This window comes from Lepus europaeus, chromosome 15 (genome assembly GCF_033115175.1).
Source record: "Lepus europaeus isolate LE1 chromosome 15, mLepTim1.pri, whole genome shotgun sequence".
NCBI classification, from domain to species: domain Eukaryota; kingdom Metazoa; phylum Chordata; class Mammalia; order Lagomorpha; family Leporidae; genus Lepus; species Lepus europaeus.
This window is the reverse complement of record NC_084841.1, coordinates 84071028-84143116: the sequence shown is the minus strand read 5'-3', so window position 1 is coordinate 84143116 and position 72089 is coordinate 84071028.

The following is a 72089-nucleotide window of genomic DNA, read 5'->3' as shown; positions in this document are numbered from 1 at the left end:
CACTTATTATCTTTAAATTGAATACGAAAATGCAAACATAGTGCAAAGAATACATATATACATGTAAAACACATTCACTTCATTTTTACTTAATCCTCGTTCTACCTTGTAGCTATCAGGTAGATACTGCTTAGGGTATATTCTATTGCTTTAACATTTCTTCAGGAAGGGAGTTTCTTTTCCTCCCTCCCTTTCCTCCCTCCTGTCTCCCTTCCTTTGTTCCTGGCTTCCTCCTCACAACCCTCTCTATCCCTCAAGAAAGGTGCTTGAATCCTGATATCACAGGGCTAGTTTCTTTGCTTGCCACTTACAATTGTAGAGTGGTGGAGAAGTAAGCCCGTCTGCAGGCAGCCTTCATGCTCATGCCTTAAACTGATGAGCCTCGTATGAATGCCTCCCAAATGGAGCTGATGTGAAGAATAAGGATGATACAGCAGGAAGCTGGGTGAGATTTGGAGGTGGGATCTGATCCCACGCACTCCCATATGGATAGGGATGTCCCAAGTGGCAGCTCAACTAGCTATGCCACAATGCCTACTTGAAGGTGTTTTCTTTAGGTCTCTTTAACATTAAGTACCCAAGTACTTACCAGCTGCTTCCCAGGGTACTCATCAGCAGGAAGCTGGATCCAGAAGTGGAGGAGCTTGGACTCAGACCAGACACCTCTCCGAAATGGGAAGCAGAAGTCCCAAGTGGCATCTTAGCTGTGGAGCCAAATGCCCACATGCCTCAACAACATTCTTAGAGCGAGATGGACCAGGCCAAGAAAGAGGCCATCGGCTGTTGAAGGGACAGAGCAGACAGCCGTGAAGACGAGCATCCCTCACGTCATCGTGCTGTTTGAGCAATCGCTCATAAGAAAGCCATCTTGGGTTATGGAATCTCCGTGCCTCCCAATTCACCATGACGTCAGTCACGCTGAAGCTGGGCAGGGTCATGAGCCAGCAGTAGACCAAGTTAGAACCTTGTGTTCCATGAGCACAGTAGACCCTGTGTTGACCGGCATGCTGGGCCATTGTGCGTTCCTGGAGACGTCCTTGATTCTCTCAATTTACAGAATGAAATGAACTCTTCTAATTCTCAAAATGCAATAGAAGTCCAACTTTTCAGACTTTCTTGACTGCAGAAAATACTGTTGTTACTTTTTAAGTCAAGAATTCTCAGGGCTACTACAGACACGTATAGACACTATCTAGGCCCAGAGGCTAGAGGAGTACCATGAACAAGGTGAAATATTGTGGCAGTGGGGCCAGCATTGTGGTGTAGAGGGTAAAACTGACTCCAGCAATGCCAGCGTGCCAGTTTGAGTCCAGGCCGCTCCGCTTCTGATCCGGATCACTGCTAATGGCCTGAGAAAAGTAGCAGAAAATGGCCCAAGTGTTTGGACCCCTGTACCCACATGGGAGACCTGGATGATGCTCCTGGCTTTGGCCTGTCCCAGTCGTGGTTATTGCGACAAATGGGGGAGTGAACCAGTTGATGGAAAATCTCTCTCTTCACTCTCTGTAACTCCTTCAAAATAAATAAATAAATCATAAAAAAAGAAATATTGTGGCATAACTAAGCTTTTGCTCATCTTCTCAAGACTGCTGTAGATCGGGCTCAGTGTTTGAGTTTCAGGAGCAGATCCTTGAGCCAGAGTATTCTGTGTTTAGGGAGAGTGATGTTCACTTCTCCAGTGAAAAGGGCACCACACGGGAAAGCAGAAACCCTGGGCCCTGCCCACCGGCCTATCGCTGATCCACTAGGTTGCTTTGCTGGGCAAAGCAAATGACCTTCTGCAGAGCTCATCTTGTCTGTAAAATGAACCAGATCTTCTAGATCATCTTCAAGTCTCCTATTGCCAAGGTACCCAATGAGCCACCATCAGAACCACTGGATTGATTCACATGTTAAGAAACAAGTTTAGATTGGAAGCCTCCCCCGGAAAGTGTCAAAGCAGGTCAAATTAGAACTTTTTAATGAAAAAAAACTTCCTTTTGCCATTCTAAACCACATCCAATCATTTATCTTTCATGAAAACAGTAATTGTTATGTTGTAGATATGGTCTTAAGGTCTCTAATGTGCTTTGAATTACTTGGAGTCCACACACACACACACACACACACTCACACATTCACACACACACTTTTCTTTTAAACAACAAGTGAATTCTCTCCCCCACAAGGATACTAAATTTAGTCTAGAGAAGCATTCCACATGCTTTGAAACATAGATCCAATGTCTAATAGCTAAGGTCCCTACCATGGTGCAGATTTTATTTTCTTTTTCCATTTTCCCTCATTTGTTAAGGTTTTGCAATAGATCTTCTTTAGGGAACAATATTAAGGACCAGTTTTTTAAAAAAGGTTTTTCTTAATTTCATCTTCATTTTTATTGGAATATCTTTCTCAGTTTATCAACTCCAAAGAACAGCTTCTTTATTTTTTTTTTAATTTTTATTTAATGAATATAAATTTTCAGTGTACAGCTTATGGATTACAATGGTTAAGACTCACTATTGACTAAATTGTTTTAAAAAATATTGCCACATTAAAAAGATATCTTTATTGAAATTGCTTCCTGAATTTGTGTTGGTAACTGTGGAAAATGGGTATTCTGAATCAAAGAAATATGACCAGTCTTCCATGAGGGAGTTGGCATATATGAACTATCATCCACAAGTCCCTATTTTTCCTGGGAAGCTCTCTGAAGGGTCTTGCCATTGAACTCAGGATATGCTGAATCTCAATAGGCAGAACTGGCCATGCGCAGTGTCTCTGCACTGATACCCTGAGCTGTTTTGAAAAGTTCTCTGATTAAACACACTTGTCTTATCCTGCCCTCTGAAAACTACTGGGAGAAATATTGAAACAATTGCTTGGTTTTCCATGTTACAAATCCCTAGGTCTTGCTGCATTGTAAAAACAAGCTGCTTCTCTTCCACAAGACGTTAAGAAACAGATCCCAGCTGGAAGCTGATCAAGACCAAGAAACAAATGAAGGAAAGTCAGGCTTTGGCATTTCCCTGGCGGAAACTTAGGGTTACATTTTTGGGGAGAATGAGATGATAGTGGTTAGAGGTGTTAAAGTAAATTTTGGAATCTTCCTAAGCTTGGATAAATATGACCAGAAAGTGAAATTCGAAATACACCTGCCGCAAGGACTTTGCTGCAGACTGGAACTCAAATGCTGACCAGTTTGAAGGCGATGTCAGGAAGCTGGAGTTAATCTTGTCCTCGAAGCTGAGTGTTGCAGTGACTAGCAGTAGCCCTATTTTCTGTCATGCTGTGGGTAGTGCTTTCCATTCAAGGTGCAAACTGACGGAGTTCTGTTCTGTTGTTTTACTGAAATGACATGAAAATTACCCTTACCAGCTACCTAGATATATGAGAAACATCTGTAAATTTTTGATGGAATTCCAGATGTCAATTTTAGGCATTAACTGTTTCTAGAATGAATTATCAGCTAAATAGGAACAGATTAAAGTGTGTACTGTAGAAGAGACACATCTCTGGGCATTGAGACAGCATCTTCTGCTTTGTGGCCACCTGCTTTTAAATACGCACACATGTGTGTAGATGCTCTCCTTCCCTGTTTGCTGTTTCTGTTCCCTGTCTCCGTTCCCCTGGATCTCAGAACCGCCAGAGAGGTTCAGCTGCAGAGAATTCTGCCTGACAGGCCCAGAGGAAATGCTGCGTGCTCTGTCTGTGGATTCATTTTGTCTGCAGAGAGGGTTTTTTCCTTTTTCGTACTCGCTTCAAATTTGACTGGCCTGGGTTTTACTCTGTAGAGACCCATCAGAAAACCACCGTTGATGTTCCAGAAGTAACCGTGTGTGCTACTGACTTCATGTACAACTTGTGCTGGATGATCTCTGCCTTTCGAGGGTGGTTGGCAGAACCTTTAAACCGAAGTTTAGTTACCGGGAATCAAGGCAAGGCAACACGAGTTGAAGACGCTGAGTGCTTCTCAATTTATACCATGTAGGGAATCTCTCTTCTCAGCCAACAGGAATGAAGAGGTAGATCAAATATTAAAGTTAGCTTGCTTTTATGTTTAAAAATAATAAAAAACAAGAAAATGCTTTAAAAATGAGCTCTCTGTTTTGCTATTACTATTTCTACTCTCTGTTCTTTGAAAATTATTATTTTTGTCAAATGACTGAAAAACTTATCACAAGTTTTTCAAATATCATCCCTGGCACAAACCAAAAGTGCAGAAATGATTGATTATCACATTGAACTTCCAGGTTAGGAGGACATTGGTATAACTTCATCAAGTAACCCACATTGCAAATAATGGCTACAGGAATGTTTTTCTCTAAGTGTTGACCAACACGCTGAGTTGACAGAGTAAAATAGTGGCATTTTGTGACTTGATCCAGTGTATCCATGTACTATAAAAAGTTCAAGTCCATCTATTTATAGCTATTTAGTTGACACAACAAATTTTTAAATTCTGAATGAAAGATTCAGGAATAAAAATCGGTGAAGTAGGACATACTTTTCTTTTAAACAAACTTGTCATTTCTTCGATTGAAGATTATTTAATGGGAATCGTTTGGAGAATTTTCTTCCATGCATGAAGTGAGCTGATTATTTCAGCTGCTGCTCCAAGCAGAGTAGCTACAAAGCTCAGTCATTCTTATCTAAGCCACGAAGTATTGTCCTGTGTTTGTAAGACCTAAAATAACACAACTGCTCTTCAACATCCCAGTACGTTATCTGTCAGTGTTCAAGCCAAAATGGGACAGTGTGATTGTTTTTATATTCAGAAAAGCACCTTAGAAATCACTGATTTTGTTTATCAGAATGTTTATCTGTTCTTAAAATTTAACTTGGACTCATATGGATGGATTTCTTCTCCAAACATAAATATTTCTTATAGTTTGCCCTTAAAAATGGTATAAAATATTTTATAGGCAAAGAAGCAATCAAACAAAAAGAAACCCCAGAAAACTCCACAAAGCATTTTCTTTCCATTGGGAGAAAGGAATTTACCTCCTAGGTACCTGAACAAATGTTCGAAGATTTTCCTAAATCAACATGCCTGTGAGTTATCTTACTGGGAATAATAACACCTGTACTACTCTTATTTTTTCTTTTTTAGTCACTTTACATTTTGTGGGAAATTTTAACTTCTTGGTAAAAGGTATTTTCTTTGCAATAAAAATGGGACTTTCAGATGTCTGTCATTTTCTAAAATGCTTTGAAGTTTGAATTTTCTCTATCAAGAGAGGTAAGTCCCACTGAATAGCGTGTACTAATGATAAATGTAGGATTTCAAGAGTCAACCTACATTCCTGTTACAAAAACCATACCTGTTATTGACATCACCATCAGCTTTTGTACAGATTTCATTTGTGACAACTCTTTATTATACTTCTCAAGTGGCAGGGAAAAGGCTCCAACAGTCAGGTGTTTACCCCAGTGACAGGCACTGAATGGCGATGGCACTGGAGCCATCAGCTAATGGGATCAGGCGGCGTGGAGAGGTCAAAACAGTTGTGGAGAAGCAAGGGGAGGCAAGGCAGTGTTCACAGCCGCGCCGTAGGCCCAGCTCCAGGAAAGGCCTGTGGTGGACAGACTGCGAGGACGGCCCCCAGATTCCTTCTCTTTGGGGTGAAGCCCCTCTCCTGGGGTGTGCTCAGGGACCAGCAAGTAGGAGGGTGTTGCTGAGCTGGGTATGTGACGGGGGCAGAAAGGGTTTTGCAGGTGCAGTTAAGGCCCCTAATCAGGGCCTTTTGATGTCTGGAGAAGGAGCTAAACCTGGGTGAAGCTGATGCATCAGGGGGTTGTGAGGGGGTGTGGTGATGTCCTCAGGTGCTGTGCGTTGGAAGGGCGTGGCGCTTTAGATAAATTCTCCTGGAATTCGCCAGGAAGAAGTGAGCTGCCTTGATGGGAGAGGGGCTGCGGAGGAGGCTGCAGAAGTCCCCCACCATACCCAGAGGGCAGGCAGCGGAAGACAGGCTGGCTGGTGACCTGCCTACAAGGCTGCCAAGGTGGCCACCGCCCTGGGAGCCTGGGAGAGGAGCCAGGAGTGCAGGACGCCGCCTCTCTAGCCCCTGCCAGGAGCTTGAGGTTAGTGACCCCCGGGCCAGAGGACCAGTCACCTCCTGTCTAGACTCCTGAGTTGGCGCGCTCGTGTTGTTCCCGGTTACTAAGTTGTGGTCATTGACGCTTCGGGAGGAAAGAAACGTAGGAGAGCATGGCACTTTCTCACAGGCAGCGCATCTGTGAGGCTGAGGGCAGGTGGTCGGTGACTCTGGATGGTACAAGCTTTGGCTAGCACTGAGCTAGCGTGCAAATCGATCTCCACTTGTCAGGGCGCGTCTTTCACTGTCTCATCAAGTCTGTGCACATAGAGTAATATGGTTTGTGCCTTCCTCTTGTATGTATGTCCCTCCGTCTATAGGTGTTACATATGGAACTATCATATCCACATTTTTATGCCTATCTGCATCATAGATTGAGGTGGAGTAAATGACATGGATCTTTCGGTCTTTTAAATTACTGAACACCAACATGTTTAATTATTGAAGATGAGAAATCATTGAGTAGGTATTCTTACAGTTAGCACTGGGGAAAAAGGAGATGATTTTCTTCCTACCTGTGATATGAAATCTGTTATTCAAATTCACTTAATTTTAAGACTTTATATGTTGATAAACATGTAGTTACACCTGTAAATCAAAGTATAAATTAGTAATACACTTTTGAAAACGATGATTTTATGACAAGTTTAATAGCTATAAAAGTGTGCACAACTATCAACACATTACACTTTTTAAAAATCTAAATAATTTAGTAAATGAAAAATAGCTTATGCAAAAAAGTGTTGTTTACATTTTATACAATATTTAGATTTTTTCCCCCAAAAGAAACCCTAAATGAAGTTGATTTTGCAGACTAGTGTAAGATTCAATAATGTTTACGTGGCCATGAGATAAAAAGTAAATCACATACAGCACCTCTTAATAAGTTATGGGCCAAAGGACTATGAAGAATTGTATATGTTATATGATTACACTGACTTAAGGATTACTAACTACAAGCATAATTCAAAATCCTAAATGGGAATGTGTAGCACTGTTTATGGCACTTGTGTTTGGATTATGGGTCTGTTTTTTTTTTTTTCCCAGTTTTAGTATTTTGCAAATATCTTAAAAGTGCATATAAGGCTTATAAACTAATCTTAAAAATGCAAACTGTGTCCAGGAACACTTTGGGATGAGAATCGGGGTTTAAGATTCTTTGTTTTCTAAGCGTATATCGCTGGCGACTATTGCAATTGGCCTGAGAAGAGTCGTAGGGGCATTGACACTCACAGTGTAGAATCCTATGTCTCACCTGAGAAGCTCTGTGGCAGGACTATCAAACCAGAGGCTCCTGAGTCAGATAGGTAGATACTTATTGTAAGTGTACTTAAAATTATTGTAAGTGCTTTTAGAAATTGTACTGTGCTTTTAGAAAACTTGAGACAGCATTCAAAATTGGGAAATTTCACACAAACTATATTTTTCATCTTTATTCACAAATGTAGAAGATGGATCAATATCGAATCTGGCTTTCACATGTTAGCGATGGACTGGAGTTGAGTCTTACTTGGGTGGGATGGTGCCATCCCGTTAGTGCCACTGGTCTACCTGGTGCTCAGAGCCAGTATGAATGGCCACTCATAATTGTACTTGCTCTCGTGCTGGCCTCACACTGGGAAACCTTTATTCTGTGCTCCTTTCTTTATCAAGACTGGAAAAAGAAAGATGGAACTCCGAGGGCCTCTTGTTTCTCAAGCCTAATCTGTGTTCTTCCTTCATGTTTGTATTGACATATGTGATTGTGACCCTGGAGACTAAAATAATTGATTGGAAGCACTAACCTACAATCTGGGCCAGGCGTTTAACAAACGTTTAGTTTCCTTCCATTGATTCATTATTTTAATTGTTTTTGAAATATCTGGATGTGAAATAAAGTGTTTATAACATTCCGAGCGACAGTGAGTGAAGCACCGCAACAAAGAGTTGCAAACGGGCAGGATTAACACTAAGATGATGTTTCTAGTAAAGCCGAGAACGAAAGCGGAGAGACCATATGATAACCATGTAGGTGACCCCAATTTTCTCTTGTATCTCTACTGAAATCAATGAAATATCTCCCCAGAGCCAGGAAGGGGAGCAAGCCATCCCCTGCTGCAGTGTTGGCTTCGCTTGGCCGCATATCCCTGGCCTCTGGGTGAGGTTAACTGTGCAGAGGAAAGTCACACTTTCACAGCAGTTAGGTATTTTTTTCTTGCTAAACCACGCTGAAGACACTAATTCCACTTCTTCCCAGCTGTACATAGGTGAATTAGCAAGAAACCACTACTGCATTGTTTTGTAGTCTTCAAATGAAGCCTAATTAAAGAAATATATAGTTTTTATTGAGCTGCAAGAAAAAGGGACATGGGGCACAATTAAGTTTGCATCAATAATTAAAACCAGAAAATTATTAATGTAGCAAATATTACACATTAATAAGAAATATATTTTGTCACCAACTGCTACATAAAATCTCCCTTTCATTAATCTATAATCCCAAACAGAAATAGAGAAGGAATATGAAATTGCACTATTTTCTAGCCTTAAGTTCTTTGTGGATAGAAGTTCAGGTATTTACTGTTTTTCAACACTATTGTCTATTTCCAAGGTGCAATTGCTCTGAACCAGTAAAAAAGTGAGAAAGAATTGTGATAATTATTTGCATGTAACATGAAGGTTTCCTAGGAGGCTAAAGATACATATCAATTTGTTCAATATTTCTCTCCTTTCTCCATATTGAACTTGTAGTTTTCTGTCAAAGGGAGATTCTCTCTACCCTCACTTCCTATCTTCTCTGAGCGTAGATTCTGTTCCTGCTCTTTTGGGATAGAGAGCACGACAGAGCGAAAGCCAGCTTTCTGATTCATGGGTCACCTACTCAAAGTTCTTCTCTAAGTCATTAGAAGTCCTTGGGAGAATGTTAAGCAGTGAGTATTTATCCCCCAATCCAGGTCCTACCTTGTGCTTCTTTTTATACAAACCCAATAACCTGCTACTGCAGTCGGCTGTTTATTTCCATGTATCCCATTGACTTATCAGTATATGATGCATCATAGGCACTAATGACTGTTTAAGGAATAAATGAAAATAGTTTTATCCAAATCGAGATTAAGATCGATCTGGTAATATCGCAATCAGATTCCATGGATAAATTCAACTTTAAAAAAAAATCTTCTATAAGCAAATTGTTGGGAATATGTGGTGGAAAAGAATCCAGTTGTACAATTTGGAATCCAGGAACAGTAAGACAATGTGTAAATACGTGATGTGAACTGCCTCAACAGGGAGCTAGCAAAGTTAAACCAGGTTTCAAGGGTGAACAATTAAGTTACAAGAGTTACAAATAGCCTCACCGAAAAAGGGCCATTTAAGATTCGAGGTAACAATGGGAGGGTTTAAGAAAAGGGAAGGCTCTGGGTGACTAGCTGGTTGGAGCACCAAGAAGGATCAGGATAAAAGGAAAAGGCCAGCACCTGTTTGGGAAGAGCAGGTGCACCAACTTGGCTGACACGATTTCCAAGCCAGACCTGGAAATCTGGCCTTCGAGGGCTGGGCGAGCTCTCCGAGTCGGTGTGTGTCGTAGAGTTTTCTTCTCTTAGGTATGTGGCAGCAGCCTCTCAGACTGTGTTCTCTGCCTCTATTTTGCATGTTTCATGCTTCTTTGTTTACGATATGAGGCCCAACTCAGTATTGGTTGACTGTTTGGATTACTAGGTTTCTTAGCTGGTCTCTACAACAGGGTATCAGTAAGTACTACACATTGAATTTGTTATCTTAAGACAACCATTGCGTAAACTTGCTCACTTTATCACTGATCAAATGAGGGTGTCAGAGATTGAGATATTTGCTCAATTTCTTCCAATGCAACCAGAATGCCAATTCCAAATCTTAAGCTCTTCCCTTTGTACTACATTGTTGTGGTTCCTAGAGCATGGAGGTTCTAACACTTTGAATCCTAAGGAAGGAAGAATGATGCATTTCGGGGATGGGAGGGAAGTACAAGAGAAGTCTTCCCTCGTAAATCCACAATGCACTTGGATTTAAGTATTCAGTGTGACTCAGTGACGCCTTCTTGCAGAGTTTCCTCTGCCTAAATATTATTTGATATCCTGTCTCTTTCCAGATAAAGATACATGGAAAGTTCTTTCTTAGAGCAGTTTTGGATCATTAAAACAATAGCTGTTATTGATCAAGCACTGTAGTCATCACTGTATAGTTGCTGTATATATATAGTACCTATTCCCATAGCAATTCTGCAAGCCCATTTTACAAAGCTGAAATTTCTCTCTGCTTCCAGGTTTATTAAAGTGGAACTGGCAAATAAGAATTGTATATATTTTGCACATATATCCAACAAATATGTTCACATTGTGAAATGATTATCAAGCTAATAAACATCACTACCTCACATAGGAGCATTTTTTTTCCCAGTGAGAACATTTGGGATCTATTGTCAACAAATCTCAAGTTTATGCCACTGTATTAACTATGGTCACCATGCTGTAGGGTAGATCCTCAGAACTGATTGATCCTGCACAATCTTCACACCCTTGTTTAATACCTCTCCATGTCTACTCCCCACAGCTCCTAGAGTTCTAAAAGTTTACTCTTCTTGGATTTCATATATAAATGAGAACATGTGCTTGGATTTTCCAATCTAGTTCTGCCTTCAAATTCTGAGATCTTTTCTCCTGTCTCTGAAACTACTTGCTTCTCACCAGCATACACTCCAAGTCGATTCTTCTACTTGCTTTCAAATACGTGATTTAGATCAAGCTCTTATTCTTGAGGCCTGAGGCAAGAAGACTCATCCAAAATCAGTTCCATTTGTTGTCTATCATGCAAGTCCCTGTTGTATGCCTGGTTCTAGTCTAATTTTAGAGAAGGTATTGAGGGAGAAGAGTGTAAGATATGCTTTTTAGCTTGTAGGGACTTACATTTCAGTTCAAAGACAAAAGCAATCGGGGAGACAAGTCAATGGTTGTTTTATATGTAAATACATAACCAAAATTGTGCATTCTAGAAGGGTGGTTGGTGGAAAAAGATGAGGAACATTTGGACCTTGAAAGTTGGAGAAGGGGTATAAGCAGACAGAAGAAACGGTCATGTGTAGGGGTGATGGAAACCACGGTGAGAGGAGTCTGAACTGTGTCTTCTTAGCTGAAATACTTCTGACCAATCCAAAAAATGATTACTGAGCTACTCTATGAGGTGATATCTGACACTAAATAGCTCCCAGAAAGGCTTAGGATAGCACAACTGCACTTAAATGTCTGAAACCTAGCAAGGCACTAGAGCAACAGTTATGGGCAATGCAAGGAAAGACTTGGGCAAGACTGTCATTCTAGCCTAACACACTAACCTCCATCTGGTTTGGACTGATTTAATGTGTGGGTGGAGGTGTGAGATTTACAATCGTTTAAAGAGAGCAGGGCAGTATTTAACCTCAAGAGTGTGTGACTTCTGTTGCGTAAGTTGAAAAAATTGGTAACACTACAAACATATAACCTCTACTCTGAATCTGGCTTGCTGATGGCATCACAGGTATTTTTTAGTTCCTGTTACTGATAGATTATGTTAAATCACCTTGGGAAAACTAGCTATGAAAATGTTGAATTGTTTCAAGTTATCTTTTGTTTACATAAGATAGTTTCACTTAAGGCAGTGGAGTATCTAGGCATAATGGATTCACTAGTCTTTAAAGACCTCCTGCTCCTCAGTGTTTTTGTCTGTGTATTGCACCTGTAAGTCCTTATTAATTGTTCATATTCTGTTTCTTACTACAGCACTTAAAGCAATACCAGCAAAGTTAGGATTTGCACAACTTGGGATTCATGTAACCCGCTAGAAAGGCCAATGCTAGGGCTCTGTCCTTGGGGACAGATTAAATTGACATGAGTTGGGCACAGCTGTGGCTATTTTTTGAAGGGTTTCTTGTGTGAATTTAATGTGCTTACTGGGTTGAGAATGATTGATTCAAGGTATTCATATTTAGCAAGGTAGACATAGTGGGTTTTAGTCATGATATAAATATCATAATAGAAAAGGTCATTAAATGGAACTTCTATGAACTTTTTTTTAAGGAAAATGAAAAATTTCCCAATGGGCTATCGGTTCTGTCTTCGAGGTAGATGGCTTCAAGGAACTTGCCTACGGACTCAAAAAAAAAAATTGGAACCTGAGTCTTCTGTCTCTATGTCCTTTCTACCAGATTACTTAATACCTGTAATCATGTGTGATTTTATTCAAGTCTCGCCATCTTGGGAGAGGTTTTCCTTGATTGCCCTGTCCAAAATAGTCTTTCTCTATCACATTACCTTGTTTGACTTATTCTTTCAACGATAATACACTACATAAAATCACCTTGCATATTATTTACTATCTGCTCTCTTACACACACACACACACACACACAAAGTTCTGTGAACAGGGACCTGTGCTATCCTGTTCACTGCTAGATCCCTAGCATACAGAATAGTAGTTTGTGTATGCTTGTGGAATACATGAGTGCATCAGTGAGAACTTTGCATCCCTGTAAATGTGTCAATCCCATCATGTAGTCTATGTCTAGATGGAGGTAGAACAGGGACACTTCTAATAGGATAGGAGGTTTCTCAGAGCAGCAGCTGCATTTGAGGCAGAAAATCAATTTCTACCCTGGATGACATTTTCAAAAGGAGTGTATCTGGTAGCATGGAATCTTCTATCTGACAGGGCTTATGTCAAAATACTAGGATGTCTGGATGCATGGCCCACTTTCTACAAGGGAGGGTGTGCTGTTCAAAGATGCCCTGAACTGTACCTGGGATTTAGTCCTTGTTCTAACACTTTGTGCCTCCACAAAGAACAGAGTGACAACGGCTTTGTGCGTCTACTTGGGTTCAGCAAGGAATTTGCATGTGACTGCATATATGCACAGCAATTTACAAGCTTGGTGGGGAAAGAAATGTGGGATGCAGATTCCCAAGTTAGCCAGTATTTATAATATTTTGGGTAATTGGGTGGAGGATCCCTGTCTGGTATGTTCTCAAATATTTGAAACACAACCATTGTTTAAGACCTACAATGCACAATAAGATGGAGACAATATCAGAAAAAAATGCAGACGATTAATCACAACTTATGCAAAACATGTTAAGTGAATGAACCAGCCGCTTGTCATGTACACACAATTGTGCTAAGGAATGCCTTTGCTCATGCTCCTCGTTACTGAGGAAAATCATTGCCAAGGCAGTTTAGCTAATTCATTTCCATGTTTGGAATTGAGCATTTTTACCAGATCTACTTCCCATTGTCCGCCAGGGACGAGGCTTGTCTTGTCAGAACATAGCTGGCTGCTGCCAGGATTGAGATGGGGCCAAGGGAGCCCTGTCGTATTTCCAGGGAGATAAAGGCTGGGAAGCAGGGCTCTGTGCAGGAGTCGGAGGGGAGCCACAGGGGCCGATCGGTCTAAGTGGGGGTGGAGGTCAGAGCGTTGCTCTCTGGCCATTGATGTGTCTTCAGAAGCTTCAGTTTTCCTTCAGGAAGGAGCTTTAAAAAGTTCATGGAAAATACATACGATGAGAAAATCCTGTGTGGCTAGCAGGATGGCTTCTGCACCCAAATGCACTTAGCTTTTCATTCTGCTTTTCCCAGCTCAAACACACACACAGGCACATGCAAATTATTCAATAGGGAGATGAAGCTTTTATAATATATGCATATATTATATACAATGTAATGCTGATTGATTTTTGAGAGGCAGGGTGGGTGGGCTCCTATCTGCCGGCTCACTCCAAATGCTCTCAACAGCTGGGGCTGAGCCAGGTTGAATCTAGAAACTGGGAATCCAGTCTGTCTCCCACATGGGTGGCAGAGACACAATGACCTACTGCCTCTCGTGGTGCACATGAGCAGGAAGCTGGAGTTGGCGCTAGAGCTGGGTATCAAAGCCCGGCGCTCTGAAATGGCCTGGAGGTGTCTCAACTGATGTGTGTGTGTGTGTGTTTTAACAGGCAGAGTTAGAGAGAATGGTCTTCCTTTTTCTGTTGGTTCACTCCCCAAGTGGCCGCTGCAGCCGGTGCATTGTGGCCAGTGCACTGCGCCAATCCAAAGCCAGGAGCCAGGTGCTTCCTCCTGGTCTCCCATGCGGGTGCAGGGCCCAAGGACCTGGGCCATTCTCCACTGCACTCCCGGACCACAGCAGAGAGCTGGACTAGAAGGGGAGCAACCGGGACTGGAACCCGGTGTGCCAGCGCTGCAGGTGGAGGTTTAGCCTAGTGAACCGTGGCGCTGGCCCTCAACTGGTGTCTTAAGCACTAAATCAGATGGTCTCCTTAAGGCTTACATGTTGTAAGTAGCAAAGGCACAATACTGCAGGTAGGAGACAATTATTGATGTTCTCGTGGATTTAAAAATAACTGAAGATAGATTCTTTCCTGAGCTGGAAAAATAAGGGAACTCTTAGATTTTTGAGCTCCTACCATGTGTCCGGTTCTGCCTCCATTAAATACACTTTCAAAATCTCAGTACAAAACATAGATAAAAGTTTGACACAAGGAAGATCTCAGTTACTTAAAATTAGGTGGACAATTGAAAACCCTTTTAAATGGGAGGTTAGTTTTTTCTAGGGAGAATTCATCCACTTCAGAATTTTCCTTGGGGCTGGCTTTTTTCCAGAATAGGAACATAAGACTAAAAAAGTTTAGGTTTCTCTCCTTGAGTCTCTAGAGTTAATAGCTTAAAAATTAATACAAATACTCTTAAAACAAGCTAAAGTAATAAGAGTATGCTATCAATAAGTTAACGACTATTGCAATTATAAATTAATAAAGGTGGCTCCTTGCCCTGGTTGTCATGTCAATTGATTAAATGTTCTGAGACAATGAAATGGGAAAAGACAACTTTATTATAATGCTGCAGGCAGGGAATATTTTTATTTTGCTATTAGGAGCATATCCACATGTCAATGACCAATTCCATTTGGAAAAAAGACATTTTTTTGAGATACGTACAATTAGAAAAAAATCTCCAAGGTGAACCTTAGGTCTGAACTAAGCACCTCTGTTATTTTTAGTTGACATTAGCAATAAAGAATAGCATTTCTAGGCTTTATTTGGATCCAGAGTAGAGGGTTCTTGGGCCCTTCTGCTCCTTGGGGTGCCATGGGCTGGTAGCCAACTGGGCTGGCATGCTCTGTACAATTGCAAGGGGCATGGTCTGCACTGGCTCTGTGCACCTGATCCAGGGCAACAAAAGGGACAAAGTGTCCAGGGCCCAGCAGGGTTCTCACGTCCTTTTCCTACCAGGCAGCCTGATTGTGGAGGGAATACTCTCTTCCTGTAGGTGACTCAGCAGCTCTGCACCTGCTTCCGTTTGAGCCTCAGCCTCTCTGTGGCGCTGGGGTAAATCTGGGGGGGGGGGGGGATAGGATCACTTCCTTTGCACTAGTACAAAATCTTACTATAAAATAAACCTACTTTCATAGCTTCCATGCAGTGAATGAGAAACCCCGAGATAGGAGAGGTGGACCTGATATGTGGGCATAGATGACAGTGAAATAAGATGGACCACAAGCCTGTATAAAAACTGATCATCTGGCAGGCAGAACTAAATCCCTAATCACTTGAGAAGACCCCATAGCCACGTAACCTCCCGTATCCTAGCCTGTTAGGTCAGGAAGCTGTTGCTTGTGGGGCCTCAACAACTTGACAATGGTCCATGGCTCTGTCCCTTTGAGGAATGGGCAGCACACTTTCTTTTTGTCCCAAGAGAACATGATGAATGTAACATTTAACACATCTGTTTCAGGTTAAACCACCCTATTTGCCGGATTGCTTGAGGCTTTTTTATTCTAGTCATTCCTTAATTTTTAACTGTAACATGTCCTTTTAAAAATGTGGATGATCAAAATAGAACATAATACTTAAAAGTATTTATCATGCTGGGCACAAGAAAGGAATAGTCATGATGTTTGAATGTTCTACTTTCTACAATACAAACAAACCTGCTGTCAATTTCCATAATGAAATTTATCGCTGGATTGTACTCTCGATGATGTACTCACTCTTATTTATATTAACAGCCTTTGGAAAATTGAGCATGATTTGCTCACACAAGCATCATGGCACAGACATTATGCTGGACTGGATGCTGCCAGTATGGTGGTCTTTGTGGTCCAGGAGTTCATAACTGGGGTGGGATGTGAACAGTGCTGTGGCAGGTACAACCCAGTTGTATTTTCTTTCATGCTAGGAGGCAGAGCAGGGTGGTAATAAGGCATATGAGAGAGATCTGTGTTCAGGGAAGGCTTCCTGGAGGAAGTGTTTAACTCGAACATTAAGAACACTGTAGAGAGCAAAGGACAACTGAGCTAGCTAAGGTAATGTCAGTTATATTCAGTTACTCAGTTCTGCCCACACAATATACATTGTTTTTTGTTATAACTTTATAACAGGAAAGGCAGTAGGGCAGCAAGTGCTAACAGTATATTGAGAATTCTCCTAGGGCTCACTTAACTTAAATTCTGACCTTTAAAAATATCATTTTCGTGGTCAGTTTCAGTTCATAATTGATGATAATGGTAGGATTAAGAATCAAAGGAATGACACAAACAAGACTAGTGTCTGCTAATACTAACTGATAGAATCAAAAAGGGAGAGAACGATCCAACATGGGAAGCAGGATACACAGCAGACTCATAGAATGGCAGATGTCCTAAACAGCACTCTGGCCTCAGAATCAGCCCTTAAGGCATTAGGATCTGGCTGAAGAGCCCATGAGAGTATTTTAGGCATGGAAAGCCAAGACACTCTTGGAGGAGGTGGGGGGGGGGACCTAAATGAAAGATCTCTTTGAGTGAGATCCCAGTGGAAAGAACAGGCCATCAAAGAAGGAGGTACCTTTCTCTGAAGGGAGGAGAGAACTTCTACTTTGACTATGACCTTGTCTAAATAAGATCAGAGCTGGCGAAGTCAAGGCTTCCATAGCCTTGGCAACTCGTGACAAGAGCCTAGGGTGATTATTGATGCCATAAACAAGAGTGTCAATTGTTAAGTCAGCAACAGCAGTCACTTACTCCCCATGTAGGATCTCTGTCCTTAATGTGTTGTACTATGTGAATTAATGGTATAACTAGTACTCAAACAGTACTTTACACTTTGTGTTTCTGTGTGGGTGCAAACTGTTAATCTTTACTTTATAAACAGAAGATCAATGTAGTATATATTAAGATAATTGAAAATGATTCTTGATGTGAATGGAATGTGAGAGGGAGTGGGAGATGGGAGGGTTGTGGGTGGGAGGGAGGTTATGGGGGAGGGGGGGAGCCACTGTAATCCAAAAGCTGTACTTTGGAAATTTATATTTATTAAATAGAAGTTAAAATATTGGGATGGAATTTGGTGTAGCAGATACAACCCTACTTGAATCACCTGTGTCCTACATTGGTGTGCTTGGGATTGAACCCTGACTCCATCTTCCTGCTAATGTGAGCCCTGGGAAGCAGCAGATGATGGTGTAAGTGGTTGGGTCCCTTCTACCCATATTGAGGCTTAGACCTAGTTCCAGATTCCTGAGTTTGGGTTGGCCCAGCCCTAGCTGTTGTGGACATTTGGGGAGTGAACCAGAGAATGGGAGATCTTTGTTTCTCCCTGCTCCTTGAATAAACAATGACAATAACAAAATGACTACTGGACATCTGTTTATATATATTATTTGTAACTTTGAGAAGTATTTGCCCTGTTCACATACAAGTCATTACAATAGCTCATGTTCTTGGAATAAACCAAATCCCAAATTTCCACTTTTCCACAAATACTCAGGATAGTTAGCAATTTGCTATTGTTTTATTGTCATTATTAGTGCTAGGATGGAGAATCTTTAGATCTTTGAAAATTTATTGAATGTAGAAGAGTAAACTGCTTGGCAAAAAACTTGAAGGATATAGGCAGAGAGACAAGTATTTGCTTCATTTACGGTCTTCGCATGACGGTATAAAACGCAACATTTGTCAGTAAATCAGCTTATAAAAGTAGCAATCATCAGTGCTGTTAGTTGCAATATCAAGAGATCAGGGATTAGGAGTGTAACAGATTCCTTTTATGAAAAATTATCTAGCTCCTGGCTACCTTGTGTGAGCTCTATTAACTGCCTATAAATTGTTCATCATAAAATCTAGTTCATTCTTGTTAATTAGGCCAAGGCTTCTATAAAGACTTTTTTCTCCTCTCTATTGAAGCCTGGGCCGACAGGAGAGGGACTACACCAGAACATTGCTAAACCTAATGCACGGTTCCTTAAACACTAACAATTAAAGAAGAAATTCCTGAATTAAAATTACTTTGGCTTCTTCCAAGTGAAAGTGGAATCATGCTATTATAGTCGCAGAAGAAGGTTAAAGAGTCAAATACATCTCCTCGCTTGAGATTCTATAAATCTGTAACACGGAAGAAGAAAGCAAAGGGATACATATGAAAGAACTAGGTATACCCATTAGAAATGACTAATAGCAAGCAAGTTCCAGAAAGACAAATAGACCTATCAAATCCAGCAGGTGCATCATCCCATGTCAGTTGATTATGCATTTTCTCCACAGAACTGAACTTTTATGCAAAAATTACCTTGGAGGAAATCTTGTATTTGTTGCTGATCACCAGTGTATTTTTTTTTTCTGCTGCATTTTGCTTTCTGTGGTGCTCACATAAGTGATCAACTGGCAGGCAGTGAATGTTATGTTTATATTATCTCATATTTTGCATTGCTAACTGGCTCCCTTGATACCATTTAAGGTGCATCCCTAATCAGCCCTCATGTTCCGCACTTCCCTTGCAATCTCTGGATTTTATGAAGAGTAGACACGCCGTGTGCCCCAGTTCTGGATGCCAAAGTGGTTGTGACTTCAGGAAGTCCCCACAGTCAGAGCCACAGGCCGAGTCAAGCGGTGTGATTGCTCCCCTGAGATGCAGTTAGCAAGCCTCCCTGACAGAGGCCAGAGGCAAGGAACAGTCAAAGGTGGGGAAACTGTGTGTTTGCACACACTTCCATGCTTAACAGCCATTAAGCTGCAATTAATACTGGTCAGAAACACTATTATATTTGGAAAACCCAATAACAGCACAAGTTGGAAAAAAGAGGGGATCTATTCAAGTCAAGAAAAGGTGATTAATATATACATATATATATTAATGAAAATAATGAGATTTTTTACCTTATGCTATCTATTGTCTTTCCATGCAAATGCTAATATTAGCTCACAGTTAAGGAGATTGTATGACAATTAGGTGACGTGTGTTTCATTTCCTTGGTCTTTGAGACACATCAGGTTTGACTCTCTGCTTTCCCATCCCAGGATTGTCACTGGTCCAGCTTCTAGGGCATGATGTTAGTTCCAGGAAGCTGCAATGGAGATGAGAGCTCATCCAAGTTCATTGTGAACTCGATGTTTAGGAAGACAAAGGAACATCTGCGCTGCGTGGTGGTAAGGGTATCACACCAGTTTTCTTAGATGGACTGTGGCTTGAATCCTTGACTTTCAAACTGGCTATGGTGATGCCCTAGAGATCTCAACAGTGAACGCCTCTGGGGAAATAAATTGCAAAAGGCTTCACCAGGCTTCTCTTTGCGATGTTATAGAGGAATTCTTTAAATTCTGCTTAGCTCAGTTTTGATTGAAATAATTTTTTTAAACAGTATACAGAAAAAGCTTTAGAATGTGCTGTTTGAACAGAATTTTAAAAAAAGGATCTCTTTTAAAAAAATAAACACAACTCCCTTTACTGTTCATTATCTTCACTTCCATCCTCATTGTTATTATAATCAAATGTCAGTTGTGACTCATGGTCCCTGCTCTCAGCTTTCACCAGATAACTGGGTTCCTTCCTAGGTCTCCCTTTAAGCTTCCAGTAGGCAAATAGCAGTACATTTCACAAAGTTCATGGAAAAATGGAATAACAAGGTAAACTTATTTTGGTGCAAAAATAATTTTGAAATCCATGCAGAGTTTTTTTTCCTTATGCTCATCTTCCATGAACTTTTTGGAGCCTCCTTAGACATGAATTAATACCAGATTTGGGAAAAGAAGTCTTGCCTTACGACATTTCGCCCAACCAGGGTGACCAGAGGTAGCGGTGATGAGAAAGTATGAAAGGGAGAGACCCTGGACAGATATGGGCAGGGGGATTGTGCAGAAGGCACCAGTGCTTGCCCTGTCTTCTGCTCCCCACCCCCAATACCCCATACCTTTTATGTGCATATTTCTTTCACAAGAACCAATCACGCGGCAACAGCAACCTGCAAGGGGGGCGGGGAAGCAGACTTCTGGGCCTATAGTCACCTTCTGGGAACAGCTCTGCACTGAGCACAGGAAGCTCGAATCTTTGGCAGGCAGTAGGTGGTCTGTGACACAACATTTTGTGTGTTACTTTAAGCTTAGAAAATACTTTTTACTGCTCTCAATGCTTCAACCTTTAAGGCCAGTTTAAGTTATGAACAAGTTGTTTTTTTGACTAAACATTTTGTGGGTTCAATCAACCATCCAACTAATTGAGGGAAGTCAGTCCACCTGGTTCACTGAATTGACAATGTTTGAATGGAAATGGTTACTATTGCATAAAAAATGTGTTCAGTACTTCTATATATGTATACTCACAGTGCAGCTGGTGTAAAATTTGTCATTGTCACTTATATTTATTTTTCTATGCACTGTCACCTTCCCTAATTTATTTCCTCCAGTTCCTTCTAGAATGCTCCATTGTCCAAGGTAGTCAAACAGAATGCTTCTTTCAGAATCTAGCTGAGTGTACAGTCAGGCTTGTCTTAGTTTCTTTTTAACACAACCTAATTTGCATGTTTGGTTTTGGTCATCAGTATTTGATGGAATCAATCCTACAGATCCTGATTGCGAGGGGAAAACCCTCTTGTAGCACTGTGTTAACGGTCAGACTATTAGCTATATTGAAAAGATGTCTTAAAAATCAGTACATTACTGCAGATTTAAAATTTTTAAATCTCTGCTCTTTTTTCATAGGCTTCAATCTGTATTCTGCTGTTAGATGTCAGGGCGTTCTCAGGCTTACGTTAATGCCTAGTGATAGTCTTTTATAAAGCTATCCTTAATTTGTCAGAAGTCTTTACAGTTAGAGAAATGTGAAATTGAATGTTTTAACATTGATTATGCACTAAAGTTTAAGATGCAGGGATTCAACAAAGTGATCCATTGGCAAATAGAATGAGTGCCTTTCTTGTTTTATAAAGGTTCTACCTAGAAATGAGTTATTGTCTCCAAGGAACTGACATTCTGAAACGTCACCGCAGAACCTGGAACAATTGAATTTGGTGTCGAGGAAGGGACACAGAAAAAAAATGTTGTGAGATCTCTGATTAGAGAGGAGAGGGCTCCTTAGGGTTTGAGTAGCTGGCAAGGAATTACAGATGGCATCCATCTTCAGGGTAGATCCACAAGGAAGCTGTTGTTTGGATCAACTGCGAAGCAAACAGGTGGATGTCACCAAAAGACAGGCATGTGAATGAGAAATTAGACTGTGAACCCACATGATGTTCTAAGGTAGTAGCCAATAGATTGTTTTGCTGGGAGTTGAGTTACTGAAAATTGCAGTTGAAGCATTGGAAACAGAGGTTGCTCTCTGATGGTACCAATTTGATAAATGTGGCCTTTATGCTATATTCCAGGGTAACTATTGGAAGTTTTGAGTTGATCTATTTATTGATAGCAACTTGGATGCAGATTTTGTCACTAACTTCAGATTAAATTTTCCTAAGCAAGATTCTGAACATTATTACAAGTCAAGGCACAGTGGTGCTGGTCACTCCCTGCAGTCCATCTTTGGTTTCCTCCACAGCCTATGGAAGAGAGGAAGCCAGTTGCCTCAAGGAGAGGTGGCTTTCTCCTTCTGGATTCAGACAGAGGTGTGCACACTGACTTCTTAGCGTGCAGTGAGAGAAGCAGCAGCATTCTGTTTCAAACTGAAACCCAGTGAGAAGTAGAGAGATGATAAGTTTTCTTTGATCGTTAGAGGAAGTTGTTTGCAGTTAGCATGTGAAGGTGACTCCTCACAAGTTGCTGGCTTTCTAAAAGAACAGCTTACAAATTGTGAGGTGCTCTGTCTCTTGGACAAATATAAAAAGAATTGATTGCGGCGTAGCTCTTGAGTAAAGAGAGTCAACGAACACCACCCACCGAGGTTGCCCCACTTCTGAGTTGTATATGTGGCTCATAAATTACCATGTGGCAAATGCAACGGGTTGACCAGCTTCATATTGAGTTTGTCTACACCATCTGCTGTCATCTTGGCTTCGACTTTCTTCAATATAGCACCCTATTTATCTTAGGCTTGTTCTGCTACTTCTTCTATTCCTTCTTCGCTGCAAGTCCTTCCCACTGGCATCTGCACCATTTGCTGTATCAAGAAATGAGGCTTTTGGTGAGTGAGTGGTGCATGGTTGGGACTGAGATGGTCAGAGGACTCAGCAGGGAAAAGTTGAATTTCAGGCCTAGAGGTGAGAAGGATATGAAGAAAGCCCAAAAGAGAAGTGAGAAGTGAGGGTTCAGCGCAGGATGAATGAAAGAATCAAAGAGAAATGGGTAAGGAAGGGGAAGAATGAGGACTGTGTATTTACAGGAAGATGGCAGAGCGATTCATAGAGGTTAATGTGACATTGAAAGGGACACTTCAAATTGATGGAAATATATCACAACAGCAATCATACAAAGTTGCCTTCTGAAATCAGGGACCAGTAGGTGAAGGCTTCCTTTTACTTGTTCTTGAATTTCGGTCAAGATTAACTTGTATAAGACCCGATTTTTTGCGTGTTTCAGTTTGTTGCCAAAGCATTGTTGCAGCTTATTTTTTCATTTAAGCTCACAAGGAGCTGCAAGTTAGCATCATCAGGCAAATCTCCAGGTTCCCAACTCTTTTCTTTTTCCGGTAGAAAATACTGACTTTAATTGTGTGTGAAAAGTGAAGATTTGCATTAAACTGTCACCAGAGTTTTAGAATGACAGTTAAGTTTCGAGAAGGGCTTGGACTTCCCTAGAATGTGCAGATATGGAAAAGAGCAAAGGTGTACATTCAGCCTGAGTCCACAGAAGTCACCAGGGCGTCATTTGAGCTTCTGGTCCCTGAAGCTATGGGTCAATGATGTGGAAAATCTCTGAAGAGAAAAAGCCTGAGTACTGACATGGGAGGCATGGTTCCTTTTCTTTCAATCCCAGATCAAAATTAAATCTAAGATTTTGGAGCTTACTCATCAGAGGAGAAATATCATGAGCTATTTGCTGTCTCTGCTGCAACACAGCTCTGGCAAGCATGGAAGTTATGTTGAGATCGTCAAATCTATACTCAAGGACCATCTTTGTGAATCATGAAACCATATGCCACTGGTTGTCTGAGTTGGGGGGGGGGGAAACAACAAATACCCAACTCTACACCAAGGAAGCCAGTGATACAATCAGACAGTGCCAAGGGCCATTTGACCATCTTACACCTTCTCAATGTATGCATTTAAAAAAAATCTCTGCTACTGCTTGAACCATGTAAAATACCAGAACTCCTATAGTGCTAACAAGGAATAAAGATCTTGCACCAGATGGTGCCTCTTGTCTCCATCTATCTCTAGCCCAAACAATCTGCCAGAGTTTTGAAGAAAAATGCGATGTGATCGTGTTACAAAGTATATGAAGAAACAGAATGAAAAGTAATCTGGCTCAAGCAAGGGGACCCAGAAGGAAGGGATTATTGTCACTCTTTGAGCCTAGGGATGAGGTTTATGCTATCTGCATTTTAGTCCATAAAACAAATGGTGTGCCGAAATACAGCTATAGGGTGAGTCTCTCACTGGGATAGAAACTAATCTGGATGTTTTGTTTATATAACAAAAACAATTTCATTTTAAAAAGCTTACTAGTTGTAAAGGGATTGTTCGTAGTTTTTTTTTTTTTTTTTGATAGTGTTTTCTGTTTCCCTTCATTACTGAATTTGGCCATCTTCATGATAACAACTTGAATACAGTTTGGAGATCTCTTTTGTGGAATAGTATTGATATTTATGTACTTAGATGAGATTTTTGCATGTGTGTCATTTCTCCACTCCTCTACTAGACTTCAGTAGTCTGAGAGTTTTCAAGAATCTCTCTGCCTTCTCATATGTTGAATGATGCAGATGTCAAGCCTAGGGAATAACATTGCTGAAAGAGTAGCCCATTGGTGCTTTCAGAGCAGGTTTGAAGTTGGACTGATGAGCAAATGGAAGGAAATCTGAGACAAATCAAGAAACTGAAAGAAGCTTCTGTTGTGATATGACATAGCTATAACATCCAAATGTGATCATTTTTCAAGTAGTTCCTGCTAATTTATCAAAGTGTCAAATCTTGAGGTCTTGGGGAAATTAAAACTCTGTTTCTCATGACAGGTAGTTGAAGAGTCACTGCTTAGTGTCTGTATTGTCATTGTTCTATGTAGTATGGATTGTAATGGAGACAGTAGATCCACCCAGGAGGAGGAGTTTATAGCAGTCTTCTCATGACTTCACTTGAGGAGCTATGAAGGTAGCTGTGGAAAGAAAGGGCCACTTTTGGAAATATTGCAAAGGAGAAAGAAAAGGGTATAGTCAGGAACTGAATGGGATATATGACAAGGAGACAACTACTGCCCAAGCCTAATGTCAGCCTGGGTGGTGATATTAGCGATAGACACAGGAAAGCTTCCTTGGAGAGAAGGCTCCGAAAACACTGGCCAAGAAAGGAATTCTGGCTTTTCAGTTTTTGCGTTAGGAATGGCAAAACATCTATTTAGAAATTCACAGTGAACCATGAAAGATTGTGGACCTCAACAGAAGAGTTCAATATTAGAAATTTAGAACAGATGGGAAACTCTTCCTGATGGTTTCACTGAGAAATTCTCCTCTTCACATTTTCTGATGCCTGAGATAACGCTATTTGCAACTTTTTTTACTTGTTAGATGTAATGCAAGGGTGTGCGTGAAGGCCAAGTGCCCAGGCCCCTCCTCACTTGGCAGGTTGTGTTATCACATTCAAAGCACTGAAAATACATGAGCTGAGGTCTGCAGACAATCAATGCCACAACTTCTGCTTATTCATGATGTCTTCAAAGGAAATTCTAAGTAAAACTCCTTTTTTGGGGGTAAAATTTCAAATCAGATTCAAAGAAATCATGTTAGATATGGGTAGTGGTTATGTAATCTTTTACTTCATTATTCTTAATAGAGTTCAGAACTATCGACACGAGGCGTCTTTAAAAAGTTCATGGAAAATTCACATTATGTAAAAACTGCATAAATCTGTTTTTTAAGCTCTATTTAAACTTTTATAGCTAAGTTTCTATCATTTAACCTACTTTTTAAATTTAAAAATATGATTATTTTGAGAGGAAGAGAGACACAGAGCAAGAGTTTGAATACACTGGTTCATTCCCCAAATTCCTGCAATGACTAGGGCTGGTACAAAACTAAAAGTCAGGAGCTCAATCCAGGTTTGCCATGTGGGTGGCAGAGACCTGGCTACTTGGGCTATCGCCTGCTGTCTAGTAGGGTTTATATTAGCAGGAAGCTGGAGGCAAGAATTGAGCCAGGTACTTTGTTTTGGAAGTACCTCATGGTATCACCATGGTTTCTAATTACTTCAAATGTTCTGTGGACTTACAGGGTTTTTAATAACTGTGACAATGCTCTGTGTGGAAAACTGTGTGTATTGTTTGACTCACTCATGCTCTTGCACACAGAGCTACCAGAAGCTCTGTTTGGACTTCTTATTACAGATAGCCAAGGAAATGTTGACACAGGTCAAGTTATCTTCAGGTCTTGGAGGAATGAAGGGTAGGCTCTTTGTTATTTTTTTTAAAAGATTCTCTTAAGAGGTAGAGTTATAGATAGAGGGAGAGACAGAGGTCTTCCATCTGCTGGTTCACTCCCCAAATGGCTGAGCTGAAGCCAGGAGCCGCCTCCTCGGGGTCTCCCGCAAGGGTGCAGGGGCTTGAGCAGTTGGCCGTCCTTGCTGCTTTCCTGGGCACGCTAGCAGTGAACTGGATCGGAAGTGGAGCAGCTGGGACTTGAATCAGTGATGTTGGCAGGACAGGTGGAGGCTTAAGCTACTATGCCACAATGCTGGGCTCGGGTTGCTTGTTTTTAAGGTATATGTCACAGATGACTCCACAGTGCAATTTTAGCTTCTCTTATCAAATGACCAACCCATTTCCTGTTGAGCTCTGCTGCCTAAGGAAGAGGCCCCATTCTAGTTGCTACTGGACCTCGGGGTAGTGGGAAGTGGAATGGCGTGTCTCCCTCCACTTGGGCAGGTCTGTTGCTTGCTGAGTGTGAAATTGACATTGAACAAATGAAAGAGGCCATGATGTCTGCTAAGTAGTTGCATCATTTAGTTCATTAACACATGCAAAAAGCATAGGGAACATTACAATTTTATTTTTTTAAGATTTATTTGTGTATTTGAAAGGCAGAGTTACAGAGACAAGAAGAGATGGGGAGAGAGCGAGCTTCCATCAGATGGTTCACTCCTCAAATGGCTTCAATGGCTGTGTCTGGGCCAGGCCAAAGGCAGGAGCCAGGAACTCCATCAGGGAGCCAAGTACTCGACCATCTTTTGCTGTTTGCCCAGTGGAGAAGCCAGGACTTGAACTAATGCTCATGTAGGATGCCAGTGTCACAGTGGGCAGCTTAACCTGTTGTGCCCCAACACCGGTCACCTTACCCCCATTTTCTTCCTTGACCACCCTTCAGCAGCTTCACATAGGTTTTCCTTCTCACGTGGTTGTGTTCCTCCCTGTGTGGGCGTTGCTGGGTGGTCAGAGGGCCTGCTGGCCCACTGCTGCTGGTCTCTCCTCTCATCTCCTGTGCTAGGCGTTGCCACACAATGGCCTGTCTGTTCTTCCACTGTCAAAAGTGGTCCCTATACAGGGATGTTTGTTACCAAAACAAACAAAAGTATGTGGTGTAAGAGATCTGTATGCAAAACCTTCACAACAAAACTAAGTAGCTATTTACTTTAAATATGCCAATTAACTGTTACTAACATACACTGCACTTCTAGGTTAAGGATGATTGATAGTAACCTGCGGTGAAATGTTCTTACACTGCCGTCCAGAAATATAAATGTGCAAAATGGAAAAGGCCAGCAGCTGACAGCGCTACTATACATGTTTCAAAACAACACTTTCAAGTCGTTCCTCTCTGGTTCCTTTATCCTTTCTCGATCCTGCACTTGTGCAGCCTGGTAGCCAACAGTCGACTGGAAAAGTTTTGGAAAAGGAAAAATGTTTGAGTGTAAAGTAAACATCATCATGGGTCTCCTGTCATTCATCTCGCTCAGGCAGAACCCTTATGACCCACAGCGGGAGTTGTGCTTGAGTGAAGAGAATGGGCTTGTCTCCTCAACGTCTCACAGCGAATTTGTTGCATTTGGAAAGCTAAGTAGAAGGAGAGAGGGCTTCTTCTAAGATGTTTGACACTCATTGCTTCATTGGCTCTGGACCTGGACTACCAGACACAGACCCAAGGAGAGGCACAAGTATTAGCTGCATCTGGATGTTAACGTTTTCTAGGAGCCAGATATAAAAAACAGAAGTCACTTTTGACTTTTTTTTTAAAGATTTATTTATTTGAAAGAGTTAGAGAGTGAAGGAGAGGCAGAGAGAGGGAGGTCTTTCATCTGCTGGTTCACTCCCCAATTGCCTGCAATGGTCAGAGCTGAGCTGATCCAAAGCCAGGAGCCAGGAGTTTCTTGGTCTCCAAGTGGGTGCAGGGGCCCAAACACTTGGGCCATCCTCCACTGCTTTCCCAGGCCATAGTGGAGATCTGGATCGGAAGTGGAGCAGCTGGGACTTGAACTGGTGCCCATATGGGATGCTGACATTGCAGGCGATGGCTTTACCGGCTAGCCTTGGCACCGGCCCCACTTTTGACATTTTTTTAACCCAGTATTTGCCAACGATGGTCATGTTCTCCTGTGATCAATATGCAAATATTACCAGGGTGTTTCTCATTTTTTTAATTTACGCTAGGTGTTTGGACTTGGGTGTGTATTTCGTGCTAGCATCATTATGTCAGTACATGTGGTCAAGTCGGAAGTGGTCAGCAGCTCTCCGTGGCCAGCATGGGACAGCGTGCCTCACTGTATCACTGTTTAAGTCAGTCTATCTCTGATTATAATATTTACTGTGGGCTGTCAGGCAAACCTGGATGTACACCCTGAATTAACACAATGACCTGAACTGTTTGTTTTTGCAATTACCAATATAGCCTGCCATTCTGTGGGCAAGATGAGCAAAATTCATGAACTCAGCCAGCTGACAGGATTTCACGGAGCTCCTGGCTGTTAAACGTAAAAATGTTTGTGCCTGGGATACCGTAGAAACATTCTTCTAGAAAAATCTCAAAACAGAAAAAGGAGTTGCTTTAAAAGATACAGGTATAATGGGGAACACCATTGGATTTGCATCATTCAGTGTCCATTGAATGTTTTTGGGATGCATTTTTGTGTTCCTCCCAATGATATTAAAACTTGAGTATGCATAGTTAGAAAAACAATCAGTAAGTGTGGATGTTGTAAGTTAACCCTCATTGGACCTGTTTAACTATCTGTTAAGACCGACTGGAAACTAAAGAATGTCATGCAAACATGATTAAATAGAAATCAAACATCAAATAAGAGATTGTCATGAATAGCTCCTATGGGATAAGAATGAATTTTTTTCCCAGAATGGGACTCATTGTGTTACACTAGTAAACGCTACTGAGCTATGGGTAACAACCACAGCCAGTTGTGTGTGGCTTGTTCTGATTTGGGGAAGACGTTTATGTGAGGAGAACATTCTAGAATGAGCCATAATAAAGTGTTCTAATGTGTCATGAACTAAGATGTTCTAAAGGTGTGGCCTCTGCGGACTTGTGGAGAAGTTGTGGAGAGAGACCCATGCCCACTTTGACCCTGCTCTGCTTAGGCCTCCCGGCTGTTGTATTTCCAGGTTTCTGTTCAGCTGGGTTCAGCCTCATGGGAGAGTTAAATGTTGGAGGAAGAGGATTACCAGGTATTGCCTGACCCTCTCTGCTCAGGTGGTATCTCCTTAAAATGCCTTGAGTTGTGTCACCTCTGTCGCTATGGCTTTCACTCTCAAATGTGGGTCAATTCCAGCTTCTCCAGCCCATGGAGTCCTAGTGGCTCTGTGCCATTTCTGGTCTAGGGTTGCCTCAGCGTGCCTTGTGCAGGGAGCCTCTCTGTTCTTTGCAGTCAATTCCCTGCGTTAAATCCTTTCTTCTGTCCTAAGTGCTCAAAGTGGATTTCTTTCCCTCTGGTTGCATTGTGACTGATACAGAGGGAATGATGGATTCTGGAAACAAAAATGAGCATGATTCCAAATGTGTTGTTAGAAGAGATTGTTTATGTGCACCCGAAAGTAGGCAGCAATTGCTGAGAGCCAGTCTGAGTTTCTTACGGGCGATCGTGACCAATTCAGTTTGCTTATTTAATTGGAAGTTGAAGGAATGCTGGCATCAGAACGTGAGCAAGGCCTTTGAAGTGATCTCTCGTGATGTCCTTGTGGTGAAGAGACACATGTGGGCTGGATGATACAGATTTAGGCAGGTTTATAGGCTGCACTGGAAAATACCTAGAGGGAACCATGGCTGCCCCTCAATGTTTGAAGAGGGATTAGATGAAATCTTTGAAACACTAGAGGCTAGAGCCAGGATCAATGTTTGAAGTTCAGGGAATCTGATTTTGGCTCAATAAATGGAGCAGCATTCTAAGAATTAGACTTTCTCTGAAATGAAGTAGGCTCTTCGCGGGAGGATGATTCCTGTCCCTACTTGTTTCCAGGAAGACTTGACGTATAAGGAATGGGGGAAAGGGGGTTCTTGCATCGGTAGAAACTTGAAATAGGTCATCCCTGAGGTCCCTTCCAATGCTGAGAGCCTACAGTCTACAGACTTAGGAATGTGGTCGTTCGTACCTGATACTCACATGGTCCCCGGTGTAACATCATTTGCCCACGCTACAGAAGGAGCACCAAAATGTCACACGTCTGGCTGATCTTTGTTATCAATGGTGAAGGATCTGGTCATCAAATTTCCTGCTTTATAGAAGCACAAGTGCTCCTATACTATCTTTTTAGTTTGTAGGGAAAAAAAATTATTTTCGTTTTATTGAGAAGAAATCAGCATGTAAAGAAAGGGGCATAGGGCCAGCATTGGAGCTCAGCAAATGCCTACATCCCATATGAGTACCGGTTTGAGTTCTGGCTGCTCCACTTCTGATCCAGCTCCCTTATAATGCATCTAGGAAAGCAGTGGAGGATGGCTCAAGTACCCAGGCCCCTGCCACCCATCTGGGACACTCAGATGGAGTCCCTAGCCCAGCCCTAGCTGTTGGAGCCACTTGGAGTAAACCAGCAGGTAGAAGATCTTTCTCCTTTCTCCCTGTGACTCTGGCTTTCAAATTTTTTTTTTTATTTTTATTTTTTTACTTATTTGACAGGCAGAGTTAGAGAGAGAGAGAGAGAGAGAGAAAGAGAAAGGTCTTCCTTCTGTTGGTTCACCCCCCAAATGGCCGCCATGGCTGGCGCTGCACCGATCCGAAGCCAAGAGCCAGGTACTTCCTCCTGGTCTCCCATGCAGGTGCTGGGACCAAGCACTTGGGCCACAGCAGAGAGCTGGACTGGAAGGGGAGCAACTGGGACTAAAACCCGGTGCCCATATGGGATGCCGGCGCTGCAGGCGGAGGTTTAGCCAAGTGAACCACAGCACCGGCCAAATTTTTTTCAAAAAGCAAGGAGCACAAAGCAAGAGCAGTTTGTTACAAAAATACTTGACATCATCAATGGATATATATTTTAAAAGTAGAGGCATATATGTAAAATTTTAAAGGTTTTGGTGAAAAATGACATCAGTCTTGTGTGGGTTAGTTATTTGTCAGGATAAACTTAGAAGAAAGTTTGTGTAAAAACACAATAAAAGTTTTAGCAGATTTTTATCAATTGCTTTGACTGAAAACGGCTGAACTTCATCTATAATCGCTCATTCACTCACTCAGCAAGCTTCATCAAGCACTTGCTATATGTTTAGATCAGGGATAGCCATAGGTGAAATGTTTAAGCAGGAGAATTTTTTCCTCTGCCGTTGTCCACTACATGGTGTCATATTTCTGAGAAATTCTCAGTGCCCTCTAATCTACCCAGAAATGGATCTGAGAAATTAATTTGAAATAATATAAAAAATATATACTATCTGTTGGATTGAGGTATGAATGAATAAATGAGGTATGAACAAGTGAATACACGGGCAAACTTTAATAAGGGGATTTTACCTGGTTCCTTTTTAGATTAAAAAAATGATTTTATTTGACAGGCAGACGGGAGAGAGGGAGAGAGAGGGACAGAAAGGGATCTCCCATCTGCTGCTTCAGTCCCCAAATATTTCCAATGGCCGGAACTGGGCTAGGCTGAAGTCAGTTAAGTCAATCGGGGTCTCCCACATGAGTGGCAGAGACCCAAGTACTTGAGCCATCATGACGGCTTTGCCCAGTCTGCCCATTAGCAGGAAACTGGAATGGAGAGCTGTAAGCTGGACTTGAACCTAGGCACCCCGACATGGGGTGCATGCAGTGGTTGAACTGCTGAGCCAAATGCCTATCCCCATGCATTTATTTCCAATGACCTTTCTTCCATATACCTATTAAAACAAATAAGTGATTATACATTGTCCCCACTCAGAAAAGTCTCCTGGATCATGGAATTAGACCTGTGCACACAGAGCTAATTACAACACAACACAATACGTGCTGTGCTACAGGTATTAGCACAATGCTATGGTAACACAGAGCAGCACGTGATGAATTTATTAATTCTGCAGTGGAGGTTGGGTGAAGGGAAGGTGCTGACGGGGGAGAGCTGCAGAGAATAGATGCCATTTAAACTGAGGCCAAAAGATAAGAATACTGTTTCCATCGGAAAGGATCCTGTAAGCACAAGGAGGATGTGTGGTGCCTGACAGGTGTGGCTTCTGCACCAGCTGCGGGATGTACTGGCATTCAAAGGGCATTATCAGCATTTGTGGGTTCTTAGTGTCCCTAGTGGACTTTGCATAGAAAATTGCTTGTTCTCCAGTGTTGGGGTCAGCCTGGTCCATGACTCTTCAGTGCCTGAAGATGACTGAGTGACCTGTTACATTCAATGGGAAACACACATTTCACACAGAAATAAGTAATTGAAGTCTTACATATTAAATCTCCCTTTCAAAAACAACTTCTGCTGGGTCTTTTTTTCAGCAAAGTGTTGGTCTTATGGAAGCAAACTCATCTACTGCAGGACAGTAATAATAATGTACTACTATTAGGGTTTTTCTTTCTTTAAAAATCCATACTTATAACATTAGCTATGTTATCGTAACATTTAGACCTTTTGGCACCTGCCAACTTTGAGACAACTCACAAAGCTAAGGGCCTGGTGCTCATCTGGATTTGCTGTTCTTTTTCTTGAGTAGAGGCATTGAAAAGAGGAACTTTTAGGCCAGAAGAATCCAGGTCAAGAGACTAAGTATTCTCTCTGAGGTGGATTTGCTACCCAAAGTGACTGGGAGATGAAGCTGTAGGTTTTAATGGCCGTAGCTGGAAGGATTTCTGCAATAAATTAGAAACAATCAGTATAAGAAAATACTAGGAAAAGATCAATTTCAGCTAGGAAGACATTATACGCAGAATTTTCTTAAGATTATTAAATTTGAAGATAATATGTTCCAAATTGCAATGTAGCTTGCAGTTCTGCTGGTGTCAACATACTTGTCTCCCTTGGATCTGCTCATTTTTCCATTACAGAGTCAATGCCTTTTTTTGCAGAGTGGTTTAAAGCCAATAATTTAATCCACATTCTGTTCAAACTTTTAATATAAGTACTTAACCCAGATGTATTTTTTTCTTAAAAATCTGATTTTAATTGCTAAACTCATTTTTATAAATCAATTCCATAAAAAATGCTATGGTTTCCTCTCTTTCTTTCTTAAACTCGGGGGAAAACACGGATAAACAACAAAAAAGTGCTCTGTTAGGGTCTTCTTTAATGTCTTACTTTGGTGATGTATGAAATCAAAACCAAATTGTCTGAACGATCTAAAAATCTTGGGTTTGAATTATCCAGAGTGCTTGTCTTTTGCAGTAATTTCTTGTGATGATTTTATTTTGTTCCTCTGGTATGCACCATGGTATTAACACATGCTAAGTAAGGGGCAATTTTTAAATATACATGCTTTTGTTGCTAAATCTGCCTGTAGTTTTGTCTGGGCCAAAAATTATTCTGGAGTTTCTAGTACAAATGGTTAAGATGAGTGGAAGAAGCAACTCAAAGAGCTACATGATGCAAACTGGGGTTTCTTTGATAAAGTCCGTTTTTTTTTTTTTTTTTTTTTTTTGTGACTCTACTTTTTTGAGGGAATATGCAAAGATTTTATGAGGGATTTTAAGGATTTATTTATTAGAGGCAGAATAACAGGAAGAAACAGAAAGGTCTTCCCTTTTGCTGGTTTACTCCCCAAATGGCCACAATAGCCGGAGCTGGGCCGATCAGGAGCCAGGAGCTGCTTCTGGGTCTCCCGTGCGGGTGCAGTGGTCAAAGCACCTGGGCCATCTTCCACTGCTTTCCCAGGCCATAGCAGAGAGCTGGATCACAGAGGAGCAGCCGGGACTCGAACCAGCATCCATGTGGTATGCCAGTGCAGGCGGAGGCTTTGGTCACTATGCCACCACACTGCGCCCCTGCAGTATTTTCTAATTTGAAATTCTTTGTGCTAAAATACTACTTAGGCAATTTCATCAAACCTGAATCATTAAGCTATACGTTAAGTATATGTATTACCATACAGTCAAATGGATTGCATTTGATTTCTGGCACTACCTGAAATCACCTGTCACATGGTCATGACCAGGGCATGGGCAGGTGAAGCTAGATGATTCGGGGTTAGTCACTGGGAAGCATTTTGATTCTGAGAGGCACAGAGAAACCTCCATAGATACATAGATAGGCAGAAAGACAGAAGGAAAGATAGCTGGGTAGAGCAAGCTCCTATTTGCTGGTTTACTCCCCAAATGCCCATTGTGGCTGGGGCTGGACCTGGGCTGGGCTAGGGCCAGAGCCAGGAATGCAATCCAGGTCTCCCATTTGGGTGGCAGAAACCCAACTACTTGTGCTGTCACTACTGCCTCCCCAGGAAACAGGAAACAGGAAACTGGAATTGGGTGTGGAGGTGGGCATTGAACCCAGGCGTTCTAATATGGGCTGCAGGCATCCAAGTGGCCTATTAAGCGTGGTGCCAAACACCTGCCCCTGGAAAAAAGTTTTCAAGTGGAAACTTCTTTCCAACTTTGCAGCTTGTATCAACATCTTTTGATTATAATGACAGATCCATGTCAGGCTAGCTTAATTAAAACACAAGAATTCAGTGCAAGGATGCCTCACAAAGTATAAGGGCAGGAGACAAAATGACAGGGCTCCCTGTTCCCTGTCATTCTCCCACTCTGTCCCCACTCTTCATCTCAAGGTGTTTTTTATTAAGATTTTTTCATTAATTGATTTGATAGGCAGAGTCAGAGAAAGAGGGACACAGACAAAACTCTTCCATTTGTTTGTTCACTCCCAAACGGCCACAATAACCACTGCTGGGCCAAAAATAGAAGGGGAGGAGTGCTGGCTTCAGAGAGAAGGAGCTATAGTGAGGCACCAAACTCCTCAAAAGGTGATTCATTTAAAGGTTAAAAGAATTTGGTTTGCAGGGCCAGCACTGTGGCGTAACAGGTAAAGCCGCCGCCTGCAGTGCCAGCATCCAACATGGGCACTGGTTCTAGTCCCGGCTGCTCCTCTTCCAATCCAGCTCTCTGCTATGGCCTGGGAAAGCAAAAGAATATGGCCAAGTCCCTGGGCCCCTGTGCCCATGTGGAAGACCCAGAAGAAGCTCCTGGCTTCAGATAGGCACAGTTCCGGCCATTGTGGTGATCTGGGGAGTGAACCAGCGGATAGAAGACCTCTCTCTCTCTTTCCCTGTCTCTCTGTAACTTTGCCTTTCAAACAAATAAATCTTTAAAAAAAATTCAGTTTACACACACACACACACACACATGGGACCTCAGAAAGTTCATGGAGAAATAGAATTAAGATAATTTTATTTTTGTGCAATAATACTTTGAAATCTGTGCAGTTTTTTTTTTATGGCATGTATTTTCCATGAACTCTCAAGATTTAAGATTTTTTTAAAAGATTAATTTATTTGAAAGAGTTACACAGAGAGGAGAGCCAGAGAGGGAGAGAGAGAGAGAGAGAGAGAGAGAGAGAGAGAGAGGTCTTCATCTGCTGGTTCACTCCCCAGATGGCCGCAACAGCCAGAGCTGCACCAATCTGAAGCCAGGAGCTTCTCCAGGACTCTCACATGGGTGCAGGAGCCCAAGGACTTGGGCCATCTTCTGCTTTCCCAGGCCATAGCAGAGAGCTGGATGGGAAGTGGAGCAGCCAGGACTCAAACCAAAATCTTGGATCTCCAAGTTTATCATGTAACTGGTGTACCTCGTTTGACTCCTCTCTATGTAGTATAATACTATGTTGATTAAAAAGAGGCAGAATGAAGTGACTGGGTGAATATCTACAATGCATGCTCCAGAGTAGAATGGAGATGAGTTCGTTACCCAGTGGATCAGAACCACAGTGATGTTCCAGCGGTGTAGCCACACTTCCTCTTGTGTGGATACTGGATGTTTACCTATTACAGGCATGGAATCGGGACAGTACATCTTTTTTTTTTTTTTTATTTTTTATTTTTGCCAGGCAGAGTGGATAGTGAGAGAGAGAGAGAGAGAAAGGTCTTCCTTTTGCCGTTGGTTCACCCTCTAATGGCCGCCGCGGCCGGTGCGCTGCAGCCGGCGCACCACGCTGATCCGAAGGCAGGAGGCAGGTGCTTCTCCTGGTCTCCCATGCGGGTGCAGGGCCCAAGCACTTGGGCCATCCTCCACTGCCTTCCCGGGCCACAGCAGAGAGCTGGCCTGGAAGAGGGGCAACCGGGACAGAATCCGGCGCCCCGACCGGGACTAGAACCCGGTGTGCCAGCGCCGCAAGGCAGAGGATTAGCATGTTGAACCACGGCGCTGGCCAGGACAATACATCTTAATGCAACCCCATGTGGTTCTGAAACAGGTCGTTTGGTGCTTTGATGAACCTTGCATTAGATTCTATCACACTTCCAGGAAGCAGCCTGAGAGTTTGAAAGAACACAGCAACATGTTCAGAATGCTAGAGTATTAAATGATGTGGAGGTGCAGGGATGAGGGTGAGAGTTAGGGGAGGCATCTTTGGGCCAGGCTGGTGTGAGTGGGCACACAGGAGACATTTATGTTGCTGGGGATTCCTGAAATGACTTGGGCAGTATCTGTTCATCACTGTATTCGGCTCACACAAGAAATCCCAGGAGCATTTTGCATTGGAATTCTTATTCCCCTTAAAAAGAAAAAGAACTGGACTCAAAATGTCTTAAATTAGGAAAGAATTCAGCATCAAATGTTTCTTTTTGCCCTTATATGGATTCTTCTGAAAGCTCTGTCTAAAATACCATGTTCTTTCTCCGTCGTCTTCATTGTGAAACACAGGCAACAGGATTCTGCCCTTGGACGCTTTCCGGGGAAGAGACAGAACAAAACAACAAAACACTTTATGTTTCTTTTCAATGGCACAGATTTTTATCATGTGAAGGTCAGGGTTGAGTTCAAAATGTTGCTCATTTGGGAGCGAAGAATTTCTGTTTCTCAGATGATAGGAAAAATCCTAGAGTAAACCAAGTGTAGGACACGCTGACAGCTATTTGCAGTGATTCTGGGTTGCATTACATCTGGGTAGACATGTAAGCATGAATACTTATCTTTAATTCATCTCTCAGCCCCAAGCAGAGACTATGACTGGCAGCCAGGCATTTGTCCAGAAGCCTGGCTTTTAACATAGCCATCTCTGTGTATGGGCAGCCAGGCTGGGATTCCCCCTTAGGGGTATGGAAAGTGACAGGAAGTGACCTCTGAATGGGCCATTGTCTAAGGCAATGTTCCCCACATCTTTCCCTCGGCCTGCGGAGACAAATAACAGATTTGTGCAGCAAGGAGGGAGTCCCAGCCAGTTCCAGCGCTTCTGCAAAGAGCCGCTTGTTTGTTCTTTGCTTCTGCTAGCGTTTGTGATGCTTTGGACAATCTCTGATTCTGCACTTAACCCGAGTGGCGATTCCTGTCTTGCAAATTACATTTTCTTTTGCCTAACTTGAGAGTTTCCCTGTGATACCCTACTGATTACACCCCAGAAAGAAGCATATCCAAGACTATTACTGGCTAGACACAAGGTAGGAAGTTATGCTATGTGTAGCATGTGCCATTCCTTACTGTATTCCTTAATTTTAACATATATGTGTCTTTGCTCCCAGGTGGAGTATGTATTTCAGGAGGACATGCATCATTCTTAAAATTTGACGTGTGTTTCAGTTCAGGAGTTCATAGGGAATTAATAAATACAACTTGCAGTGACACTGGCTGTAGTTGCAGTGCCTGTTGGCCATATTCTCCAGGAGACATTCTGAGTTGCTGTCCTTGAAACAAGATCTGGCCTCGGCCCCACGTCCTTACTCTGGCGTAAGTGCGTGGTGTCGCTCTGTACACATTACAGCCTTATCACGAGGTAGAAAGACAAGCGTGGGTGAAATAGGTCCAGGGCTGCCCCTCAGAATCACGAGGGAGGCAAATTTATATTCATCGTCTTCCCCTCTGTTTTTGCCAAGATAGTGGACTCCCTCGTGGTATCCCTTGCTTCACCAGCAGTGAGCTTTTTCACCATTTGGACCACAATGCTCACTGAAGTGAGAATGCCCACCCACCAGATTTTTACTCATTTATCTTGTGGCCTGTTTCACCCGTGCTCCATTTCAAATGCCCTCTTGCCTCGCTCTCTGTTGGTGACAACGCTTGCTCATGAAGAATGATCATTCCTACTGTGGAAGTAGCCAATGCGGTACCCTTCTCAAGCATCAACAACCTTCGCTTGGCTTAAAGACCCTTTGGAAGTCATGCTGGGTTCCGTTTGGCATAGCAGTTGGGAGTCCTCTCTGGATACACACATCCCATTTTGGAGTGCGTGGGTTCAAGTCCTGGCACCTCTTCCAATTCCAGCTTCTTGCTGATGCACACTGTAGGATGCAGCAGGGGATGGCTGGGGGACTCCAATTGAGTTTCCAATTCCTGACCTTGGTTTGGCCCAGTCCCAGCTGACATGGCCATTTAGGGAGTAACCAATGGATTGAAGATATTCCTTCTCTCCCTCCCTCTCTCTCTCTCTCTCCCTCCCTCCCTCTCTCTCTTTCTCTTTCTGCCTTTCAAATAATAAGCCAAAATTTACAAGAAGAAGTCATGCTAAGAATATTGATTTGTTCTACAATCTCTTTAGTCTATCTCTTCTTATTCTTCTTCTTTTTTTTTTTTGACAGAGTTAGAGAGAAAGGTCTTCCTTTTCCATTGGTTCATCCCCCAAATGGCTGCTACGGCTGGTGTGCTGCACCGATCCGAAGCCAGGAGCCAGGTGCTTCCTCCTGGTCTTATGTGTGCTTCATTGGTGTCCTGGTTCCACCAAAAGCCTCCAAACTGTTACTTCTTGCTTCTTTTCTCTCAGCAGCTCTTCTGAACTGTTAACAAATGGATCTTGGAAAAACACCTATTTTATCGTGTTTCTCTTTGGCTAAAACCTCCCTCTTTGACCCCCATTGTGTGTCTTGGAGTGCAGGCATGAGACACATAGGCCACCCCTTTCCCCCTGGAAGACACCACAACCAACCATGCTTGTTTTCCTGAGAGTCGATGACCTCAGTGTCCCAGAACAGATTTCCCACAAAATGCTTTCAGTGCTACAAAGTGGATTTTCAGAAGGAACCTCTATCATCACAGGAACACAATTGGAAAATTCAAGGTCAGAGCCATCCCTGATGCACTCAACATTGAGCTCTATCAGGGGATTTAGGTGTGAACTTTGCCTGTTCCTCTGTGGCAGAATTCCTACCCCAACCACCTGCTGAATACCCTCGCCTCTGTCCAGACTCTGGACTACTGTTTGACAGCCCGCTGCTGGGATTATTCACCTGCCTCCTGCACCTGGTCCACACAGGCCCAGGCTTCAAGACCCAGCTGTAATCTCCTTTCTGCCTGAATCCTTAATGGGCCTTCTCAGGCAGGAGCTGCCTAAACTCCCCCCAAAAAGCTGGTGATCCTCATGGAACCAGCAAGTAGTGGTTGATGAGTGGGTTTTATTTTCTTGGAAAGTGTGTGATCTCTCTTTCAGGGAGTTTGGAAGACAGGGGCTATGCTGCTACCTCTTGCTATTTGTCATACTGCTCATCAACAGCATTGTATGAGGTGCACGCCTTTGTGGGTATCGGATATAGGGTCGGTCTCTCTCTCTCTCCCTCCCTCCCTCCCTCCCTCCCTCTCTTAGCCCAAACTGGAAAGGCTGGGAGCCTTTGGAGAGAGACTTGCTCCAAGTTCTGACCTGTGGGCGTCTGCACTAGGTGAAGAAGTTGAGATGAGCCAGCCGTTGTCAATGCTGAGTGCTGGATGGAGCCTCCCACCTTTGTCTTGTGCCTCTGGCCCACAGAATCCCTCCATGGAGGACAAGTCTGGAAGCAGACCTTCCTGGGGAGGAAAAGGAGAGGCTGTGCTTTCTCTTCTTTCTGCCCCATCATTTTAATTGAGCCTCCAGTGAATTTCCTTGGAAGCCAATGGTGGCTCTGTGTCCCTGTAGGGATAGTGGAATCATGTGAAACAAGATGAGAGGTGGGACCATTATTCCCAGAACTCGTACAACTTCTTTATAGACCCTGGTCAAGGATAGAGCTGTTTGTTGTGGTAAAATACCCAGTAGCAGGAAGTTGAAGTGGAGGTTAAACTAAAAAAACCAAAAACCTAATTTTAGCTCCATTCAAAATCCAGGGGAAAAAATGCAAATGCATGTTTACAAAATTAAGATTTATGGTCTGCCAAAATTTAACTCATTACTTAACAATATTGCAATGTAATGATGAAGTTTGTGCTGGTTGGACTTACAGGGGATTAAAATGATATCATTGGGAATACCTTTTGCCTTGCGTTTGGCTTAATGATTATAGACTTTTCTACTGAAAGCACTTTGTAGCTAAGGAGTGGGTCTAAAAATTCCCACCTAAGAATTTACCCACTTCACTTGACATGGAGGGGTTCTCGTCAAAACATATTGAGTGCTGAAGATCATGGTTATTATAGCATAAAAGCTTTTACAGATATTGATCTAGACACTAGAATGTCCCTCCTTGTGTAGACAAAATACTCCTGTACTTCCTTCAAACCTACAGCAGGAAAAGGCAGACAAGCACTGAGCTTCATTTCTTTTGAACAACTATGGCGTTCTTTCTCTCCAAATAGGAACTACTGGAACGATCTCTATGAAGTCTGCAAGTCAGTGGGGTGGATGTGGGCAGGTTGAGGGTGCCTGCGTTCGAGGGTGCTGCCTTGTAGAACCTCTTTGTGCAGCAGGTGGGCAGATGGCAGGCCAGCTTGGGATACTTGGAGAGCAGAGGGAGAGGCCAGAGTGTGTAATGCTAAGCTGAGATAACACGTGTGGAAAGCCCTAGCTCAGTGTCTGGCACAAAATGAGGACTGAAATGTTCATTTGGTGTTTCTATTGTTGTCATATAATCACTTTAGTTTAGCTTTCAGTTGCTTTATTGATTCACTATAGAATCTCAATTGGATCAGAGTAGTGATAGTGTTTGATGCAGGTATTACAATCAAGAGCCCTCCTGATTTCAGAAAATAGTGGTCAATATGATGTTTGAAGCTTCCTTTCATCTCCTATAAAGTGCAAGTTTGGGTTTTCTGGAGCAAGGGTCCTCACCTTATAACCTGCAATGAAATTGGCTGCTGACCTTTAAAGGAACAATGGAGAACGGGTCCCTTCACAGAAGCTTTATAGATGGAAGTGGCCTTAGAAACACTCTGGCTTGAACTTGGATGAAGACATTGTCTTTTCCAAAGCCACAAAACTAGTTAACAGCTGACCAGGGCTTAGTGGGCAGCTCTTTTGTTTTATGCACCCATGTCCTCTTTGCACAGTAGGAAACGGGAAACTCGTATTTCTTGTCTAAGTCTTCTGAACACATCCTCATGCCAGGTAAACTGTGGGCAAGACAAGCTGTGAACAGGGACTTTGCCTTGTGGGGTGGTGTGGGGAAGTCAGGTGCACTGAGCATGCTTCTACTGCAGCTTCTAGAGACCTGCTTGCTGGCTGTCAGAAGCTAGCCCACTACCCTGCTGGGAGCCATGAAGGCATCTGCAGATGGTTTCTCCTACCTGATCCTGATCCCATAGTGACAAGTGCGGTGTTGGTTATTTGCAACCAGCTCCAAAGAGGCAGCTCTGAGTAGATGCAGCATTCCCTTGGGGGAGAGGGGGGAGATGAGAGAAGGTGGCTTGGGCCTCGGGTTTCTCTGAGACACGGGTTTGGCTGATACTTTTCCCATCCTCCATCTGCCTTGGCTTCCGAGAATGCCAAGTTCAGGATGCAATGGACACATCATTTCCTATTTCCATGATCCTGCCTCTACCCTGTGGGGTGTGTCTGCACCTACTGGGGGAGCAGAGTGAGGAGGTTCCTGTATTTTTAACCAGAGATTGGAGTTTGGCTGGGAGAGACTGAAGAATACATCAATGAAGAGGGGAAAGAATAAATAAGTAGAGCTAAAAATAATTTCGGGTTGTTCACCATTATAAAGCTGATTAATTTTTAAAAAGTTAAAAGAACAGATGAGATCCTGGGTGGGTACATTATCCTGGCATCTTAAAGACCACAGTATCCAGGCACTAGATCTTACTAGAAGAGTTAATTAGCCCAAACTGTGGCTGCTAGTTGCTTGAGCTGTCTTCAGCTTGAAGTTTTTATAAGTTTTAAAGCTAATTAGTATACACCTGGGACTCACGGCAGAAGCCAGTACTGTTTTCCCATAGGGGGTTCTTCTCTTATCTACCAAAATTTACAAAAGGAAAAAATGATAGAGGAAGAACATAATCTATAGACTTAAAAACATTAGTATATCCATTGTAATTCAGTAGACCACAAGGCCAAACAAGCTTTGGCCAGAACTGAGGGCTACGTGCCGGTGTTTGGAGAACAGGGTTGCTCCCCAGGTGTGTCTGGGGGGCCAAGCTCTGAGCCAGCACAGGCTGTGGGGTTGTGGCTGCTCCTAGGGAAATGGCCTGTTTGATGTGCAGATCTGCAAAAGACATCCAATGAGGTGAGGGATGGCAGGGCACAGAGCAGCTGTAACTTCCAAGAGCAAGCAGGGGAGAGAAGTTAGAAGCGAGAACTTGTGAACGCAGGATGGGTTCTGACAACTGTCAGAGGGGAGGAATGGATTATCTGGTCTTAAAGAACAGCTACTTCTCTGACTGCCCTTCCTGGGGCCCACAATCTTAGAACATCCTCGGGCCATTTGTTTTTTGGAATGTTCTATAGTCCTTCGTCCTCTTCTAGATACCAGCACTGGTTCCTTTAGGAGATTCAAAAGGAAAAGAAAGTCTCCCAGCGCTGCATAGGCTGTGCTTTTGCTTCTACCAAGCCTTTCCTGGTAATGTTTTGCAGATTCAAGCCCGCTGCAGGAGGCAGGAAGAGGATTTCCCAGTGTATAACCGGGGTCAGCTTCCTGCTCGGCTCCTAATCCCTCAGAAGTTCTCCTGGGTTGAAAGAGCCCCTTTCTCTTTTCACGAAGAGCTGTGCCCATGGGACCCCCCGTCTGTGAGGAGAGAAACTTGCCAGTTACAAGTCACCAGTGTATAACAGCAGCCGAACTAGGAGAAGCAGGAGAGACACTCGCTGTCTTCCCGTTTGTAGGAACTAAACACCCCCTGGGCCCCACGACCAGAGAAGTAGGAGTGATGGCCAGTGACGGACACTGCAGACTGGGGAACTGGGTGTGTGAGTTGCAGGGCTGCAGAGAGAACTGGGGTCTCTTGGCTTCTGGTTTCATGGCCTTTCCTCTTCCCACCCCTATGATACCTTGTGCCCACCTCCCCACCTCCTGTTGCTACCCTGCAGGGAGGAAGGGCGAAGTCAGTTTCACCTCGCATAAGCACAGATGGCTGCCGAGTGGCCTTTCCCACGGTGGAGGCCGGCGGGTATTTATCAACGCTGTCTTTGCCTCCCACGCCTGACCCACCCGAGAAGGAGGGAGTGCGGTTGCTCCCGAGCTGCGAGATGGCCTGGGTCATGGGGACCACCCACACGGCTCAGCCTGTGCCCACTGCAGAACGCCAGGCAGCGGCAGTGGCAGGAGAATGGGGCTGGCTTTGAAGTTCAGGGATGGGAGGATCGGGGCTATTTTGGGTTTGGCCTGAGGTAGCACACACTTTGTGTAACCTCTCCCCCAGTATTTGCACACAGGGGATGTCAGATCATTGACTGCATTAAAAAAGAATCCTAAAGCAAAAGTTGGCTGCTGTGTGGGTGTGCGAGGCCCTGATCTTTCCTGGCTGCTGCTGGGGATGCTAGGGCAGAGGCTGGAGGTTAGTGACCAGCAACCTGTTGGTGAATGTGAGGCCGCCGGCGTCGGCTGCAGTTGGGCAATCTTTTTCTAACCAGGCTCCCAAGGAGGGCTGGCATCCTTCCACAATGCAAATGTGTAAAACTTTCTGAATTTCCCAAAGGGGGGATCCTAACTTGTCAGGGCTCGAGGTACGGCAAAACGTCCCGTGTGTACCTGTGACGTCTTGACAGTGTTGGCAGGATCCTGGGCTCCCCATCTGCTGATTCTATGGCCTGGTTGTTCTCACTTTCCTGCCTCAATTCCTTTATCTGTAAAATGGGCTGACGCAGCAACCTTGGAGTGTCATTGTGAGGAGTGAGTGACAAAGTATCTGTGGAATACTAAGTACAGTGCCAGGTCCATCTAGCTAAGCTGGAAACATAGATTGTTCTTGCTTGTTAGATAGGTGGATTTCTTATTGCGTGAAGCCCTGTGTGAGAGTGACTCTTAATATGGGAGAGTCTCTGGAGGTCCAGCCAAGCTTGACTCCAACCAGAGGGATATGGTTTGGCTCCGTCGTCCATGCATGGAGCCAAGCCGTCAGAAAGGATTGAACACGTATTAGGAGAAAAAATATATTAAGTGATGAGGTGGGTGTGACCGAGACCGTAAAGAATCAATGCCGCAATGTTATTATTGGTTTGGCTCTTCCTCATTTATAAACATTGAGCCTGGCTCGAGTGGTTCAGTCTCGGCACCACTGGCAGCGTCTTCATTTTGCCTTCAAAGTCTTGAGCCTATTAGAGGACTGTTTGACATGATTTTTGGGTGAAAGATGATTCTATTTTTGTCACCTTGCTTGGATGATGTGTACTTGGTGTCTTTGTCCTGTGCCATGTGAAGCAGCTCCAAGTTTCTGATCTAATAAGCATAGTGTTTTATAGATAAAGTGCAGTTGGCCATAGCACTGGATGGAAACAATGACGTGGTTTTACCACTTGCTACCAGAAGCTATCCTGGCCTTCACTCTACGTCCAGGCTCTGTGCTCCCTGAGGACATAAGGGGCCAGCCGCAAAGCTGACCTGTGCATTCACTGGGCTTGTTTGAGAAACTGCAATATTCCAATGACAGAAATCCTGGGGCGGGCACTGTGGCGTAGTGTGCTAAACCTTCGCCTGAGGCTCCAGCATCCCATATGGGCGCCGGTTCGAGTCCTGGCTGTTCCTCTTCTGATCCAGCTCTCTGCTTATGGCCTCGGGAAGCAGTGGAAGATGGCCCAAATGGTTGGGCTCCTGCGCCCATGTGGGAGACTTGGAAGAAGCTCCTGGCTTTGGATTGGCCCAGCTCCGGCCACTGGGGCCATTTGGGGAGTGAGCCAGCAGATGGAAGACCTTTCTGTCTGTCCCTCTCTGTGATTCTACCTCTCAAATAAATAACACCTTAAAAAATACAAATCCATTCTTCAGAGAAGCAGCTCTGGGCTTGTGTTATCTTGAACTTGAACCTATTCTGGGACGATGCATGTCGTTTTTGGGTCACTAGACAAACACTACTTAGCAAAAAGGCAGGTGACATTGATTCTGACCTTGGGGGAAGGGGAAGCAATGTCTCTGTCCAGTGGGGGGAGAGGAAAACAGTGAAAACTCAAGAGCATACTGAAAAAAAAAAATGATGTTTTTCTGAAATTTCTTTTTATCTCCTTTAGCCAGATTTTTCTGATACCCAATATCTGCATAGATTTTTGGGAGGGCAGGGTTTGTTTATTTATTTATTTATTTATTTATTTTTATGCTTAATTAGGTGTTCAGCAAATTGGTTACTGTCGAGTTGTTCTACAGTCACAGGGATTGAGTTTCTGTGGGGGTTTTTCCCTACCCACAGGTGTTCAATTTTATATTTTTATTTCACCTACTTCTAATTATGTTTTAAAACCACTCTTGACAAGCATAAAACCTTATTATCTAACCATATTTTTCCTCTTGTAAGGTTCACAATTCTCTTCAAATGCTTTATTTTTATTTTTAGACGTGCTTTTACATCTCGGATCACTCATAGGTATCAGGCCAAATCATCCATCTTGCTTCAGTTGAGAAAAATGCTAGCACCAAGTTCTGCTGCTGCCAACATGCAGATTTCGTGCTGTTTGCTGGTTGTACCTAGCAAGCAGAGACCACGCGCTCCATTGCCAAGGCAATGCTGGGACTCCTGACAACGGGGTTGTGTTAGGCCCACTTTCTATTCCACAGAGTTGCTCTTGCCCAGAACTGCTGTGTGGTCAGGTCAGAGCTTTCTTCTTAATACTCGCTGGGTCATGCTTGCTTGTGGGTTTGTATGTGGGAGGCGAGGCAGACGCTGCGAGTCAAGGCAAGGCCCTGTGCCTCTGGTGCAGAGAAATTACTGCCACATGAAGGTAAGGCAGGAAGCCAGGGGCTGCGCCAAGCCTTTGGATGACCCGCCCCCTCTTCTGTGTACATGTGCACTTGTGCTGGTGCAAGAGAACTCTGTTCCCAGAACATGCGTCCTCAAGTGCCAACTCCTCGCAAGTTGAAAGTTGAGCACTTGGAATGTTGCATAAGGCTGCATATTGTAACCAGCTTTCCTAAAGGAATCCCACCAGTTGAAAACGGTGCTGGGTACTTAAGGGCACCAATCTAAGTTAGGAGAAAATGTTTCCATTACATCTAACTGTGCACTCTGGTGCATATAGAATCACTTCAGTAGGACTTATGACCAATACTAGTTCAGTGTGAACTTCATGCTACTATTCTACCTGGAAAGAACCCAGAAGTTTCTGCTGGTTTCCTTCAAAGAAGGGAAAAGTCCAAATTCATGCCATAAATACCTCGTATATGTGGTGAAGACAGACCAGATCAGACCTTTGATGCCCACTGAGTGCAGAAGCCGTACTGAATATAGGCTTACCACCCGGGAGTAGATGAATTACAGAGAGAATTACACATAATGGGTAAGAGGGTTACCATCATACAGAATGAGTGGCCCACTGGATCAGTTCATTTATATGTGAAAACAATCATTCTCTTGGTTGAAAAATGAATATTCAGTTTGGGAATTTAAGAGGTGTGTGTGAGGAGTGCCAAGAAATCGGGCAATTCTCATTGTCCATCCTTTGGTGCTTTGATTTTAGAGAGGAAAATGCTATGAACTACTCAAAGGATCTTGAAATTGCAAATAAGTTATGTGAAGATTTTCTGCTGCTATTACACGATGATTTTGCCTGCCTTTACACTCCTTGTCTCATGTCAATTTTGACAAAGTTGACCATTGTGATTGTGATTATGTCATTTACCACATTTTATCTGTTGATGATACAGTGTCTACAATAGGATTTTTTTCCTTTTCCAGAGGAGCAGGAAGGTGTATGTATGGTTAGAAGTAAGCAGAAATGGCTGTATTTCCCCAAATTTCCAAGGGATGTTGAGAGACAGCAGACAATACTGCTTTCTAGCAGGTTGATGTCCATGTAGGAGTCTGGAATCCAGCCCATATGTCCGTTCTTGCAGTAGCCCGGGACATCATTCGCCATGGCTGGGATAGATGAGCTGCGTGGAGAGTGACTCCTGGAACCCATCATGTCTGAGGCTAGGAGAGAAGTCAGGACAGATCTGATGGTTCTCTCTTCTGTTCATTCGCAGAAGGTGGGGAATGTACTATTTGTGTCCTTTGGAGCACATATGTGGTATTGTAGGAATGACAATGAATTTACCATTCCTTTGTGAATATGTAAAATGATATAAAATAGTTCTCAAAAGTGTAAATTGAATGCATAAATAGCAAATTATGTCCCATTTCAATTAGCAGAGTGGGTATAAAATTTACATAGACCTATAACCAGATACTTGCTTGTTACATTCATTTTAGGTACTTGAGATAGGCAGCTATGAAGGAGTGAGGACTCTCTGGATCAGATCTGAATTAGGGTCCTGGTGACAAAACCCCCTGTTCCATGTTCATCAGGAAGATCATTGTATTTAAACTTCAGCACATGTCAAAGTAAAATCCGTTTTTATATTTTAAAAGATTGCTTCAGTCCTTTATAACAAGATGCACATTTGAACATTTTGAGAATAAGTGGAAGAAAAAGACTTGGAAGAAAAGTACTTTAAAACACCTGAATTTGAGGTATAAACATTCTCATACCTTTTGTTTTTATACCCCTTCCCCAATGTGTATGCATGCCTGGTCTCATCCATCCTATATTTAGAGATGAAGTAAAAAGGCAGATAAACACCTGTTTACTCGGAGAAATTTCAATAAGCTTTTAATGTGGAGGTCAGGTAGTTGGGGACATTAAAGAAGAGGATGGACTTGTTTGTATTCTGACAAAAGTCTGAAGTGTTTCCTTCGTGGGACTTGCCAAAGGTTACCCATATTTCCTACCTCCTCAACATAAATCTAACTCCTACATTCTATGCCCAAGCACCATGCAACAGAATGGTTCTGAAAGAATTCTTAAATATAAACCTGTAATTTACTATGTCTTTAGAATTCATGGGATGGGCCTCTTTTTTTTTTTTTTTTTTTTGTTCTTTCCTTGTAAGTCTCTAAGTCGACATCTTCAATGGTTCCAGAGACAAGACATTTATCTTCTAGAAGGAAATGAGCTAATTGTAGGAGTAATCCTTTCAAAGGGATTCTCCCACGGAAGACTCTAAAGGACTCAGATTTAGCCATATCCATTTCTGGAGCCCCATAGTGGCTCACAAGAGTGCAGGGGCACTTGGTCAATATCATTGATTGCTGAACTCTAAAATTCTAAGGCACGTACAAAGATGGGGGAGAAGAGGATGGTGAGAAACATCTAAATGAAACACTCCTTGAATGCCAAGCAGGTCCTATTTTACTTTGTAAAGAATCTCTCTCTCCACCATAGCTTGTAAAAAAGTTAATTTTATCTATTAAGTACTTAATATCTGACTATGGATCTGTCAGTCCTTCATTCTAGGGTAGATTCCAAGCTAGTTTACAACTTCAGGCATGTAAGTCAGATCAGGTAAGATACTCAAGGCCATGGATTTGCAAGTTGAAGATGCTCTAAGAAGCCCCTGTCCTTGGATTGCTGTGCTAGACAATTCTGCTTTTCTATAAGAATTTGTTCATGCCTTGAACTTAATGATTTTGCTTATCAGCGGAGAACATTTAACCCAGATCCACTCATATAATATAAAGTGTAAAATGAAGACAATGATCTAGAAAATTCAGGGCAAAGTAATTGAAATTATTTGAATCTTCCAAGTTAATTACCGGATAGCTTTAGCTTTAAAATATATCTGACAGGTTATTTTTATTTGGGCTTCAGAAATCATATCCGTATTTTCTACTCTCAAGTCTTCAGCAGAATGAATCAAAGCCACTCTGTGCTCAAAGCTAACACTAGTGTTGTCTTTTTTTTTTCTTCAAACATTGCAGGGCTTTACCTCAAGTGCTATGCAGTAAATTTACAGGGAAAGAAAAATTTTATTAAATTATAACTGAGAGGAGCTGACTTTTTTACATAGCAAACAAAAAATTCCTTCATGAAAGGCTATAAAACCCATATTATTTACCAGAGACCTTTCCTGTCTCCCAGGTAAACACTTACAGTGTGTAGACTTGTGTAAATACATATTTAGGAGTGGCTAAATATGGCAAAGTATTTTTAAAGGCATATTTACAAAGCTGAATACATATATTGGCATCTGGGTTTTGCAAGCTGTGTGTACTGCCTGCTGTCTATTGAGACCATGCTGGACTCTGGCTGATACACGTAGGATAGTGGGACTGAGTTTCAAAACATCCATCCTTAATCAAAATGACTAAAGACAGGTCCTTAAGTGATTTCAAAAGGGTGAAAATTTTCAGCTAACGGCATTCAAGTCTTTCTTTGCCACTTTGCTTTAAGGAAAATGGTCTAAGAAATTCAAGCACCGTCCACTGGAGTAAATCTACTTCCTGGACATCTTTGTGCATAAAATAACCAGTGCTTCACATTCAGCGGTGCATCCTACCAACGTCGCCGAGACTGGGTCGCTGTGATGAAGGGCTCGGCTTGGAAACTGCAGTTAAAAATCCTTGTAAAGTCATGAACACCTAAGTGTCTTGTCCCTGCCATGGCCGGAAGGTGCCAATGACAATGTCTTGAAAACTGTCGAGTGTTGGTATCCATGGGCAGGACTGCTTCTGGGGAAATGCGCTCTGGAAGAGGAGAATGAGAGGGGAGCAGAGAGCTTGCAGCTGCATGAAAGCATTGTGTGTGTGGGTTTCCCTTCTGGGAAAGACTGAGCCTCCAATTTGTGGAACAGTCCTTTTTAAGGTGGAGAAGTGGCGACTCTAAATAGCTCTAGGGCTTGAGTCATCACAGGGGCCTTTGGCTGAGAAGTCTAAACACTGTCTTTGCTTCACTCCTCTCTCTGTATCCGCAGTGGGATAATAGAAAGTCTTTTTAAGGTAAACCATATGGAGTCTAAGGTTATTTATTCATTAAAATCACTTCTCCAGTAAAATGCTCGCTGGGTTGAGATTTTAGCTTTACAAAACTAGGAATCTTATGTACGTCTTTTTTCCAAGGTATAAACACTTCAGATATTGATAAAGTAGGTCTTGGCTCTAAAGCTTCTGATATCATTTTAACTTTACATATTGGGCCATTGCTCATGAGCATCTGGAATGCAGAACTTCGAACACAAGTGCTGACACAACTTTTGCTTTGAAGACACAAGTAGGTGCACTCTGTGTATCCGACTTGTGCCAGGGCTCAAGCCTTGGAACACGAGCTTTTCCCAGTCAGAGACAATCCTGCCTTTTTGGAGATACGAGCGGGCACAAATGCTTTAACATTACAATTTTTATTAGTTTATCCCTTCCTTAATTTTATTCTGCGGCTAAGTGTCTCATTTCCATGTAAACTTCCACTCGGAACACAAATTGCTGACACCACTTCTACTGACAGAAATGCCACAACATAAATTCTGCCCAGGAAATGCTGCTTTGGGTGGGGGGCCAACCAGGGGGACCAAGCCAGATAAAAAGCCACTGTACTACTGCCCAGCCTGCAACCCTGTGCCGCTGACCACTGATAAAATTTATCACAGGGCCACACACGGGAAGGCAGCTTAAAGAAGGGCTGTCTGTGGTAAACGTGTAACAGCAAAACAGCTAATGGAGCATGAGGGTTTTATTAGAAAGCAATATCTCTGGATGCCTCACTTTCCCAGCCTTAGCGAGACGATGAATTGTTCCTCTATATGCAGAGGAGCTGATAGGGAAAGAAAAAGGTTATTAGAACGCTGCAGGATGGCAGTAAACATCTCTTGGGCTCACCAGTTCAGCGTGGTCCGCTTGGCGCTTTGACCCAGTAGAGGGTGAATGCGTGCCAGCACGGTTAGACGCCGGTCTGATTCGTCATTCTTAGCAGAAATGATTTTCTGATCTATAACGTTAATGGGATCTTTGCAGAGAAGCAGTCTTGTAAACTTCCTGGCTAATGATTGCTGTCCGAATTCTGTCCTGGCATTAGTAGAAAGTAAAAACATTGAAATCTCACGAGTGAAGAAAATCTCATTTTTCAAGGTCTTGGAAAACCTTGTCATTGGCTGGGGTTTGTTCTTCAGAGGCTGGAAGGGAGGAAATTGGACATGTGTGCACGTGTTTTGGACAATCACAACTGGATGATTCGAATGGTTCTAAGTGAAGGGGATCAGCAAACCAGAGGACTTTGTTGCTTTTATGATCTCTGCTACTCCTTAGCTTGCTCTAAAACGTTATAAGGCTTTGCAAAGTTCATGGAAAATGGAATTAAAGTTTATTGTGGCACAAATGGTTTTGAAATCCATGTATACAGGACTCTTCAAAACGTTAACAGAAGTGCATGTTATGGAAAAACTATGCATGAGTTTTACAAGTTTTTTGCACAAAAATAAACTTTTAATTCCATTTTCCAAGGACTTTGCGAAGTACCCCCTGTATGTCAGATATAGAAGTCAAAGCTGTATCCTACCCCTTCTAAATAGCATCCATCTGAGTCTCTGAACTATGTTCTTTGCTATATGTGTATTGAGAAAGCAGGGCTTTAGCATAGTGAGGGTAAGAAAAATGACATTGGTACCTATTGCAGTTATATCATGCTAGACAGCTAATGACAGCAAAGGATTGTAGTAGGGTAAAAAATGTTCTTATCTATCAACCATCTTTGGAACTCGGGAACTTCACAACAATTTTCTTTTTTCTTGTCCACGTCCTGCATCAATGCCATATTAACATAACCTCTCTAGTTTCCTTAGTTAAATTCCAGCCTGAAAGGGTGAAATATTAACACAGACTTCAGCGGTGAAGCAGCTGGCTGAAATACTCGCAACTCATATTACAGTACCTGTGTTTGAGTGCTGGCTCTGCTCCCCGATCTCAGCTGCTTGCTGATGGCCGCCCTGGGAGGCAGCTGTGATGGTCCAAGTGGTTTGGTCTCTGCCAACCGTGTGGGAGACCTGAGTTGACTTCCTGACTCCTGGCTTTGGCCTGGCCCAGACGTGGCTGTTGTGGGCGTTTGCGAAGTGAGCAAGCAGACGAGAGCCTCCGTTCTCTGTCTCTCAAATAAGAAAGAAACAAATAAGAATAGTACTCTGTTTTTCCTAATACATGTTAGTCAAGATTAAAGTATTAAAATATTTATTTAAAAAGTTAATTGAGCAGCAGACACACACACACACACACACACTTACACAGAGTAAGCAGCCATATGCTGGTTTCCCCCTCCCCTCAAATGACCACAGTGGCTGGCTGGCTGAAGTGGGGAGCTGGGAATAAAATCCAGGTCTCCCATGTGGGTGACAGGAACCCAACTACTTGAGCCATTACTGCTGTTTTCCAGGATCTGCCTTAGCAGGATTCTGGAATTTGGAGCTAGGGCTCAAACCCAGGTACTCTGATGTGGGGTGTGGCATCTTAACCACCAAGCCAAACACCCAGCACTACTAAATGTTTCAATCACTAGGATTTGGTGAATTCTAATAGCTACCGTTTATTATGGAACAGCTAACACATGTCAGGCACTGTCTAGGAGCTTTCTTTGTGCTAACTCAGAGTCTTCAAAAAACTATGGAAAGCATGACTTTCCATATGGAGATAGAATTTGAGATTTAGAGAAGCTGCCTGAATTTACTCCAGGTCACAAAGCTGGATGACTTGTTCCTTGTAGTATAATATTTTGGATTTTCTATGTAGGTTTTATAGATTTTTTTCTAAGACTGAAAAAATACAGGAAGCATGAAATAGGCCTTTTTACTTTATATTTCATGAGCACAGTCAACACCACACAGGACCATACCCGAATGTACCGGCGTGCGGGCTGTCTGTTGCTGCTCATAATTAGCAAAGGGACATGCAACAGTCCCTTAACCCTTGGGCCTCAGTTGCCTTGAATGTAAAACACAAACAATAACCCTTTAATAGGGAGAATAGAGGGATGAGCAAGTGGTCACTCTGGATTCTTCCTAGGTTTTAAGATGCCGCTGATGAAATGACAGAAGAAAAATCACATCTGTGTCAGGATACAAAGCCAAGCCACCAGAAGTGTGCTTCAGTGTCTGACACTGATCTCACTACTGTAGTAAATTGCAATTGAAAAACAGTTGCTTTATATACATTGACAAAGCAACCCAGGGGGGAAAAGAGGGAGCTAGATAATGAACCTGCAAAATATGCCCATTATGGTAGTCAGCATGTGCTGACTCTGGAACCTGGGTCAATGTGCTCACCCGGTATCTTTGAGAGTCTTTGTTTGGAAATGGAGGAGGAAATTGATGGAACAATTAGCTTCTGTGCACCAAAATGGATTATTAATAGACTTTAATGAGTGAAGAACCCAGACTTCTGTGTACCTGCTTGCTAGTTGCATATTTCATCTCTGGAGGAAAAAAGAAATCTTCCTGCCAACTTTTATGACGAGAACTAAATCCAATTTAGGGTTATGAAGATTCCGATAGATCAGATTGATGGTTATTACTGAGAAAACCAACAGAGGATTGCTCCTTTCCTAATGTAAGAGGAGGAAGAAGATGACCTGGCAACTTGCTTATCAAAAACTAACCTATGAATGCATTTTCCATTTTTTGCCCAAGTTCTCATGTTCATTGTCTTCCTTTTTAAAAGACTATTTATTTGAAAGTCAGAGAAAGAGACACACTGAGAGAGGTCTCTTCATCTGCTGACTTAATCCCCAGGTGGTTGCAAATGACCATGACTGGCCAGGCAGGAGTCAAGAGTGTCATTCGGGTCGTCTTTGTGAGTGCAGGGGCCCAAACACCTGGGGCCATGTTCCACTGCTTTCCCCAGGCCACTAGCCGGGAGCTGGATTGGCAATGGAGCAGCCAGGACACAAACCTGCACCCATATGGCTTGCTGGTATTGCAGGCAGCACCTTTATTGGCTATACCACGGAGATGGCCCCTCATTCGTATTCTCTTACACTCCGTAGTAGTTTGGCCCAAGACCCAGAACTTCAGTCTTTTGTCAGCCAGAAAAAGAAAGCGAAAGGGATTTTGGAAATGTGTGTTTGGTGAGGATTCCTGACTTTGGGATGAAAACCGTGCTAGGAGGACATCTTTATCCAGTCCTGGAAGCCCTTGGGCATAAGCAGGGGCGGTACAGGAAGCTTCTATCAGTGTCTAGGCAGTGAGAGCCCTTATAAAGCAAATGCCCACTGTGTCCTTATGAATGTACTGCAATGGTCTGGACTGAAAGATTTGTATAGAGATATCACTGAATCTCATAACCACAGTGACAATTACAAGTGTCTTATATTTAAGAGGAGATAGGTTAAGACAAATAAGAAAGAGGAGAGAAGATGGTTAAAAATAATGAGAGAGTTACAGAAGAATCCCCCAAACTTAGCAGTAGTGGTAGAAAAACAAAGAAATCAGATGTTATCTGGTTATTAGCATTTTCCTAATACTTTTTTTTTTATTCCTCTATATAGGAATTTCATGGATATTCCAGGCATACCATTTTTTTTAAGATTTATTTATTTTAAAGTCAGAGTTACAGAGAAGAGAGGTAGAGAGAGAGGTCTTCTATCCTCTGGTTCACTCCCCAGTTGGCCACAATTTCTGGAGCTGCGCCAAACTGAATCCAGGAGCTTCTTCTGGTCTCCCATGTGGGTGCAGGGGCCCAAAGACTTGGGCCATCTTCTACTGCTTTCCCAGGCCATAGCGGAGAGCTAGATTGGAAGTGGAGCAGCCAGGACTCGAACCGGCGCCCACATTGGATGCCAGCACTGCAGGCGGTGACTTTACCTGCTATGCTACAGCGCTGGCACCACATACCACATTCTGATCCCAACTTCCCTCCCATGCTTTCGATACTCTGCAAATGTGGCCCGTGTATCTCCTGGAGGCATGTTGCTTACTGAGAAACTTGAAGGATCTTACTTTAACCAGACTGGAGTCAGTGCAGGGGGAGCCCTCACATGACTGGCCTCATTTTCCCTTTAATTTGGGAAAGGAGCCTTGGGAACCCAAGAGCTCCACGTGAGTAGTGCATTCCCCTAACACATCTCCTGTCAGGGAGGTGGCCCCCACCAGCTCTGAGTGACTGACGGAGTCAGTCTTCACATTTAGTCAATGACTGGGCTCTGGAGCTGCGCCTCTTAAGCATCTTGGGGTTGCTGTAGGGACACTGTAACCTCATCCTGACGTGGAAAACGTAACATCAAAATACTGGAAGCAAACTTATTTTCTTCTAAAATGTTGGCTCTACTAACTATTATTATGCTTTTTGTGGTTAAAAACAAGTTATTGTCTTTCTCAATTTCATGTCAGTTGTGTTCAGCAACCCTTAAATCCTCATCGTGGAGGGAGACTGGTGTGTCCTTGGCCAGTCAGCCTGACAATAAGTTCACTGGCTTGTCACTGGGAAACTCGGAGAAATGCGTATCTGTGGCCAGAGGAAAATATTGAGGCAACTGCAAACATTATTGGTTTTCATTTCTGGAAATGAAACTTTTCTTTTTTTAATGAAGAGACAAGGCACAGACTACCAAATTGAAAATTGGAATTAGAATGGAGTAGGTGGCTCCCTAAGCTTTCTCTGCATCTCTATCCTGTGGTGTTTCATGGTTTTAACAATTTAAGTATACAGCTTCACCTTTTTTTAACCCTAGAGATCACATTCTGTGTTTTGAAATCTGATTTTAAAATAGATTTCCTAATGATAGTTGCCTTCTCACTCAAATTACGTATACTAGCGTAGTGAGTCACACAAATACATATTTTAATGTAGTTTCTGATTCAAGAATGGGTTTTAATAGAGGACTGATACAACTACATTCTGTTCCTAAAATATTTGCAAAGCGAAAACAATATTATGGAGAATCTGGTTTATTCTGCCCAAATTGGTGATCTTTCACAGAAGAAAGCAACTTGTATTGAATTTGTCATGTAATTAAATTCTGATGCTGGAATATATCGACCGGCAGAACATAGTCTGGCTTGATAAGGATGTTTCTGGCAGGACTATATTCTAAACAGGCACATAGTGGGTACTTCACAAAGACCTACTAGGAATTTAAAAATGGAATGTCCAGACTCCAGATACTTTGACGGATCCTTTAGAATCACTTCAATCAAGTACTCCTAGTCACGGATACACTTGAATTTTAGGCTTAATGGGTAATAATAGTGTATTAACACTCACAGCCATGAGGCATTGACAAAAACCTGCATGTTACATTTTTACCAGAATTCCTGTCTATAGGGCGTTTGTTTTTGCTGGAGATGGTGTCAGTGGTTTGGGGAGGAGTTCCCAGATAGCCTGCACCTGATAAGCGGGCGCTGTTCCCAGGCAAGGCGCTCAGTCACAGCTTGACGGCTAGGAAGAGTTATCTGCCCTCCTTCACTCCTTCACCCCCCACTCAAGTCTGGAGCCCATTTCGGTTTCAGGCTTGTACCACTTGCTGTGTGACCTTTGACAGATGGTCATTCCTGTCTCCCCATTTTCTTGTATGGAAAGGGGATGAAGAAAGTTCCCACTTCAGAATGTTGTCATTGAATGAGTGTGTATCTTGCAAAGACACACACATACATCTACACACATACATGTATTTATAGATATGCTAATTGTAACTTCTCAGTATGACCTTTTGCATCTGATACTGTAGCTTTTGCCAAATATTCCTTTGATACCTTGTGGTTATCGGTGCTCTAGTGACCTCTAAAGGGATGGAGCCCTCTGGTCCTTGTGTTGCTTGGCTACTCAGCGATGCTGGACACTGCTGAACCTCCCTTTGTCTGAGTTCCTCCATCAAGTTTTCCCTGCCAACTCTCCACTGGTCCTTTTCCGAGTGCTCTTTTCTCTCTCTTCTCTTAAATGTTTGACTTTCTCAGGGTTCGGTCCTTTGTCATTTTCCCCTTTTGCTCTGCTCTTTATTTACCCTGTGCCATTTGGTTCTAGAAATTGAATTGTTGTAGAAAGCATAAGATGATGACTATCAAATTTCTGTCACTGGCCTAGACATTTCTTAGAATTACCTGCCATTTTGGCATCCTATATGGAGGGTCCCCAGTTACACCACATTCAGCCTGTTCAAAAGTGGACTTGTCATCTTCCCTGGCTCATGTCCCTCCATCTCATTAAATGTACAGCCATTTTCCTACCTGCTCATTACATATGAGGGCTTTGTTTCCTCTCCCCCCGACTTACCCAAGAGCAGACTTGAAGAGGCTCCTTGAAAGATGGAATTAAAGAATTTTCACAGCATTTTGTATGAAAATAAACTCATGAAAAATGCACTTTATGAAACAAATTCATGAGTTTTTGAAGATTTGTTTTTAAAAAATGATTTATTTGAAAGTCTGAGAGAGAGAGCGAGATCTTTGATCCACTGGTTTACTTTTCAAATGGCTGCAATAGCCAAGGCTGGCTCAGGCTGAAGCAAGGAGTCTGGAACTTCATCTGGGTCTCCCATGTGGGTGCAGGGCCAAGGAACTTGGGCCATCTTCCTCTGCTTTCGCAGGTGAATTGGCAAGGAGCTGGATTGGAAATAAAGCTGTCGAGACTTGAACCAGCACCTTTCTGACTACCGGGATGCTGGTATCACAAGTGTCAGCTTAACCTGCTCCATTACAACCATAGCCCTTTGAAAATGCCTTCTACACATGGATTTCCAAAAAATTATATCAAACAAACATTTTTAAAATAAATTTTGAAGCTAAAAAGCAATAAAGTTAACAATTTTTTACATTCTGGTACATTCTCATATGTAGACATTACATACATACACATTTATTTTTTCTTAAACAGGGATTTTTTAAAAATTTATTTGACAGAGACAGAGAGAGAGGTCTTCCTTCTGTTGGTTCACCCCCCAAATGGCTGCTACAGCTGGAGCTATGCCAATCCAAAGCCAGGTGCCTCCTCCCGGTCTCCCATGCGGGTGCAGGGGCCCAAGCACCTGGGCCATCCTTCACTGCCCTCCCAGGCCACAGCAGAGAGCTGGACTGGAAGAGAAACAACTGGAACCAGAACCTGGCGCCCATATGGGATGCCGGTGCCACAGGCGGAGGATTAACCAAGTGAGCCACAGCGCAGGCCCCTTAAACAGGGATTTTAATGTCACAAAGTGGGATTCACGGTAATGCTGGAAAAGGATACATTGTCACGTACATGGTATGATTCAGTGAAGCAATGTTTACCACGAAGTATCAAGTGACTTGACATCCACATAATTTTATACTCTATCTATATTAGCTTCCACAAATAAGAAACATGGTAATTTGTGTTCTGGATCTATCCTATCTAACTTAGCATAATGATCTGCAGTTCCATCTGTTTTGTTGCATATGTGAGGATTTCATTCTTTTTATGGCTCAGTAATATTCCATAGTGTGTATATATATGATATTTTCTTTATCTCCTCATCAGTAATGGACATCGAGGTTGATTCCGTATGTTCTGCTATTGTGAATTGAGCGGCTAGAAATGTGGGACTACAGTTAGCTCTTCCATATATTGATTTCACTGGCTTTGGATATATTTCCAGAAGTGGGATAGCTGAGTTGTATGGTAGATCTATTTTGAGTTTCTTGAGGAATTTGCATACCGTTTTCCATAATGGTTGTGCCAATTTGCATTCCCACTAACAGTATATTAGGGCACCCTTTTTTCTACAACTTCACTAGTACCTATTTTGAGATTTTTGAATAATACATTCTAACTGGAAGTGATACCTGTTTGTTGTGTTTACTTTCTTTTTCCCTGATGGATGGTGATCATGAGCATTTTTTCATGTGTTTGTTGGCCATCTGTATTTCTTCCTTTGAAAAGTATCTATTCGTAATCTCTACCTCTTTCTTAACTGGATAGTTTTGTTTCTCGAGCTTCTTATATACTTTGTATATTAATCCTTTATTGAATAGATAGCTTGCAAGTATTTTCTCCCATTCCCTCAGTTGTCTCTTCACTTTGTTCATTGTTTCCTTGGCTTGCAGAAACTTCTTAGCTTGATATAATCCCGTTAGTCTGTCTTGACTTCTATGGATTGTGCTTGTAGTGGCCTACCCAAGAAGTCTTTGCCTAGGCCAATGTTTGGCAGCGATAAACTTATCTTTTAACCCCTTTCCATGAACTTTTGAAATGCCATTCAATATCAAGTCCTACATGTTCAAGTATTTCCAAATCTTGTTTTGACTGTCCTTGTCCTAATTTGTTTCTGGCCTTACTGACTACAACAACCCACAGCTGGCTTTTCCATCTCTAGACCCGATTTCAATTCTCTGCAGAAAAAATAAAAGATGGTTCTATAAAGTAAACCTAATCACGTACTTGCCCAGCTCTGAAGTGTTTCTGTAATTTGGTGCAGCAGGCTCTAGATGTTCTGCCCTTTGTTTATCTCCCTGATTTGGAATGTCGCATAAATGAACCTACGGTACACTACAAGGAGTAAGTCTTTAAGGCACAGAATTATGTGGTTTCGGGTGATGCCTCATTTAATGACATCACAATCTAATCCTGGTGTCTAGTCCTGGCCCTAACATCTAGCCATTGGGAAGCAACCCAAGTCTTGTCTGACCACAGTCATGCATGTTGTAATTTGTTCAGTTTATTTTAGTAATCATAGATTTAGAAGGCATCACATCTTTACGACTCAAAAGGGAGAATTTTTCTCAGTTCTGTTTTTTTTCCACATTAAGTTCTTGTACTATGTGTCTTGTTTTCAATCTATGTTTAAAATACCTGTTCACCTTTTTTTAACTGCAACACAAGGTGAAAATATTTATATGATAAACCCTCCTATTGCATTTCCTTTTAATTTCATTTAGAGGAAGAGTCCCAAGGTAACAAAGCTTTGGATGGGGGTAGTACTTTTTAGTGTCCTTTTGGTGTCAGTATCCCTGTTTCTAAACAGAACATGATATTCATTTCAGTATTTTAAAAGCTGTGTAATTTAGGGAGCCCCTTTACCTAACTACTTGTTTAATCTTCCCCATCTAAAAAATCAAGTTGGTAAAGGAGATGGTAAACATGTTAAATATTTGGAAGACAATTACTCTAATTAAAAGCAGCTACAAGGTCCGGTTTTTCTCACGTACATGAATGGTTTCACACTCCAAACTCTCCAGTTGCTCTCAAAAAATTTTTGCCCCTAATTTTTAATGTGCAATATGGGATGTGGTAATAGCCACTATACAGAGACATAATTTAGGAAAAATTTAAGATTATGAACATGAAACAGACAAGCATATACATACTTCAAGAATGTTATGGAAAATTGAATTGAAAGTATTAGTTGACTTTGCTGTAAAACAGTTTTCAAATATATGCATAGTTTTCTTGATTTGCATTTTCCACATATTCTGAAAACATTTTATTTAAATTATTTTGCAGCAAAATAAACTCATACTTTATATTTTCCACAATTTTTGAAGTATTTTGCACACACACAGATAAACCTCCTGATTGGTTGATATATATGTGCGTATGCACAGAATTACACATACAAAGTCTAGTATATTGTATGTTATATGATACATGTAGAATGAAATATGTATTAATCATAGTACACATACTATAAATACTATGAATGATATTCCCCAGTAACTTATAAGTACTTGCTGGTGAATAATCTGGATTAAGAAATGTAATTAGGGGTCGGCAATGTGGCGCAGTGGATTAAAGCCCTGGCCTGAAGCACTGGCATCCCATATGGGCGCCAGTTCTAGTCCTGGCTGCTCCTTTTCTGATCCATCTCTCTGCTATGGCCTGGGAAAGCAGTATTATATGGCCCAAGTCCTTGGGCCCCTATATCTGTATGGGGGACCCGAAAGAGGCTCCTGGCTTCAGATCGGCGCAGCTCCGGCTGTTGTGGCCATCTGGGGAGTGAACCAGCGGAGGGAAGACCTCTCTCTCTGTCTCTACCTCTCTCTGTAACTCCGACTTTCAAGTAAATAAAATAAATCTTCAAAAAAATGTAATTAGTACCCTTCAGAACACTGGCAATGAAAATGATATCTGAGAGGCTGGCTTTGTAGTAGAGTAGGTTAGGCTGCTGCCTCGGGCACCTGCATCCCATATTGGAGCACCAGTTCGATTCCTAGCTGCTCTGCTTCCAATCCAGCTCCATGCTACTGGGTCTGAGAAAGCAGCAGCAGATGGCTCAAATGTTTGGGGCCTTGCCGCCCACATGGGAGACCGGGATGGGTTCAGGCTCGTGGCTTTTTCCTGGTCCAGCTTCAGTGTGGCAGCCACTGGGGAGTGAACCAGTGGATGCAAAATCTTTTTCTCTGTCTCTCCCATTGTCTCTCTGTCAAATCTTTAAACAAAAGATAAATGATATCTGAAAAAGAATATCAATTATATTATGCTTAAAAGGGAACCAAGTTGCTGTGCTGAGTACGGTAAAGCAACAGAATTCTCAGCATGATCTATGTTAGGGTTTCCTTCAGATGAAGAAAACCCTTGCTGAAAATATGTTGCATTGTAAGTCTCTATCTTGCTCCCCCTTCATGGGGCCTAAGTACACTTTTTTTTTTTTAATTTATTTGACAGAGTTAGACAGTGAGAGAGAGAGAGAGAGAGAGAGAGACAGAGACAGAGAGAAAGGTCTTCCTTCCATTGGTTCACCCCTCAAATGGCCAACACGGCCGGAGCTATGCCAATCCAAAGCCAGGAGCCAGGTACTTCCTCCTGGTCTCCGACGTGGGTGCAGGTGCCCAAGCACTTGGGCCGTCCTCCTTCCTCCACTACCTTCCTGGGCCACAGCAGACAGCTGGACTGGAAGAGGAGCAGCCGGGACTAGAACCTGGTGCCCATATGGGATGCCGGCACCGCAGGCGGAGGATTAACCAAGTGAGCCACAGCGCCAGCCCCCTAAGCACGCTTCTTAAGTCCTATGTTGTTACTTGATGTTTCTTGGATATATCACACATTTTCATAACTCAATATCGTTGCAAATGAGGCTTTTGTTGCCTGGTGAGCTCCTATACTCCAAGATATTCTTCAAATTTTCTTTGCCCTCTGCTGTCCTTTGGACCTCATGATGCTTTGTGTTTTATTTATCATATTGTGTTACCATCCAGCTGGGCTTTGTAGGCTGTGGGCCTGGGCACAAATGGCTGAGATTCTGGAAAATACTTCATTAACTATAAACTATGCAACGAATGATATTAACAAATATTAAAATTCCAATAAAATTTTAAAAATGTCACTCCTATGTGAAATGTACTTAGTGTGGGCTGTAAATGCATTTTGATGTTTTAGATGAAGTTAGGTGGGTCTGCAAAACTCTGAATGACTGAAGCCTGGGAGGGCCCTAAGGTGGCTCAACAGTGCTGCTAGCCCTTGAGAATAAATGTTTTATACTCATTTTCTTTCTTTCTTTTTTTTTATTTTTGACAGGCAGAGTGGACAGTGAGAGAGAGAGAGAAAGGTCTTCCTTTTCCATTGGTTCACCTCACAATGGCCGCTGCTGCTGGTGCATTGTGGCCGGCGCACTGCGCTGATCCGAAGCCAGGAGCCAGGTGCTTCTCTGGGTATCCCATGTGGGTGCAGGGCCTAAGGACCTGGGCCATCCTCCACTGCACTCCCGGGCCATAGCAGAGAGTTGGACAGGAAGAGGAGCGACTGGGACAGAATCCGGTGCCCCGACCGGGACTAGAACCCATTGTGCCGGCGCCGCAAGGTGGAGGATTAGCCTAGTGAGCCGCAGTGCTGGCCTTATGCTCACTTTTATAACTCAAAGGCTAATGGCAGTCACAGGCCTGTGGATGATACTTAGATGTTGGTAGTTAAGTGCTTGGAAGCTGTCAACAATCTGAGTACAATGAGGCTGAGGTCTGTGTAAGATGAGTGTAACTTAGGTGGTAGTGTGTTTTTCAGAGCATGGTACCTGAGTCCCACACACCTGTGGCTGAGTGTGGCTCTCTCCCTGATTGGAAGGTCCATTAGAGTGAGACTTGGATCTCGCTAAGCATAGGTTCTTTTTTCCAAGGGGGATGATAGTTATAATCACCATCCAGGATTGTCTTGAGAATCAAAGGAGATGATGCGTGAGGTGAACAGTTTACATGGTGCATGGTACAAAGAATGGTTCAAATAACAGTTGGGTTGTTGTTGTGATTATTTTTACTACTACTACTACTACTAGTACCATAAACCAGGCCAAAACAGCTTTAGCAAAAAATGACTTCGGCTATGCAATATAAATCTTCAAATGTTGATCTTGTTAGTCAGATTTGAGAATAGAGACAAGAGGTCATTATGTGTAACTTTCTCCAAATTCTCAATTCTTACTAGCAGCAGATTGTTAAAAAAAAAATGCTGGAATAAGTCAGAATTTTGAGGCTCTATGTAAATTTAAAAAAAAAAGTGATGGTGATAAAAGCTTTCTCATTCACAAGATAACATGCATGAAAACAATTTGTGATTCAGGATAGCAATACGGGGACGTCTTTAAGCCAAGTAACTCTTTGTGACACATTGTCCTTACTTTCTAAAGTCGGCCTCATCTCACTTTCAATGTGTGAAAGGAGGGATTATTCAACACAGTGGTAGACACATTTTTGTTCTCAAGAACACTGCGATATCATTAATCTTCTGGCACGCCTGCAAAGGCGGGCTATGTGAATGCTAGTCTTTTGCAAGGCTATAAATAAAGTTTAAAGAGAGAAAGAGACAGAAAGAAAAGATGTTTTCCTGAAGCTTCTATTGCCACAGTACGGACCACATTAAGGGCGCAATAACTTACCAGTAATCACTCTTTAAAACCCTCTTTATGGGTTTTCAACATCTGTCTAGAAAAACCCAGGCTAAAAATAGAATCCAAGCTTGTAACACAGCTTTCTCCAATTGGGTTATCCTAAATAGTCTCCTCTTCAGAGCCACATTTCGGGTACAGCAGTGGTTTGTCATGTATATCACATGCCCAGCATTCTGCGTGATCCCGCCATATACGTTCCCGTATTAGGGTGTGAGTGTGTTGGGGGTGGGAGTAAAAACAATCTTTGCTTCTTTGGCTTCTGAAACATAAAGCGAAAAGACATAAGGCTTTGCTCATATTTTAGGTTAGGAATTTCATTCAATCTGATAGTCTAACAGGTCTACATTTCATGATGATACCTGTTTGAAAGTACTCTCAGGAGGAATGCTTGTATGTAGAACACTGCAGCTTATGAATTATTATTCTGCATAACATGGGCTAAGTTTTCTCAACAAATTGTTAGGGCTGGCAGGATTTTTTAATGGAGTGGTTAGCAAGGGCTTCTCTCTAATGGATCTGGAATGGGCAAAACTGCTGACTTCAGGAGATCAAGGACAAAGCAACAAACACGTCACAGACTGTTGTTCACAACTATTTTAATTCAAACCTATAGAACTCAAATGTTGAAAAGAAGCGACTTGCTTGTACTGTAATAACATCTTGCCACACGTTCTTGGAAGGCTTTTCGGTTTTTCCTCCATTTCTCTGGAATTTGGGACTTCCAGTTTGTGTGTGAGAAACAGAAGACGCTGCCTTTAGAAGCGCCACACTATGCCATTCTTAAGGGGTGTGTGTTGCTAATTAGCCAATGTTTCCAGCTGCTGCTCAGGTTGAGCCAAGCTTTAGGGTCGGGCCAGTCTGCAGACCTGGCCCTCATGTCCATCTCGCTGGCTCATGACTGGACTTCACACCAGCTCCCAGCTCTTGGGGCTCTTTGCTTTCACTCTGAATTTGAGAACCTTCCTCTGAGGGTTTGGGAAGAAACAGTCGTTTCTCTATTCATCTTTGCATGTGGCTTTGCTCTCGCACAGCCCACATCTGGGGATTTCATCACTTTTGTTACAGATTAGGGTGGAAGAGGCAGTTTGAACTCCTCCCCCAAAAGGCATACATGCAGGCAGAGCTTTCCTGCCATTTGCCCAGAAAGCTCAAAAACAGACCTCAATCTTCAGCTCAAGACAGAAAGTAGGATCCTCAGGAGCCAGCCTGGCCTTTGGAGTCCCAATCTGGACCATCATGAGGGACAACGAGGATAACCAGATATTTTAATAGTTTCAGAACTCAATGCAAATATGGATTTAGGAAGCTCAATATAGCCTGAATTTGCAGAAGAAAACAGAAAAGGGAAATAGTGAATAGTAACTAACATTTATGAAGCTCTTATTACACATAGTTAAATGCAAAATTTCCTCCTTATTTTATAAAATGTTCATGAAGTCTACATCACTTTCTCTATCGGGGAGCAAGGCAAAGATACCATTGAGACAGTCTAGATGGGTTGCCTTTGACCTCACGGGATTTGAATCCATGTTGGTCTGAATCTAAAGTTCACTTTTTTTTTTTTTAATTTTAAAGTTCACATTCTTAACTCAACCAGGACTGACACCTGTGGCCCAGGATTGAACGTGGTGGAAGTAGCTTCCTTTGCTGGGGGTTCCCTCTACCCCCTCCATAGCCTTCTCTTCCCTTTTGGCCAATTCTAGTCTCCTCTCCTATCCCACTATCTCAGCTTTGTTTACCCACATCTTTTTTTCCAGTCCTAATATAAGCATTAGCTGAAAGTGATACTTGCTAGTTATACTTCTGATAGGTGTTTGCATTTCAGTCAACACATTAAAATGCCTTGAAGATCCCCTCCAAACTGTATTTTGGACAATGTGGCAGTTGGATTTGGAGGGGAAATATGGGGCTAAGAAGCTGTGTCTTCTTAGATACCTGCAGTCTCTCCAGACTCAGTGGCTCCCTCCTAAATATACAGATAGAATCAGTCTAAGACGAACCCTAAACCCAGCTGTGAGGGCAAAAGCAGTCATGAACTAGCTAGGCTAGCTAAGGTCAGCGGAACAACGTGGTCAGGCTGTGGCAGGTTCAGCCATTCGCTTGGTGATGTTCCGTGTCTCGGGGCTCTGAGCCGGGTTCTAATCTCTTTATTCCCTTCTCCTGGAAAGGCTGAGTGGCAGGAATGAGGCCTTGGAACCCCTGCCTAGGGTGCATTTCTTACTGCCCTTCAAGCTGCTTCCTGTTTGACAGGTGGGATAAGCCCGCCCACAACGGGGTAGGCACCGGTCTCATTGGAGACTTCTTCCCTGTTGGTGGCACAGAACTCTTTCTTGGAAAGCTAACATTTACTGGCTCACACTTAGGAAATAATGTAACCTTTCTAGGTTTTTGAAGTGTGTGGAGAAAGAAATTATGTGTTGAGAAATAATAAAAGAACTTCTGAAAAAAAAATAGAGCAGAAAAACTTATTGTCTATCATCTCATTATTTTAACATAGCAATTAATATATCTTGCATCCTTTCAACATTTTCTGTGAATAATTACTAGTGTAATTTTAGTCATAACTCCGTTTGCAGTTTTTATTTTCTTTCTCCTAATATTATGGCTTAGACATCTCCCAGGCTACTAAGCTTAGTCACTTAGTAGGTTGAGGGTTTTTGCAGTGAGAATGGCAAGAGCTCTTCACTTGTGAGTGTTGTCGATGTTCTATTGTACATCCAAACACATGGCTTATTCCCTTGTAAGCATTGCTTGTGTGACAACATGGTCGAGCCACAGGTTTTAAGTATTACTTGGCTTATATAGATGATGCATTGTTAATACATTTTAAAATGTATCACATTCCAGCCATGGAAATTAAACTAGAAATTGAGTTCAATAATGCTAGTGTTAAGAAATGAGAGCAAACACAATGGACACAAACCATTCTAGTGAGTAATGGCTGAATTTTTATATTTTTTGAACATCATCGCTTAGATTTCTGTCCTGCATACTAGCTGGGCATTTCTTTTACACCCAAGAATGTCTTTGGGCTATTTGCAATTGTTGTGACTGAGCCTTTCCCCATGAGAGGCGATCTGTGGGAAGAGAAGGAGACAAATTGTGACAGTGTCCCTTATCAAAGGACCACACAGTTGTTCGCCACTTTGACTCCATGATGGATGGGTTATCTTGAGGTTTGACGGATGTAAGGCTAAAAGTTTAAGGGAAAACAGTGCAGGAGCCCGGTAGCTCCTTGCTATTGACACTTACTTGATAACACAGGGTCAATCAATCTTCTTGATTGTCCTTAGCTTCGGTTTGATTTTCTGCTCAAGCTTCATCTTCCACCTCATCAGGCTGACTTGCCAAAGAGAAAAAAAGTAACACCAAACCCCTGATCTCACCAAGCTTCTGTCATAGTGAGTGCTTATACTGGGGATAGACACGCGCGCGCACACACACACACACACACACTCCCACACTCACAAACACCGATTCTGTGTGCCAGTGTGAACATATGTCGGTTTGAGGTTTTAATCTAGTGAATGGAGAAAGAAAAGTGGAATCTTGGGATTGAATATTGCATGCTAATATTCACCTCGAAGGAGGATGCTGTTCTTAGAGTGTTTTGTTGGTGTCTGGAGAAGTAGCACGTTGTTATTGATCATTCCACGTAAGATCATTGCTCAGCAGTTGCTTTAGCTAATATCTAGTTTATAAGATAGGGCATTGAAATCATTATTTTGATTTCTAAATATGATGAATTTTTAATCTGGTTGCCAGGAACTAATGACTGGGACAACATTTGTTGCTTCTGCTTACATGGATTTCCCAACCATTGAAAATTGGAAGGGGGAAAATCCTTGTGCTTTTCATGGAATTTTGTCACCTCAACTGGGGCAGGGAATGGGCAAAGAATTGGAATTTCTACAAAGTGTTTTTAGTAGTATTTTAAAACATTTTTACCTGCTCTATTGAGATTCAACTTCCATACAATAAAATTCACTAGTTTAAGAATGCAATGTGATGACTCCAGGGAAAATGTTAGTCATGTTGCCACCTGCAGTTAGGATATACATTTCCATTACCACCACAAAATTTCCTTGTGCCATGTTGTAATCTTTACACTGTCCACATCCTCTGGCCATTGAAAAATAGAGATGCCTTCATAAACTTACACATTATCCACCTGCAGAGGCCATGCTAATGTTCCTGCTGTATGAAGTGGTCTTCAAATGGCTTGTGGAAAAACAGCATTGAAAAATAAGTTTTTTTTTTTTGTGTTCTCAAAATACATGTTCTCCATGAATTTTCAGAAGACATCTCATAGTATGTGTGTTGCCCAAGGGAATACTCACAAAGCTTTCAGAAGATATTTATGTATTTGGATGCTTTTTACAGCATTTATGTATTGAATCTCAATATTATTTTTAATAGCAGATTCAAAGGACATTGTCCACCCATTAGAAAAGGAAAAGTTAGCAAATCTCCAGTTTCGGGCCACCACTTGTATAATAATGCTCAAGACATTGCCCTAGCTCATGACCAACTCATCCCTCTTTGAGGCACCAACGTGCTAATAAATAATTGACTTTCTTTACTCATCCCAAATTTTGTTGCTCAAGACATACTTTTGTTGCTGAGTTTGAAGCAAAGAGTTGATTGACTATGTCTCAGTTAACCATGTAAAATATATAAAAAATATATAACATAATAATATATAAAATATACATAGTTTATATATAAATATAATATATATATATGATCTTTGTCTATAAATATATACATATATATATAAATATATATAAAAGTCCTAAGGCTCAAAGAATTGTTCGAGTATAACTTCTAAGGGTGGAAAAGAAAGACAAGGCAATTTAATTTACTCTTGGTCTGGCAAATGATTAAAAAGGAAGAAATGATAACTAAAAGAAAATTGCTGTACATATTCTTGGCTCCCTCTTCTTAAAGTTGTATTTATTTGAAAGGCAGAATTACAGAGAAGAAGAGACAGACATCTTCTATCCACAGGTTCATTCCCCCAAATGGCTGCAATGACCAAGGCTCACCAGGCCAAAGCCAGGAGCTTTTTCCAGGTCTCTCATATGGGAGCTGGGACCCAAGTATTTGGGCCATGCTTCCCCAGGCACATTAGAATGGAGCTGAGTTGGAAGTGGAGCAACTGGGACATGAGCCAGAGTCTATATGGTATCCTGGAGTTCCAAGCGGCAGCTGAGCCTGTTATGCCACAACCCCAACCCCTTGGCTCATATTTTCCCCACTGACTGAAGAGATTTTAAATGTAGGATCATCGTTCACTGGGTACAGACACAAAGCCCTCTAGTTGGATATTATTTGTACATATAGACTGTATAGATCATTTTAGTCCTAATGGATATGCCATTTCCATTATTGATGTTCATTGTTTTTATATTTTCACTAAAAATCAGTGGGAATAAATGAAGGTAGAATACATGAGTGCCCAAGAATTTGGAGATGAATGGGACTCTGCTGTGGATATCGGGTGGTGCTTCTGTCTTAAAGGCTGATTATACCATTTGGTTATTTAGTCATTTGTATTTTTTTTTTTAAGTTTTTGCTAAGATACTAAAACTTAATGAATCAATATTAAAATATCAAGCATGGATGTTTCTTAATGTGTTTAGGTTTATATTACTGGAGTAGAGATGCAATTACTATGGAATTGTTATGGTAGAGCTTTCACAGTAACTCTGAAGTTCTTCATTTGTAAGACTTGAGTCAGTTGGTTAAAAATGGAAAGTAGCTGTACAGTGGAAGCAATGATTTTTGAAAAATAATTTTTAAAATTTCCACACATTTTAATTTTACCTCTACCTGTTTACCTGTCTGCACTTAGAAGTCACAACTTCCCAAGAATCCATGGAAACCTGTTTTCTCCTTGGAAGGACACATTGAAAGCCTCCGTCGAACAAGAGAACCTGTATTACCTTTCCTGGAGTTATTTAGAAAAGAGGGGAAATTTGGTTTGCATTCCTCTTTGTTTACATATTCTGAAAGTGCTTGTTTCCTGTACCTAAGTCTCGAAGCCCAAGGTTTCCTCCTGGTTTGAGACTAATGAGAAGCTGAACAAGTTTGTGAACTCTAGAGAATGTCTACTCCTATTATTTTCCCATGGAAATGCAAGAGCCCCAGGGGATACAGTTTTATGCAGATAAGCGTCAGATAAATATCTGAACTTCTGGGTGTATTTGAACCTGCCTTATGAATCATGCACACTTCTGTCAACCCTGGTTAGAACCCAAAGTACGCAGTTTCCTTCCCAGGGCCTCCTGTCCGGAGTCACTTTGTCTCGGCCTGAAGCGTATCTAAGTCCAGTGCCAAACGTCGTCATCAAGCTCAGGGCTGCTAAGAATGAGAAATACTGAAAGGTGAGCATTGCTGCTAATATTTCACGTGACACTTGCCCTTTGCGCTAGCGCATGGCCACCCAGATCCACGGGATGGAAGTGGCTGCATCGGTGTGCTGTGGCAATGTTTCTCCCAAACTGAAGGCTGTGCCTGCAATCTATTGCTGCCACATGGCTGGCATTGTCATTTTCATAACCTAACGCCCCTTTTTTATTCCCCTCTCTACCCCTGAAACCTTCACTCCTATGTGTTTTCTTTCCTCTTACCCTGACCCTCTAACAGCTGAGCCACATAAATGCCAGAGTGACACGCATTCCTAAACAGAAGCTGCCTCGGAACAGCCCTGCTCCCACCGAGAAACACACATGTAGGGGCACATGACTGACAGGGCTCAAAAGGCAGGTTTTAGTAAATGACAAGTGTGAAGTTCTCATTGTTGCTTGACTTGACGGTAGCTCATATTTACACAAAAAAGTCATTCGCATTTCAGAACAATTCAGCATAACTGGCAGCTTGGGAAAGAGAAGACTGAAAAATCCCTTAACGATGAGGAAGACAGGAGGAGTACGGAATCCAAAGCATCTCTCACTTTGGAATATGTTGGCATCTTTTGATTGGGTTTAAAACTAGAGTTTTAGAGAAGCAGCAGGAAAAGCAAAACTATAAATTATCTTTGTGAAGAACAAGAGAACAAGGGAATGAAAAGAAAAAGCTGTGCATCTTTTATTCTCAGCATAATTACATTTGATGCTAAAGTCTAAAAAGTTACATTTTGCCCTAGTATATGCTCACTGTCATTGCTATAGGAACCATCATGGGATCTAAAGATGCAGAAAGCAAATGCCATAGGCTGTCAACCCATTGGCTACATCAGTACTTTGTTAATTGCTAATAAAATGCCATGAAGTGTGTCATTGGAACACTGCTTTCCATCAGCTAAATGGATGTCACAAGGCATTATCTTAGGAAAGGACACAACTGTACTTCCTATACGAGGGTACTAAACGATGTTCGTGGTAATATGGAATTAAAAGATATTTTTGAGCAAAAGTTTTTGAGACCCATGTATTTTCATAATACGTGCTTTCTGTGAACTTGAAGACCCCTCATATGTCCCATAATAAAAAAGGGTAGAAATAAAAGTTTCCTTTTTCTAGTAGAGTGGGTTGTTTATTGACTGGTAGTAGATGAAAAGGCAGTAAGTAGAAGCCAGAATATAAATATACTAAGTGAGGATAGTCCTCAATATGAGTAAAGGTTCTCTAAGGTTAGGTTAGGTACACACTGCAGAGACCTTTGGGAGATGTGAATGGCTGATGCTACCAATTCTGGGATCGACAATAGGAATAGATCTTATAATTTGGTCAGGGGAGTCGGAAGCAAGGACTGGTGCGTATGATGATGTTTACTCTGGTCAAACACTTTGAAGAGCTGGTTATGAAGATTTGAGGGCTTAGCACTAATGAGGTGAGTGTTTTACAAGGCAACCAATGAGATGATTTTATTTTTATCCAGATAAAAATCAGCATGCAAAGAATCTTTGCCTCAGTAAAAGTGCCTAGAAGGGAGCAGCATTGTCATGGAGTGGATGAAATGCTTTTAATATACCATGTGGTTTTTAATTTCATTGAACCAAAAAAGCTCATAGCATTTCATTAGCGCTATCTATTGTCTTCATGAGAATGCTTTATGATTTGTCAGATTGGTCTAGTCATAACTGGAAGAGGATCTCATTTGTTGAAAATAACCTAAGTGGGGCTGGCACTGTGGCGTAGTGGGTAGAGCTGCAGCCTGCAGTGCTGGTATGCCATATGGGTGCCGGTTTGAGTCCCGGCTGCTTCATTTCTGATCCAGCTCTCAGCTAT